This window comes from Aegilops tauschii, chromosome 1 (assembly GCF_002575655.3).
Source record: "Aegilops tauschii subsp. strangulata cultivar AL8/78 chromosome 1, Aet v6.0, whole genome shotgun sequence".
In the NCBI taxonomy this organism is placed as follows: domain Eukaryota; kingdom Viridiplantae; phylum Streptophyta; class Magnoliopsida; order Poales; family Poaceae; genus Aegilops; species Aegilops tauschii.
In genome coordinates, this window is record NC_053035.3 from 474,369,588 (window position 1) to 474,441,676 (window position 72,089).

Genomic DNA, 72,089 nt, shown 5'->3' on the forward strand with positions numbered 1-72,089 from the left:
GCCCCCCCCCCCCGGCGGAGCTCCGGAAAAGGCCCCAAGATGGGATCTCATGGGTACAGAAGGTTGCGGCGGTGGAATTAGGTTTTGGCTCCGTATCTGGTAGTTTGGGGGTACGTAGGTATATATAGGAGGAAGAAGTACATCGGTGGAGCAACGCGGGCCCCACGAGGGTGGAGGGCGTGCCTGGGGGGGGTAGGCGCGCCCGCTACCTCGTGCCTTCCTGGTTGATGTCTTGACGTAGGGTCCATGTCCTCTGGATCACGTTCGTTCCGAAAATCACGTTCCCGAAGGTTTCATTCCGTTTGGACTCCGTTTGATATTCTTTTTCTGCGAAACTCTAAAATAGGCAAAAAAAACAGCAATTCTGGGCTGGGCCTCCGTTTAATAGGTTAGTCCCAAAAATAATATAAAAGTGTATAATAAAGCCCATTAATGTCCAAAACAGAATATAATATAGCATGGAACAATCAAAAATTATAGATACGTTGGAGACGTATCAGTACACATCAATGTCGTTGCCGGGTTGCTTAGGGCCTTGGATGAGAACTGGCATCATAATGAACTTCCGCTTCATGCACATCCAAGGAGGAAGGTTATACATACATAGAGTCACGGGCCAGGTGCTGTGATTGCTGATCTGCTCCCCGAAAGGATTAATGCCATCCGCGCTTAAACCAAACCATACGCTCCTTGGGTCACCTGCAAACTCAGCCCGGTACTTTCTCCCGATTTTTCTCCACTACGACCCGTCAGCGGGTGCTCTCAACTTCTCGTCTTTCTTACGGTCCTCACTGTGCCATCGATCAACTTGGCATGCTCTTTGTTTCTAAACAGTCATTTCAACCGTGGTATTATAGGAGCATACCACATCACCTTTGCAGGAACCTTCTTCCTGGGGGTCATCTCGTCTGATCTTATACCGCATACCGGGCATGCGTTCAAATCCTCGTACGGACCGCAGTAGAGGATGCTGTCATTAGGGCATGCATGTATCTTCTGCACCTCCAATCCTAGAGGGCATACGACCTTCTTTGCTGCGTACGTACTGTCGGGCAATTCGTTATCCTTTGGAAGCTTCTTCTTCAATATTCTCAGTAGCTTCTCAAATCCTTTGTCAGGCACAGCATTCTCTGCCTTCCACTTCGCAATTCCAGTACGGTACCGAGCTTTGTGTTTCCATCTTCGCAATTGGGGTACAACCCTTTTTTGTGATCATCTAACATGCGAGCGAACTTCAGCTTCTCCTTTTCACTTTCGCACGGTGTCCTTGCATTAACAATGACCCGGCGGAGATCATCATCGGGCACAATATCGTCTGGTTCCTCTTGATCTTCAGCAGCTTCCCCCATTGCAGCATCACCATATTCCGGGGGCACATAGTTCTCATCGTCCTCTTCTTCTTCACTGTCTTCCATCATAACCCCTATTTCTCCGTGCCTGGTCCAAACATTATAGTGTGGCATGAAACCCTTATAAAGCAGGTGGGTGTGAAGGATTTTCCGGTCAGAGTAAGACTTCGTATTCCCACATATAGGGCATGGACAGCACATAAAACCATTCTGCTTGTTTGCCTCAGCCACTTCGAGAAAATTATGCACGCCATTAACGTACTCGGAGGTGTGTCTGTCACCGTACATCCATTGTCGGTTCATCTGCGTGCATTACATATAATTATGTGTGTCAAAAACCATTACAGATTCACATGGATAGATAAGTGACCAAATTAATAGAAATTCATCATCACATTAAAACCAATGTACATACATAGTTCTCATTGAACAACATATAGCTCTCCAGAGCATCTAATTAAACCATACATTGAAACTATGTAAAACCTTTCAATGCAACAACAAATGCGATCATAATCACAACCAAGGTAATAATTGATGCAATGGCATAATGATACCAAGCCTCGGTATGAATGGCATATTTTCTAATCTTCAACCGCATTGCGTCCATCTTGATGTTGTGATCATCGACGACATCCGCAACATGCAACTCCAATATCATCTTCTCCTCCTCAATTTTTTTTCCTTCAAATAATTGTTTTCTTCTTCAACTAAATTTAACCTCTCGACAATAGGGTCGGTTGGAATTTCCGGTTGAACTACCTCCTAGATAAATAAAATCTATGTCAACTTGATGGGCATAATTGTCATAAACACTAAATGAACCTAATAGTTATAAAAGATAATATATACCACATCCGAATCATAGACAGGATAAGGGCCTACGGAAGCGGGTACCAAAACCATCGCACTATATAATAACAAGCAATAATAAAAGTAGGAAAATTAGACAAGTATCTATTTAAAGTAAGATTTTTTTTCTTTCAGAAGAAGATAAGAACAAGAGGCTCACCACGGTGGTGCCGGCGACGAGATCGGCACGGGCGATCGACGGCGGTGAAGAAGGGGACGGGACGTGACTGACCGCTAAACCTAGACAAATCTCGGGGAAAATGGAGCTTGGAGGTCGAGCTTCGAGAGGAGAAAGCTTAACTAGTGTGGCTCGGGCATTTCATCGAACACCTCATGTGCATAGGAGGTGAGCTAGAGCACCACAAAGCTCTCCCCTCGCCGGCCAGAAAAAATAGGGCACTGTGGAGTGCTCTGCTCGTGGGCGAGGGGTATATATAGGCAACTCATTGGTCCCGGTTTGTGGCAGGAACTGGGACTAAAGGCCCCCTTCCGTCCCGGTTCTAGGCACGAACCGGGACCAGTGGCTGTGGGCCAGGAGCGAGGTCCATTGGTCCCGGTTCATGCCTAGAACAGGGACAAATGGGTCCACACGAACCGGGACAAATGCCTCCCGAGGCCCGGCCGGCCCCGTGGGCGCACAAACCGGGACGTATGCCCCCATGGGTCCCGGTTCGTGACAGAACCGGGACTAATGGGCTGGCCAGGCCCCAACCAAAGCCCTGTTTTCTACTAGTGGAAGAGACTCGTTGTCCTTATGGTGTATAAGATGGATGGTGCGGATATGGTCATTACTGTAGTTCGTCGATTGCTAATTTGTTTGCTTTGATATTTTTCCCCGCTTATGCATAGTTTTTGTCCTATATGACTTTGCTATATGCTGACGGGATTTTATGTGTTGGTGTTGGCTATGTGCATCTTAGTTATGCAGAGGCCGGGTGTCTATTCATTGTGTTTGTATCCGCTTGATGCTTCACTATGATTCAATAAAATTCACCCTTTGTCGAAAAACTACTTTTCTTTCATTTAGCTTACAGGTTTCATGTTAAACATCGACCGGATGTCCGGAACCATTCAATAGAAATTACAACATGATAATCAGTTTGCATACTCAGGAATTGGAAGATTGATTACAAATTTTGAATGCTAGATAGTGAACAAAAAAAAGGTAAGTTGCAGTTTTGGACAACAAAGAGAGGAAGATTCTTCAGAAAGTGGATTTAGCTAGCCAACAACGACGTAGATTAGTGGTTGGCAATCGCTTACGCAGCCTGAAATGAATTTAAGATAAGAAATATTAGTCATGGACTGGTTATTAACCAAAGCAACACTTAAAAAACCACAATAGTGTGCATGGATCATGATGGTTACTGGTGAACGTGTGCGGGACTTCATATTACATAACCGTCTCAACTTTGCACATCAATCGTTCAAAAGAAATAGAACAAAATTAATTACATTGACTAGGATAAAGTGAATTCACAACTTCCACAGCTTAAATAAACTATACTAACCGAGGGTCGTGCAGTGCTTAGTCCGACAACATTGGTGGCGGGGGTCGGGAAGGGTCTGGAAGGTCAACCCAAGAAGAAGGAGGGGAAGAGACCGCCGAAGAGAGGCTCTGCTGCCGCCAAACCTACTAAAGCTTCTACCAGCCAGTTGGCTCCGTCGACCGATTTTGCGGACCATGTAATGGTCAAAGGTGCGGTGATGTTCCACATCGCGGGCGAGCGGATCCTATAGCCGAAACCGCTAGAGGGCATATCAGGGGATCTTAGGAAACTGCACGACCATGTGATGTCGAGAAAGAAAAGCTTTCTCGCCTCGAAGGCTCCAGGATACCCGTTTTACGCGTTTCATGTGCATGAGGCCAAGTGCTATGTCGACAGACTCCCCGCAGAGGTGTTCTTCCTCCGGTTTTGATTACATCTTTGAGATAGTTTCTCATGAGGCGGGTCGATTTTACGATCGTTCGTCTTTATTCTACATATGAACTTCGTCATCAGGAGAGAACAAATCTCGGTGGTGGATCCATACTTCATGCATGAGTCCTTCTTGAGTCTCGCCGACTTTGAACATCAAGCTGCTAGGGAGTACATCGAAAACTACATGATAATGAATAAGGACAAGGAAACGGTTTTCCTGCCTTATCATCCAATGTAAGACATTGCTGGACAGCTCTTTCGTACATTTCAATCATTCCTTCGCTCATATGGAGGATAATTTGAGGTGTATTTTTTTCTGCAGCAACGGGCGCACCGTCCTTATCGTTCTTTTCCCGCGAGTCTCCCATGCCCTGTATTTCAACTCATGCAGAAACTTCTAGAAGAAGGACTATAGCCACATAATGAATATTGTGGATGCTGCTCTCCATGGCTTCAGTATGAAGGGTGGCCACATCGAGGTCAGGAAACAAAGGAAGGGTGCACCGGATTTTTTTTTGCATAAAAGTACCTTCTGCTGCGTCCATCAACCGACAACAAGCAAGAACGATGGATTCTACGTCCTCCATCTCACGATGGATTTCAGAAGGGATCGGCAACAGCTTCGCATGACAACCAGAAACAATGACCATATCCACAAATGGGCAGAATCCTTAGGAGCCGAACCGGATTATAAACTCAGAGATGCCTTTTTCCGCATCCAGAAGGACATTGCAATGATCATCATGAAAGAAGTCGTCGAAGAGAACGGGATGTTCCACCACAGCCCTATATCGCGAGATGACCTCCGAACTCGCATAGGCCTACAACGTTTGGACCTGACGCCGTTCACGAAGCTAGGGTGCATCCTCCCGGATATGGATGGATGGAACTTCCAGTGATTGACGATGTCGATGATGATGTGTTGGTTGAATATGTACTTTCTGTAGCGATGAAACTTTGTGATGTAAAAGGTCCTGATGAAATTGCGTAACGCTAGTTAGTTAGTTTGCGTATGATGAACCTGCGTAGATCTAGTAAATTAGTTTGGGTACAATGAACCTGCGTAGATTATATTTACTATATGTTGCATCTATTAGCTAAATCTTTCTCTTCGTGTTGCTCAAGTATATTATGTTGCAAATTATTGTTGAATTCGCTTGATGAATATGCATCTCTAACAGGTACATAGGTCCTTGATGGCGAAGAAGTGAGATGTCGTGTACATAGGGAGGGTTCCGGAAGTGTACGACGAGTAGTCACAGTGCCAGGCCCAAGTGTCAGGGTTCTCGGGCGGCAGCCAGAAAGGGTTCAATAGTAGACATTTAGCGGAAGCTAGTTACTTCAGGTTCACGCTAGCGCGAGAGAGGAATCAGAACCGGCGCCTTATGTATTACATAATTCCATTCTTGCTCATAGTGATAGCTCTTCTCTTCTATATCATTGTTTAGATAGATGACGATGTAGTTGCATGTATTCGAGACATGTCATAACTTGTATCGCTATTTTGAGATGATGACGAGAGACATCATTTCTGTTGCAATGATTATGATATGACATGTTTTGATGAGACTATTTGTATGTGTATGATATGATTAGATTTGTATGTATATGATATGATGAGATTACTGTGTGTATGATTCGAGGGAAACTATTCTATAAAATGAAGGAAATATGCCCTAGAGGCAATAATAAAGTTGTTATTTATATTTCCTTATATGATGATAAATGTTTATTATTCATGCTAGAATTGTATTAACCGGAAACTTAGTACATGTGTGAATACATAGACAAACAGAGTGTCATTAGTATGCCTCTACTTGACTAGCTCGTTGATCAAAGATGGTTAAGTTTCCTAGCCATGGACAAAGAGTTGTCATTTGATAAACGGGATCACATCATTAGAGAATGATGTGATTGACTTGACCCATTCGTTAGCTTAGCACTTTGATCGTTTAGTTTATTGCTATTGCTTTCTCCATAACTTATACATGTTCCTATGACTATGAGATTATGCAACTCCCGAATACCGGAGGAACACTTAGTGTGCTATCAAACGTCACAACGTAACTGGGTGACTATAAAGATGCTCTACAAGTGTCTCCGATGGTGTTTGTTGAGTTGGCATAGATCGAGATTAGGATTTGTCACTCCGATTGTTGGAGAGGTATCTCTGGGCCCTCTCGGTAATGCACATCACTATAAGCCTTGCAAGCAATGTGACTAATGAGTTAGTTACGAGATGATGCATTAGGGAACGAGTAAAGAGACTTGCCGGTAACAAGATTGAACTAGGTATTGAGATACCGACGATCGAATCTCGGGCAAGTAACATACCGATGACAAAGGGAACAACGTATGTTGTTATGCGGTTTGACCGAAAAAGATCTTCGTAGAATATGTAGGAACCAATATGAGCATCCAGGTTCCGCTATTGGTTATTGACCGGAGATGAGTCTCGGTCATGTCTACATAGTTCTCGAACCCGTAGGGTCCGCACGCTTAACGTTCGGTGACGATCGATATTATGAGTTTATGTGTTTTGATGTACCGAAGGTAGTTCGGAGTCCCGGATATGATCACGGACATGACGAGGAGTCTCGAAATGGTCGAGACATAAAGATCGATATATTGGATGACTATGTTTGGACAACAGAATAGTTCCGGGTGAGTTCAGGCATTTACCGGAGTACCGGGGGGTTACCGAAACCCCCCGGGGAGTGTATGGGCCTTAGTGGGAGAGAGGAGGAGGCGGCCAGGTGGAGGGCACGCCCCCCCCCAAGCCCAATCCGAATTGGGTGGGCCCCCCTTTCCTTCTCCCTCTCTCCTCCTTCCTTCCTCTCCTACTCCAACTAGGGAAGGGGGGAATCCTGCTCCCGGTGGGAGTACGACTCCCCCCCCCCCCAGGACGTGGCATAGAGAGGGCCGGCCCTCCCCTCCTCCACTCCTTTATATACGGGGGAGGGGGCACCCCATAGACACACAAGTTGATGGTTTAGCCGTGTGCGGTGCCCCCCTCCACCATATTCCACCTCGGCCATATCGTCGTAGTGCTTAGGCGAAGCCCTGCGTCGGTAACTTCATCATCACCGTCATCATGCCGTCGTGCTGATGAAACTCTCCCTCGACCTCAGCTGGATCAAGAGTTCGTGGGACGTCACCGAACTGAACGTGTGCACGTCGCGGAGGTGTCGTACCTTTGGTACTAGGATCGGTCGGATCATGAAGACGTACGACTACATCAATTGCGTTGTCATAACGCTTCAGCTTACGGTCTACGAGGGTACGTAGACAACACTCTCCCCTCTCGTTGCTATGCATCACCTAGATAGATATTGCGTGTGCGTAGGATTTTTTTTAAATTACTGCGTTCCCCAGCAGTGGCATCCGAGCCAGGTCTATGCGTAGAGGTTATATGCACGAGTAGAACACAAAGAGTTGTGGGCGATAATAGTCATACTGCTTACCAGCATGTCATACTTTCATTCGGCCGTATTGTTGGATGAAGCGGCTCAGACCGACATTACGCGTACGCTTACGCGAGACTGGTTCTACCGACGTGCTTCGCACACAGGTGGCTAGTGGGTGTCTGTTTCTCCAACTTTAGTTGAATCGAGTGTGGCTACGCCCGGTCCTTGTTGAAGGTTAAAACAACACACTTGACAAAAATCGTTGTGGTTTTTGATGCGTAGGTAAGAACGGTTCTTGCTAAGCCCGTAGCAGTCACGTAAAACTTGCAACAACAAAGTAGAGGACGTCCAACTTGTTTTTGCAGGGCATGTTGGGATGTGATATGGTCAAGACATGATGCTAAATTTTATTGTATGAGATGATCATGTTTTGTAACAGAGTTATCGACAACTGGCAGGAGCCATATGGTTGTCGCTTTATTGTATGCAATGCAATCGCCCTGTAATTGTTTTTACTTTATCACTAAGGGGTAGCGATAGTCGTAGAAGCAATAGTTGGCGAGACGACAACGATGCTACGATGGAGATCAAGGTGTCGCGCCGGTGACGATGGTGATCATGACGGTGCTTTGGAGATGGAGATCAAAGGCACAAGATGATGATGGCCATATCATATCACTTATATTGATTGCATGTGATGTTTATCTTTTATGCATCTTATTTTGCTTAGTTCGGCAGTAGCATTATAAGATGATCTGTCACTAAATTTCAAGGTATAAGTGTTCTCCCTGAGTATGCACCGTTGCTACAGTTCGTCGTGCCGAGACACCACGTGATGATCGGGTGTGATAAGCTCTACGTTCACATACAACAGGTGCAATCCAGTTTTGCACATGCAGAATACTCGGGTTAAACTTGACGAGCCTAGCATATGCAGATATGGCCTCGGAACACTGAGACCGAAAGGTCGAGCGTGAATCATATAGTAGATATGATCAACATAGTGATGTTCACCATTGAAAACTACTCCATCTCACGTGATGATCGGACATGGTTTAGTTGATATGGATCACGTGGTCACTTAGACGATTAGAGGGATGTCTATCTAAGTGGGAGTTCTTAAATAATATGATTAATTGAACTTTAATTTATCATGAACTTAGTACCTGGTAGTATTTTGCATGTCTATGTTGTTGTAGATAAATGGCCCGTGCTGTTGTTCCGTTGAATTTTAATGCGTTCCTAGAGAAAGCTAAGTTGAAAGATGATGGTAGCAATTACACGGACTGGGTCCGTAACTTGAGGATTATCCTCATTGCTGCACAGAAGAATTACGTCCTGGAAGCACCGCTAGGTGACAAACCCGCAGCAGGAACAACGCCAGATGTTATGAACGTCTGGCAGAGCAAATCTGATGACTACTCGATAGTTCAGTGTCCCATGCTTTACGGCTTAGAACTGATACTTCAACGACGTTTTGAACGTCATGGAGCATATGAGATGTTCCAGGAGTTGAAGTTAATATTTCAAGAAAATGACCGGATTGAGAGATATGAAGTCTCCAATAAGTTCCACAGTTGCAAGATGGAGGAGAATAGTTCTGTCAGTGAACATATACTCAGAATGTCTGGGTACCACAACCACTTGACTCAACTGGGAGTTAATCTTCCTGATGACAGTGTCATTGACAGAGTTCTTCAATCACTGCCACCAAGCTAAAAGAGCTTCGTGATGAACTACAATATGCAAGGGATGGATAAGACGATTCCTGAGATCTTCGCAATGCTAAAGGCTGCGGAGGTAGAAATCAAGAAGGAGCATCAAGTGTTGATTATCAACAAGACCACCAGTTTCAAGAAAAAGGGTAAAGGGAAGAAGGGGGGCTTCAAGAAGAACAGCAAGAAGGGGGGCTTCAAGAAGAACAGCAAGCAAGTTGCTGCTCAAGTGAAGAAGCCCAAGTCTGGACCTAAGCCTGAGACTAAGTGCTTCTACTGCAAAGGGACTGGTCACTGGAAGCGGAACTGCCCCAAGTATTTGATAGAGAAGAAGGATGGCAAAGTGAAAGGTATATTTGATATACATGTCATTGATGTGTACCTTACTAATGCTCGCAGTAGCGCCTGGGTATTTGATACTGGTTCCGTTGCTAATATTTGCAACTCGAAACAGGGGCTACGGATTAAGCGAAGATTGGCTAAGGACGAGGTGACGATGCGCGTGGGAAATGGTTCCAAAGTCGATGTGATCGTCGTCGGCACGCACTACAGGAATCAGCTATTTTGCCGTCTTCCATGGCGGACGGCAAAGGCATGAACGGCGGACGGCAAAGGCCTTTGCCGTCAGCCGCGGACGGCAAAAGGCTCCGGCAAAGTAGGCTACGGTAAACAGCTACTTTTCCGTCTGCTTCCTGGCGGCTGACGGCAAAGGCTCTTTCCGTCTGCCGCGGACGGCAAAGAGGGTGGACGGCAATAATTGTGCTCTCAGTCCGTTAAGTGGCTAACGGCAGGCCTTTGCCGTCCGCCACAGACGGCAAACTTTCTAGTGCCTTTGCCGTCTGCCAGCGGACGGCAAAGTTTCTACTGTCTTTGCCGTCTGCCGTATGATGTCATCTACACGTCACTACATGGTAGGCCTTTGCCGTCCACCGCTGACGGCAAACTCTTTGCCGTCTGCCACTGTAGGCAAACTGACCAAATGGGTCAGCTCCCAGGAAGCACAGCTGGATGCCACGTGTCCTCTTTGCCGTCCGCGGCAGACGGCAAAGAGCCTACATATTGGGTCTTTTTTCTGTTTTTTATTAAATCCAACAATTTTCACAGAAAATATATATGACATATATAGATATATTTCACAAGGCAATTACAGAGCAAACATATAAGATATCCAACATGCATAGTTCCATCATACATAGTTCCATCACATAACTTCATCACATAGTTCCATCATACATAGCAAGTTCAACATAGAGGCATCCAACCATATATATTACAATAGTTTCATCCAACGATACATGCATAGTTCAACGATACAAAAGAAACATAGAAAGGGATAAGGAGCACTCCATCTATGCAAGCTTTCGTCAAGTGAATGAAATCTGCAAAATGAAAAATAAGTAAGTTAGAAATAGGTGACTAGAATAAGAAGACTAGAACAAGAAGAGTAGAACAAGAAGAAGACTAGAACAGAACAGTAGAACAAGAAGACTAGAACAAGAAGAGTATGTCATTTATGAGCTAACTTACGTGAAATGGATCATATATGAGCTAACTAAGTTGAAATGGGTCGTTTATGAGCTAGCTAAGGTGAAATGGATCATTTATGAGCTAACTTAGTTGAAATGGGTCGTTTATGAGCTAACTAAGGTCAAATGGATCGTTTTTGAGGTAACTAAGGTGAAATGGATCATTTTTTAGCTAACTTAGTTGAAATGGATCGTTTTTGAGCTAACTTAGGTGAAATGGATCATTTATGAGCTAATTTAGTTGAAATGGATCTTTTTGAGCTAACGTAGGTGAAATGGATCATTTAAGAGCTAATTTAGGTGAAATGGGTCGTTTTTTTAGCTAACTTGATGAAATGGATCGTTTATGAGCTAAATTAGTTGAAATGGATCGTTTATGAGATAACCTAGGTAAGATGGGTCATTTTGGAGTTAACCTAGTTGAAATGGGTCATTTTAAAGCTAACGTAGGTAAAATGGATCATTTAGGAGCTAATCTAGGTAAAATGGGTCATTTTTTAGCTAACTTGGATGAACTGGATCATTTATAAGCTAACCTAGGTAAAATGGGTCATTTTAGAGCTAACTTAAGTAAAATGGATCGTCTATGAGCTAACTAAGCTAATTATGCAATTTTTGACATAAGTAAGCTAAGTACATATCGTTTTAGAGCTAACTTAGGTAAAATGGATGGTTTTGGAGGTCAGTAAGCTTATTAAGTCATTTTCGAGGAGAAGAAGCTAAGTCTAGGTCATTATGGTAAGCATTGGAGGAAATAAAGCTAAGTCTAGGTCTTTATGCATGTGTTAAGCAAAACACTAGATAAACTTACCAAGATCCAGGAGGTGTAGGAGCGGGGTGGCTCGTGTCGGTAGCTGGAGAAGGATCGTGCGATGCTTGTCTGGAGTTACGCTGCACCAAAGATCATTTCCAATGTCTTGTTAGCATGATGACAATCAAATGTTAAGACTAGCAAGTAATGTCCATTCAAATAAAACTCACCGTGGTCCCAGGAGCAATCACTGGCATCGGCGGAGCGGTCTGACCTGTCTTCTCGCACACAGACTGCACATTTGGTTTTGACGACTCAGTCATACTAGTTAGTAATGAGACAAACACTACATGAATGTTTTGGCTAATCTGCAGAAGAAACTTACCACAAGGAGCTCGTACATGGCCCTTGCCTGCATGTCATTCCGTGCCCTCTCCTCCTCCATCATCTTTGTCGTCCTCTCCTCCAACTCCCGCTGCCTCTCCGCCGCCTCCACCAGAAGTTTCTCCGTTCTATCTCTCTCACTCTGTATAGCAGCCTGCAACACCACTCACATGACCATTTGTAATCATTGATGGAAGCGCACACAATGTAATGGAGAAAGATAACTGAGTACGTATCACTAACCTTGATGGCGAGTTGCACTGGCCGTTCACGAGGCCTTATCTCAGGAGCGGAGCTCGACTGGCGCGCCTTGATCTCCGGGAGAGTGCTAGGACAACGGATAAGTCCATCTCCAATGGCTATGGAGCCATGGGACCTCCCGCCACCAGATATCATCACCAGCTCTGGATCAATGGGACCCTGGCTCGGGTTAAAGTCCTCCCCTTTCCTCGCCTTCCCCTCATCTCTATATCTCACGAGCTTGTTGTGGGAGGAGATGTTGGTGAAGTTGTTTGCATCATCAAGGTCAGACTGAGAGAAAGCCTTGACTTTCTTGAAAGATGCAGTGTGGGCCATGGCATACAGGTCGTACACCTCTGGCACCTTATCCGCCTTATTGTAGCGTGCCTGAAAGAGAGAAACAATGAAAATTAGTAATTAAAGGGCTCAAGCTAGCATGATGAATGAATTGCATGAATCATGAAGCAAACCACATACCCAGTTGCGCCCGAACTGATATAAGTTTGAGCTGCCTTGATGGTGTGGCACACCTTCCATTTGGGCACGTTTGTCCTTGGCCTCGTTGTGGAGGGCTAGCCATTCTTTTGAGCACCACTCATCGACCAACACCTCCCAACAATCCATCCGATCCGCACACCATCTCGGAGGCGCCTAAGTTAGCAAATAGAAACTTGAGCGCTACGGCTAAGAATTACTAAATGAAGGAACTTAAGTAGAAGGCCTTAAGAATTACCTTCATGTACTGCTCCTTACTCAGGAATTTATCGCGGCACGCCGGCTTGGTCTTCTTGATACCACGCAAGGCGTAGTAGTCTCGAACAGCCTGCACCCGAGCCTCGTGTCGTAAGTTCTGGAGTAGGCGCTTGCAGACGTTCTCGATAACATGTGCCGCGTCCTCCTCATATCCCTCCTCACACCTGTAGAATGTCTGCAATCAAATGAGACAATATTGATTAGTACAATTAATAACTAGCTAGTTGAAGATTTTTAAATGTGTAAAGGAGAAATTACCCAGAACTTTCTGATCACCATGTCTGCCCTCGTGTCGCACACGACACCGTCGATAATCTCATCTGGCGGGGCCGGGGCAGCCACGTAGTGCTCCCAGCTCAATCCAAGCTCTGGAAGCCGACCCTCACCAGGCAACATGACAAACCCCGGGAAGTTTTGCCAGCAAAGAACTCCAAGGACGGAGTTGGACCGGCGGACACTATGATGGTGGTCCCAACCCCTGCAGCATGACAAGGCCAACGCATTAGTTATTTGAAGAAACGTGAATGCACAAGGTACAAAAATATTAAATGCACTTACGTACCTCTCCCCATCAGGGAAAATCAACCACCTCTGCTCGCGGGTCGCCAGCACGGACGGGAGTCGTGTAGCACCATGCTGGTAGACGGTGCCCCCCTCCTCCTCAAGATCAGTCGGCTCCCCGCCATCATCAGCATGGCCACTCGGCTCCTCGGGCTGATCCGGCCAGGTACCCCATCCGGACGTGTGCTCCTCCGGGGTCTCGTGGGCCGAACTCTCGTGGGCCGAAGGCCAGTCGACCCGAGGCTCGTGGGCCCAAGACCCGTGGACCGGAGGCTCGTGGACCGGAGTCCGTGTAGCCTCCTCCTTGGACGAGTCCACCCTAGCAGTCACGTGCTCGGGTGAAACAGCTGGGGGTGGCGGCGAGGAAGGCGCCCTAGCAGTCACCCTACCTCCTCTCCCACGACCACGTGCCCCACCTCCTCTCTTCCTACCTCGTCCCCTGCTGGGCACCGCGGTCGACGAAGAAGGGCCCGGCGGTGTGGCCATACTGTCTAGCAACGCTCGGCGGAGAGGTGCGGCTGGAATGGAAGACCTCAGACCACGCGCCGACGAAGAAGGGGCCTTGGCGCGCTCCCGGGTCGGGGTCGGGGTGTCGGGGTCGGGGTCTAGGGGTCGGGGTGTCGTGTCGGGGTGCCGGGTCGGGGTCAGGGTGCCGTGTCGGGTTGGGGTTTTTTCCTCTTTTTCCATTTCTTCTTCTTCCTATTCTTCCTTTTCTTCCTTTTTTTCCTTCTTCTTCTTCTTCTTCTTCTTCCTCCTTTCCTTTTTCCTCTTCTTCTTCTCCTCCTCTCCTCTTTTTTCTTCTTCTTCTTCCTCTTCTTCTTTTTTCTTCTCCTCCTCCTCTTCTTCTTCTTCCTTTCCTTTTTCCTCCTCTTCTTCTCCTCCTCTCCTCTTTTTCTCTTCTTCTTCTTCTTTCCTCAAACTAAACTAAACCTAAAACTAAACCTAAAACTAAACCTAAATCTAAAACAAAAACTAAAACTAAAACTAAATCTAAACTAAACATAAACCTAAAACTAATAAAACAGAAAAAAAGGAAAAAACTAAATCTAAACCTAAAACTAAACTAAAACTAAACCTAAAACTAAATCTAAACTAAAACTAAAAAGGAAAAAAACAAAAAAAATAGAAAAAAAGGAGGGGGGCTCACCTGGGGCAGGGCCGGTGGAGGCCGTCGCTGGTGGAGGAGGGGGGCGGGGCGGTGGAGGAGGTGGCCGGTGGAGGAGGTGGCCGGGGCGCGGGGGCGGCCTGGGGCGGCGGGGGGCCGGGCCCGGGGCGGTGGGCGCGGGGCGGCGGGGGGCCGGGGCGGGGGGGCGACGGGGCCCCGGGGCGGCGGGGGGCCGGGGCGGTGGGGCGACGGGGCGGCGGGGGCGACGGGTGGTGGGGCGACGGCGCCGGGCGGCAGTGGCGACGGGGCGGGGGGCCGGTGGGGCGACCGGGCGGCGGCGAGTGGTGGGGGCGGCGGCGCGCGGCGGGCGGCGGCGGCGGCGGTGGGGTGGGAAGTGGTGGCGGGGCGCGTCGGCGAGGAGAGAACAGAGTAACGGGCGGGGGGTACGGGCCGTTAGGTAGTGTCTTCTTTGCCGTCCGCCTCTCTTTGCCGTCCGCCCTTTTGCCTCTTTGCCGTCTGCTGGCAGACGGCAAAGAGTAGATTCTTTGTCGTCTGCTGGCAGACGGCAAAGAGCTCGCGGACGACAAAGAGCTTCTTTGCCGTCTGCCATTTCTTTGCCGTCCGCTTTTGGGTAGCTGATGGCAAAGAGCTTCTTTGCCGTCAGCTAGCAGACGACAAAGAGCTGGCAGATGGCAAATTAGCTGATTCAAGTAGTGACGCTACCTCTACATCTACCTTCGGGATTAGTTTTAGACCTGAATAATTCTTATTTGGTGCCAGCGTTAAGCATGAACATTATATCTGGATCTTGTTTGATGCGAGACGGTTATTCATTTAAATCAAAGAATAATGGTTGTTCTATTTATATGAATAATATCTTTTACGGTCATGCACCCTTGATGAGTGGTCTATTTTTACTAAGTCTTGATAGTAGTGATACACATGTTCATAGTATTCAAGCCAAAAGATATAAGTTTAATAATGATAGTGCAACTTATTTGTGGCACTGCCGTTTAGGTCATATTGGTGTAAAGCGCATGAAAAAACTCCATGCTGATGGGCTTTTGGAACCACTTGATTATCAATCACTTGATGCTTGCGAACCATGCCTCATGGGCAAGATGACTAAGACTCCGTTCTCCGGAACAATGGAGCGAGCAACAGACTTGTTGGAAATAATACATACTGATGTATGCGGTCCAATGAGTGTTGATGCTCGCAGCAGGTATCGTTATTTCCTTACCTTCACACATGATTTGAGCAGATATGGGAATATCTACTTAATGGAACATAAGTCTGAAACATTTGAAAAGTTCAAAGAATTTCAGAGTGAAGTGGAAAATCATCCTAACAAGAAAATAAAGTTTCTGCGATCTGATCATGGAGGAGAATATTTGAGTTACGAGTTTGGTATTCATTTGAAACAATGTGGAATAGTTTCGCAACTCACGCCACCCGGAACACCACATCGTAATGGTGTGTCCGAACGTCATAATCGTACTTTACTTGATATGGTGTGATCTATGATGTCTCTCACTGATTTACCGCTATCGTTTTGGGGTTATGCTTAGAGACGGCTTCATTCACGTTAAATAGGGCACCATCTAAATCCGTTAAGACAACACCTTATGAACTATGGTTTGGCAAGAAACCCAAGTTGTCGTTTCTTAAAGTTTGGGGCTGCGATGCTTATGTGAAAAAGCTTCAACCTGATAAGCTCGAACCCAAATCGGAGAAATGTGTCTTCATAGGATACCCAAAGGAGACTGTTGGGAACACCTTCTATCACAGATCCGAAGGCAAGATATTCGTTGCTAAGAATGGATCCTTTCTAGAGAAGGAGTTTTCTCTCGAAAGAAGTGAGTGGGAGGAAAATAAAACTTGATGAGGTAATTGTACATGCTCCCTTATTGGAAAGTAGTTCATCATAGAAATCAGTTCCTGTGATTCCTACACCAATTAGTGAGGAAGCTAGTGATGATGATCATGAAACTTCAGATCAAGTTACTACTGAACCTCGTAGGTCAACCAAAGTAAGATCCGCACCAGAGTGGTACGGTAATCCTGTTCTGGAAGTCATGTTACTTGACCATGACGAACCTACGAACTATGAGGAAGCGATGATGAGCCCAGATTCCGCAAAATGGCTTGAGGCCATGAAATCTGAGATGGGATCCATGTATGAGAACAAAGTGTGGACTTTAGTTGACTTGCCCGATGATCGGCAAGCCATAGAAAATAAATGGATCTTCAAGAAGAAGACTGACGCTGACGGTAATGTTACTGTCTACAAAGCTCGACTTGTTGCAAAAGGTTTTCGACAAGTTCAAGGAGTTGACTACGATGAGACCTTCTCACCTGTAGCGATGCTTAAGTCCGTCTGAATCATGTTAGCAATTGCCGCATTTTATGATTATGAAATTTGGCAAATGGATGTCAAAACTGCATTCCTTAATGGATATCTTAAAGAAGAGTTGTATATGATGCAACCAGAAGGTTTTGTCGATCCAAAAGGTGCTAACAAGGTGTGCAAGCTCCAGCGATCCATTTATGGACTGGTGCAAGCCTCTCGGAGATGGAATATGCACTTTGATAGTGTGATCAAAGCATATAGTTTTATACATACTTCTGGAGAAGCCTGTATTTACAAGAAAGTGGGTGGGAGCTCTGTAGCATTTCTGATATTATATGTGGATGACATATTGTTGATCGGAAATGATACTGAATTTCTGAATAGCATAAAAGGATACATGAATAAGAATTTTTCAATGAAAGACCTCGGAGAAGCTGCTTATATACTGGGCATCAAGATCTATAGAAAAGGACTAAGGACATCGGTCACCATAAGCCTTGATATTAGTTTAGCAGGGAGGTACCAAAGTAATCTAGGAGTGGATCACTGGACAACAGTCAAGAACATCCTGAAATACTTGAAAAGGACTAAGGATATGTTTCTCATTTATGGAGGTGACAAAGAGCTCGTCGTAAACGGTTACGTCGATGCAAGCTTCGACACTGATCCGGATGACTCTAAGTCACAAACCGGATACGTATTTTTTATTAAATGGTGGAGCTGTCAGTTGGTGTAGTTCCAAGCAGAGCGACGTGGCGGGATATACATGTGAAGCGGAGTACATAGCTGCTTCGGAAGCAGCAAATGAAGGAGTCTGGATGAAGGAGTTCATATCCGATCTAGGTGTCATACCTAGTGCATCGGGTCCTATGAAAATCTTTTGTGACAATACTGGTGCAATTGCCTTGGCAAAGGAATCCAGATTTCACAAAAGAACCAAGCACATCAAGAGACGCTTCAATTCCATCCGCGACCAAGTCAATGAGGGAGACATAGAGATTTGCAAGATACATACGGATCTGAATGTTGCAGACCCATTGACTAAGCCTCTCTCACGAGCAAAACATGATCAGCACCAAGACTCCATGGTGTTAGAATCGTTACAATGTAATCTAGATTATTGACTCTAGCGCAAGTGGGAGACTGAAGGAAATATGCCCTAGAGGCAATAATAAAGTTGTTATTTACATTTCCTTATATCATGATAAATGTTTATTATTCATGCTAGAAATCTATTAACCGGAAACTTAGTACATGTGTGAATACATAGACAAACAGAGTATCACTAGTATGCCTCTACTTGACTAGCTCGTTGATCAAAGATGGTTAAGTTTCCTAGCCATGGACAAAGAGTTGTTATTTGATAAACGGGATCACATCATTAGAGAATGGTGTGATTGACTTGACCCATTCGTTAGCTTAGCACTTTGATCGTTTAGTTTATTGCCATTGCTTTCTCCATAACTTATACATGTTCCTATGACTATGAGATTATGCAACTCCCGAATACTGGAGGAACACTTAGTGTGCTATCAAACGTCACAACGTAACTGGGTGATATAAAGATGCTCTACAGGTGTCTCCGATGGTGTTTGTTGGGTTGGCATAGATCGATATTAGGATTTGTCACTCCAATTGTCGGAGAGGTATCTCTGGGCCCTCTCGGTAATGCACATCACTATAAGCCTTGCAAGCAATGTGACTAATGAGTTAGTTACGAGATGATGCATTACAGAACGAGTAAAGAGACTTGCCGGTAACGAGATTGAACTAGGTATTGAGATACCGACGATCGAATCTCGGGCAAGTAACATACCGATGACAAAGGGAACAACGTATGTTGTTATGCGGTTTGACCAAAAAAGATCTTCATAGAATATGTAGGAACCAATATGAGCATCCAGGTTTTGCTATTGGTTATTGACCGGAGATGAGTCTCGGTCATGTCTACATAGTTCTCAAACCCGTAGGGTCCGCACGCTTAACGTTATTCGGTGACGATCGGTATTATGAGTTTATGTGTTTTGATGTACTGAAGGTAGTTCGGAGTCCCGGATATGATCACGGACATGACGAGGAGTCTCGAAATGGTCGAGACATAAAGATCGATATATTGTATGACTATGTTTGGACATCGTAATAGTTCCGGGTGAGTTTGGGCATTTACCGGAGTACCGGGGGGTTACCGAAACCCCCCGGGGAGTGTATGGGCCTTAGTGGGAGAGAGGAGGAGGCCGCCAGGTGGAGGGCGCGCCCCCCAAGCCCAATCCGAATTGGGTGGGAGGCTGATACGTCTCCATCATATCTATAACTTTTGATTGTTCCATGCCAATATTCTACAACTTTTACATACTTTTGGCAACTTTTTATACTATATTTGGGACTAACATATTTATCCAGTGCCTAGTGCCAGTTCCTGTTTGTTGCATGTTTTTTGTTTCGCAGAAAATCCATATCAAACGGAGTCCAAACGGGATAAAAACTGACGGAGCTTTTTTTTGGAATATTTATGATTTTTGGGAAGAAGAATCAACGCGAGACGATGCCCGAGGGGGCCACGAGGCAGGGGGGCGCGCCCCAGGGGGTCAGGCGCGCCCTGGGCCCTCGTGGCCACCCCGTAAGGCGGTTGGTGCCCTTCTTTCTCCGCAGCAAAGCTAATTTTCGGATAGAGATCGTGTCCAAAATTCAGCCCAATCGGAGTTACGGATCTCCGGGAATTTAAGAAACGGTGAAAAGGCAGAGGGAACACAGAAACAGAGAGACAAAGAGACAGATCCAATCTCGGAGGGGCTCTCGCCCCTCCCACGCCATGGAGACCAAGGACTAGAGGGAGAACCCTTCTCCCACCTAGGGAGAAGGCCAAGGAAGAAGGAGAAGGAGGGGGGCTCTCTCCCCCTCGCTTCTGGTGGCGCCGGAACACCGTCGGGGCCATCATCGTCACCGCAATCTTCACCAACACCGCCGTCATCTTCACCAACATCTTCATCACCTTCCCCCATCTATCTACAGCGGTCCACTCTCCCGCAACCCATTGTACCCTCTACTTGAACATGGTTCTTTATGCTTCATATTATTATCCAATGATGTGTTGCCATCCTATGCTGTCTGAGTAGATTTTCGTTGTCCTATCGGTAATTGGTGAATTGCTATGATTGGTTTAATTTGCTTGTGGTTATGTTGTTGTCCTTTGGTGCCCATCATATGAGCGCGCGCGTGGATCACACCATAGGCTTAGTTGTATGTTGATAGGACTATGTATTGGAGGGCAAGAGTGACAGAAGCTTGAACCTAGCATAGAAATTGATGCATACGGGATTGAAGGGGGACCAATATATCTTAATGCTATGGTTGGGTTCTACCTTAATGAACGTTAGTAGTTGCGGATGCTTGCTAATAGTTATAATCATAAGTGCATAGAATTCCAAGTCAGGGATGACATGCTAGCAGTGGCCTCTCCCACATAAAACTTGCTATCGGTCTAGTAACGTAGTCAATTGCTTAGGGACAATTTCACAACTCCTACCACCACTTTTCCACACTCGCGATACTAACATTATTGCTTCTTTACCTAAACAGCCCCTAGTTTTATTTACGTGCTTTTTATATTCTTGCAAACCTATCCAACAACACCTTGTTCTAGGTAAAGCGAACGTTAAGCGTGCGTAGAGTTGTATCGGTGGTCGATAGAACTTGAGGGAATATTTGTTCTACCTTTAGCTCCTCGTTGGGTTCGACATTCTTAGTTATCGAAAGAGGCTACAATTGATCCCCTATACTTGTGGGTTATCAGAGGCCGGCCCCCCCTTTCCTTCTCCCTCTCTCCTCCTTCCTTCCTCTCCTATTCCAACTAGGGAAGGGGGGAATCCTACTCCCGGTGGGAGTAGGACTCCCCCCAGGGCGCGCCATAGAGAGGGCCGGCCCTCCCCTCCTCCACTCCTTTATATACGAGGGAGAGGGGAACCCCATAGACACAAAAGTTGATTGTTTAGCCGTGTGCGGTGCCCCCCTCCATCATATTCCACCTCGGTCATATCGTCGTAGTGCTTAGGCGAAGCCATGCGCCGGTAACTTCATCATCACCATCATCACGCCGTCGTGCTGACGAAACTCTCCCTCGACCTCAGCTGGATCAAGAGTTCGTGGGACGTCACCGAACTGAACATGTGCAGATCACGGAGGTGCCGTACCTTCGGTACTAGGATCGGTCGGATCATGAAGACGTACGACTACATCAACCGCGTTGTCATAACGCTTCCGCTTATGGTCTACGAGGGTACGTAGACAACACTCTCCCCTCTCGTTGCTATGCATCACCTAGATAGATCTTGCGTGTGCGTAGAAATTGTTTTGAAATTACTGCGTTCCCCAACATAAAACCTGTACAAATACAGAGTAAATACGCTACAGAAAAAATCTGAAAATAATAATAATAATGCAAGGTATGTCTGTAGCAGCAGCGCGGCCTTCCCAGTAGCGCGTTATAAATAGCGGTGTTGTAGCTTTTAGCAGAAGCACAGTATTCTAAAACACGCTACTTCTACATATGGATAGCAGTAGCGACGAGGCACCCGTGCTACTGCTAAAAGTTAGTTGTAGCTCTATACCAGTAGTGTGAGTTCCCGCGCTACTGCTAGGCGTTTAACCAGCGCTACTGCTAGAGTTTTCCCTAGTAGTGTTCTCATAAACATTTTGTATGTTCTAGAATATTATATTGGCATGCATAATCATAAAGTAGAAACCACCATGAGGATATTTCTCAGACCATAAACTTCAGATATCGCATATATACACACCGTTACAAATCATCCACCGAAGCTTATGATTTTTGTTTTCTTATTTCCCACATTTAAAAATATTGGTTCTAAATATATATGTTTAGGGTCCAATGTATACAAATATGGTCCAAATTACCACATTGCATGCACATTTCTCGACAATAGACATTACAATTGTAGCACAAAGAACTATATTATTAGTTTAAAAAATATATTATTATCTACTTAAATTAATGAAAAGTAACTTATAAGAAATTACAATCTAGGATTCTGATATGTATATGCGTTATAAATAAGTATATAAGTTTAGTATAAATATTTGGACCATATTTGTTATCCAATAAATAATTAGTACCTAACGGTGATTTATCCGTGCATACCTTGCCGACGAAGGCGAATGAGCCGCCGAGCTTGGAGACGGCGCATGCGACGTTAGCGGGCGTCTTCACGAAGCCTCCGGACTCGGCGAGCGAGACGCCGTCCACGTCTAGCACGATGTCAATCAGAATCTCACCGAAGTAAACGATGAGGTCGGGCGCCACAGCACCGGCCACGGGAGCAATAGCATCCCCGAGAGACGCCATTAGAACTTAGCTAAAGAAACGAGAATGAGAGCGCTACTGAAGAAATCAATCAGCTCGAGAGGAAAGGTGTTGTTGGGTGGGTTGGCGAGTCGAAAGGGGGCGGGCTTATAAAGGGTTGCGGGCGGGTTAGCTTGGCCAAAGGTTCCAATTATCTTCTTGTTAATTGTTACTCCGGTTAATATCAATCTTATTCTACAACAATTACTGTCAAAAAAAAGTTCGGGTTGGCATAATCTTTATTTGTAAATAATGGTTTGGATAATCATGAGAAATTTTTCAATGCATGAATGATTTACCTTGCGAATAATTTTTTTAATTTTTTTTCATAAAGCGGTGCTTTTATGAACTCACAATATAGTATCAAGCGGATACAAAACATGATGCTCATGGATTAACTCCAAAAGGATAAAAACCGACATATCAGGGGCCGGATGAGGATCAATTAGTAAGAGAGATTATTTACGGAGAATCAATTAGAGGTAGAGAAGTGCCCAACCGCCAACCTGTCTCAACGGCATCTCCATGAGGCACGCGGGGCAGCTCTTGAGTGGTGGCCGGCAGCATGCTGAAGTGGCAGTTAGGCAGCGCCAGAACAAAGGCACAACAAAACACACAGACCAACACACATCTAAGCCCGTGCGCCGTCGCGCGGAAGGTACTGAACCTCCATCTTTTTGGCCGATCTCGCATTGCCTGGAGACTCCATGGCCCCCCGCTGGGCGTAGGCCATGGCACCTGTGCCGACGCGTCCACGGTGACACCCGGCGTGCACCTCAGATAGGGGCGTCCACGGCGTGGCACGGGCACGAGCGCTGGAGTTTGAGTGTGGCCGTTGCGCGTTCAAGCTTGAGCGGCACAAGAAAGTTAGGGCAACGATCCTCGGGAGAAGAAAGGTGCGGCCAGCAGAGAGGGGGAGGTGAGGCTAGGCGCGGGTAGGGATAGGCCCCGTTGCCGGTCGGAAGGGAATAAGGGCGGCCGGGGCGCCGCTGAGTGGAGGAGAGCTCGAGAATAGGAACCTTCTAGGGAGGTTGCTGGACGCGAAAAGATCGAGAGGTCTCACCGACAATGGCGGCCCACACGGCAACCAATTCGCCCAGCCCTCCATATAGTAGCAATCTCAGTCAAAATTGTTGACCAAAATCAAAATTGGACATCTCAATTGATTCTCAGCTCTTCAACCCCTAGGGAGTTTAGTGATATAGGATATTACTGCAGCGGACAACAAATGGGAGAGCGATTCATCCAGTTTTTCAAATACATAGGAATATGGTTAAGGAGAACATGCAGATCATTACAGGAAATAAATAGAAAGAAAAAATGAAAATCCAGAGTATCGCAAGCGTAGGTAACTTATTATAAAAATTCAAGGATTTGCCACTACAGGAGTGCCTCACAAGTGACCAAAGCAAATGAATTGAAGTGAAGTGACTACTGACTAAATAGCAACCCTTTTTAACTAACATTGAACAAAGCCACAATGTCATGGACCAGAACATCAAAATACAGAAGAAAACCAAGCTGCGTAGAAGATCTGACCCATATTTAACAGCTCACTTATATGAAGGTATTGGTGGCATGCAAACTCGGTAGGCAATCATGGTGCTGCTTTTAGCAAACCATCTGACAACCATTCCGTGTAACTGGGGATATAAGGTTCACATCGGAGATTGAAATCCCTCTCAAAACTGAAGATAACACGACATCTCTGGTTTTCCATATGGTATGACACAAGCTTTTCATTCCACCCATTGGTTTGGAAAAAGATCGATTTGCGTTCCATATTGACTGCGACAAATGTGCACACCTCATCGTGGCCTATCATTCCCGACATGTCAGCTGTATGCTTCAAAGTCCACTGCCCACTAGCATAATCTTCAAGAACCCAAACTGAGAGCTGGCACTTACCATTGCAGTAATCCATATGCATTGCATACATGCGTCCCTGAGACTGCACGATATAACCGTAATCCGAGGTGTCCTCTACGCTGAGCGGCATTCGGATTTTCCGTCAAGTATTCCCCTTCGTGTCCACCGTGATCACGGAAGAATCGTGGGTACTCAGATGCAGCGCCCCACCGAAGAAGACAGAGGCTGAACAATTGTGATCGTCCACGCTTGTGCCGTCGCCCCACTCGCTCTCCTTAGAAATCCACCTCCCGGTTTCCGATGAGAAGATCTCCACTCTGGTGACCCCGTGGCCACGCACGAGGACGAACACGGCGAAGCGGGAGGGGACGAGTGGGTCAAAACCCAAGCGGACAATGTTCTTCTTGTTCGGGTGCAGCTGCTTGGTAGCAGGCACGACGGTCCACTCCTTGGTGGCCGGATTGCACACGACGTACTCCATGCCGGCGGATCCGGCTCGAGAAGATCTCTTCCAGCATTGGCAAAGGAGGAGGCCGCCGCAGCAGTCCACGGTCTGGACGCCCCCGTCCCACGCGCCGCGCAGGAAGGGGAGGCCGGGGTCGACAAGGGGCTGGGCTCGCCCCGACAGGTTGTGGAACCGGAGCTCGTGCTTCCGGTCGTCACGGGCGTAGCAGAAGAAGCCCGATAGGGCCTGCGGCGACCTCTTCCAGAGGCCGGGGTCGGAGCAGAGGGCGAGCCATTGTTTGGACACGCACTTGAAGCGGCAGAGCGATCTGTAGGGCACCCGCGCAAGGACCTCCAGCAGGAGGTCGTCGGGAAGGCTCTCCGCCGGCTGCTCCTTCTTCTTCCTGGACCTCTTTGCCATCGTCTCGTAACGATGGAGATCCAGCCGGATGACGGCGGCGGCGAACGTATCTGAAAGGTTATGCGGAATTTGGGGGTTTATATATTGCGCTCCACCTCCTTGGGCCTGGCCTCCTTTTCTATATAAAAATACAAATGCCTTGGGCCTGGCCTAATAACTAGAGCGCATTTTGACCCCTCAAGAAAAAAAGAACTTGGTGGACCTGGCTGTTCATCTGCTAGGGTTTTCTCGTGCTGCGGTCATCATCGCCATCTAAGAAATTTAGGTCCCCTTGCCTCCGGCTGCCATCTTGCCGCTGAGGGGGGCGGGGAGGGGGGGCTCGGGTCTTGAAGATCTCTATGTTCTTTGTTAATGTCTAGTGGTTATCATAGTTTTGCTAGAGTAAATTTTCACTCGTCCTTTTGGCGGTGCCATGAAATTAGAGAGTTTTCTGTCCTCGAAGATCCGATTATTCGAATATGATAAGTTTATATTGCTGTGTTAATTTTTTTGTTGTTGGTCTGATTCTTTATGAAGATGAAATCTTGCATCGACACCATGGTGAAGATATAGTGATTCAACGGCCTGCACTTCTAGGGGATCATCCCGGGCCCAAGTACGTTCTTTCTGGATGGGAAAGAGTGATAACATCGTTGCTCCAGTCCAATTGCAGCTTCTTTACCGAAGTCTTTGGAGTATTTCTTCGAGTAAAGATTGATACCGCGAAGAAGATGTTTTTAAGAGATTTCATTGTAATTCTTAGTCATAGGAGTTACTTTGTATTTTCTTGGATCTTAGGTCCAAATCAGTCTACCTATAATTGTAGTTACATGTGTTTCTAAAAAAAAGAACTTGGCCGGAACCTGTGAATAAATTGTACTAAAAAACCCGTCACAAAACGGTGATCATTGATCATTCACTTCAAAAAAAAAATTACTTCTCATGATTAAGTTTGTATTTCGATGAACATTTTCTTTGATCAGGAAAGCTTAGGAAGTTCCTAAAAAAAGTTACAGTTTTGCAGGCTGAGAACAAATTCCATGTTTTTCTTCATTAGGGAACAATTTATAACAAAAAATATCTAACAAGAAAACCAAAATAAGGCGAGCGATTGCCTTGCTAGCTTCGCTACAGTAGAAGGTAGAACTATTACTTGGATTGCCTCGGGTCCCCCGAAAGTCCGGAAAAAATTGTTTTTTGATTTGATACATTGTGATCCTTAACGTTGATGAAGTAAGAAAAACGGAAAGAGAGGGATTCGAACCCTCGGTAAACAAAAGTCTACATAGCAGTTCCAATGCTACGCCTTGAACCGCTCGGCCATCTCTCCTACATAACTTATTATGGAAAATAAACTAAGTGAGTAGCGAGTTTTCTTATTCCTGCAGTACAGGTACAACCACAACCACTCGGGGGTTCCATAGTTCTATTGGAAAAATTCCTTTTGATCTAAGTGGAAGGATACAAGATTTTTTACTAGAAATTGCGCTCACTATAAAATAAAAGTTTTAATTTGGGTTTTCCCGCAACTAAAGAAAAAATGGAAGAATTCTTCTTATAAGTGGTGCTTGATGATTGTAAGAACTTTGTGATTGAGTAATACCAGCTTTAATCCCGCAATAAAAACAAGAAAATCAATCTACATCCCCCGCAAAAAAAGAAATCAATGTGCATCAGTCGACGGGTCAAAAAAATCGATAACAATTTACAATTTTCACCCTTCTCTTCTTAGCTGCGTGAAAAACACATCAAAAGATGGTGTGAATACATGTGTGATACAAGCTTCTAAAGCTAGGCCGATACTACTCATACATCGGCCAATATATTAGTTTAAGGGGTCTAGTGATATAGATATAACATATCATTTTGCAAATATAATTTTCACACATATCATTCGATAAAGAACGAAGTATTGACCAATGTGGTCAATATGTGACCCAATATGTCCATAGATGTAGACTGATACGTATATGGCAACATTTCTTTCTCATAAAAAATGGTGAAAATAATATTATGCATTTACAACTTCATCTTATTATCAAAGTCATGTATAATGTTTTTGTACAAACATATGATTATGATAATATTTGAAATCTTAGATTGAGGATTTTGTGAATCTTTCATAATAGTTTCTTAATTAACAAGTTTATAAAGAAGGAATCTAAATTTGTTATGCAGAAACATTAATGATATATTTTTAAACTGAAAGGTATCTTTTGAACAAGAATCATGAAACATAAATTAGATATGTTTTTCTCCTGTATAACTACATATCGGCTGATATATCACCCGATATGTGGCATTTGATATGCCGAAGCCAAACCAATATGGAGCTGATATCTGGTATTTCACCCTTGGTGATACATTAGTCAAAGGGCGTGTTTCCCTTTTTCGATAGAAAGAAATGTAATTCTACTCTCCGTAAAAACATGATATATGGCGTTAAAGGAGTGATGAGCCAGCTTCAATGAGCTCAACGGTTTAAACTTGGAAGATGGGGTGGGGGAGGAGGGGGGAGGGGAACAATTGCACCACTCGAGAGACAAACAAGTGTAGGCTATTAGGCTGCAATGTTGCTGAATGCAAGGGATTAATCAGGATTAAGTTGTTACTAGATAACCATGTGTTCTGACTTCTTAGAACCAAATTATATGCAGAACTGCTTACGGCAACTTACGAACATGGACATGTGTGCATAGATATGAATAAAGTTTGTGATAAAAGATCATACATGGCTGCAAATCACCATCAAGTCTGGGATCAAAGAACTTGACTTGTCAATGCCTTTACGCATGAAGGAAGTATAAATCTTCCCATGTGTCGTCTTATCTGATGAGACAACTGCAAGGTCAATCTAGTCACCCCATCTCTCTCGCTACGCTTTTCACCCCAAGTCATCACTTGGCCTCTTCAGAAGATTGACATGTTCACATTTGTGTCTTGTCCATGTTATAGAGGAAGGATTATTGATCTTGCTCTCAAATTCTTCTATCCTTGAGAAGTTGGACATCTCCTTTTGTAAGGGGTAACTTACTTGTGAATAGCTCCACATTGCAGCAACTCAAATACCTTAGATTGATAAGTTGCTTAGGGCTGCATTCAGTAGAGATCAATGGCTCAAATCTCTGCACCCTTTACTCTGATGACGGGATCCTAACGGAAACCTCCGTGAGAAATTCTTACCAACTTAATAATGTAGATATCTTAGGCATTATACTCTTTAATGGTCGCACGAGGCTTCCATCCATCATACGAAATGTTGAGAGCCTTACCTTGCACTCATGTTGTTTAGAGGTATATATATTGATTTTAACATCTTCAGAATGTCAATGTTCCAATTCTAATGTTGTCCTCCATGTCCCCTCACCTTAAGAACTTGGAGATCCTCCGCACCTTCACAGCCCAAAGGCCATCAGAGGCGAGGAGGACCGGTGGCGGGGTGGAGCAGCGACGGCTCCGGCAGGAGGAGGAAGAGGACATATATTGAGGAGGAAAGACCCTCTCGCTTCTTCTTTCTTCATCATTCAGAGAGATATAATGAGAGATGGAAGCAAGTCGCCCTCCCTTTTTCCGTATCAACGGTAGTGATGTGCACACGTCGTCCGCCACTTCCGTTCGGGAGCCATGACTGAGCCATCCCCTTAGTCCCAACCTCCTCTAGCCGCCTCTGCGTCCCGATCGGATCTCCTCCATCAGCCACACCTGGTCTAGTTGTGCCCCATCCTGTTATCCTCCAGCTCCTCCGATGTGGCGGGCTCCGCATCAGTACAGCCATTTCCTTCGTGTTTGATTTCGCAAATGGGTTTATTTCTTGGCTCATTGTGAAGATTTGTACGAATTAATTAAGTGTAAAGTTCATTTATGTACCATCTTAAAACAAGATTGTAGCACTAAGAGATAGAATAATGACCAGAAAATATGATGTTATTTATGATGTATAGTTGTTACATTTAAAATTGAAGAGGGCATGCATACCTTTGGATGTAATTGTAATCACTTTACGTATTGTAGATAGAGTGACTATTGATGTATAAATGTATTGTCTAGCTCTTCTATAAGATCGATCTTTTGGTTGCATTGGCTAGAGCATGCACTTCTAACATGGTATCAACCTAGCCGGTCAAAACAATTCCACAAATTCCCTCTCTATTCCCTTCTACATGGTATCAGAGCCAAGATGTCTTGAGTTCAAGACCCGACTGTCGTAATTAAATTGTAGCCCACTTTCGGTCCACGTTTAGGTCCGAGGGAGCCACACGTGAGGGGAGTGTTAACGTATAAATGTATTGCCTAGTCTCTTTCATAAGATCGGTATTTTGGTTACATTGGCTAGAGCATGCACTTCTAACATGGTCTCAGCCTAATTGATCAAAACAATTCCACGAATTCCCTGTCTATTCCCTTCTACAGTGACACCAAAATAATTTCATTACCTTTAGGTGCAACTTCTCATCACCCTGAAAACAATGAAAAGATGATAAGTGAGTTCGATTTTTTTAAGTGCCCTCAAATAAAGAAGCATGCAAAATCACTCACTTTCAGAGTGTTCTATTTTAATTTATCATCTTTTAAGGAATTGAAACACATCATACTTACTATTGGTAAGAAGTATATATTTCTCCACAAAGAAAATTAGTGAACCACTCATGAATTGATCGCCACTTTTATTACACGAAATTTATTCTTAACAACATTCTTAGCTGAAAAAAATCTCTCCAGATGAAAAACAACTCTCCATTAATGTTGTTGCAACCGTCCATAGTAGTTTTTGAAGTTAATAAACCAAAGGAAAGTAATATGGTTAATTGTCTGCACCATTAATTGAGCAGGATTAGCAATCCTATCCAAATTTGCACCTTTCATCTAGAGGCACATTATCAGTTTAAGATCATTCATTTTTTGTTTGAATCAAAATCGTCTAGATAAAACCTAGCTAGCTTCACTAAGTTCTCCAAGTTATAGCATCAAAGAAGTAATTTGGATTAAAAGAAGTCATGTGATAAGGCAATGCAAAATTTATCTCGTTTATGTCCACATGAATTGTATATATTTTTTGCCATGCCTTCTGCAACTATGTCCATAGATGAATGAATGTTTGTATTATTTTCCATCCCAACAATCCATTTTTGTTGATTGTTCTTCCCGGCTGTTGTTAAATTGCACTATCTGATTTTGTACATCGAACAATGAAACATAGATGATTATTGTACATCGAGGGCTTGAGTTCCATAATTTATTTTTTCATGCACAACATCAAAACTAGAGAAGTGATTACATTAAATTGTCGAGCAATCACCGAGCACTACAAATTGTTCCCTCGCTATAAGTTATATTGTACATAGTTTATGTTTACAATTTTCCTTTGAGTTGTCCAAGTAAATGTTATCTCACCATCATCCCTCACTTTATCAGGAGATCTTGCAGCTTATGCCCATAGTCAATCTTAATGGTGTGGTTATGAACCAAAATATTCAGAGTAAATTTGAAGAATCTATTCTCCAACTGTTTCCAGTTATTTTTCCTAAATTTAATTTAATTTCCATTTCAATTTCTATCAAGAATCAAGAATGGCAAGGACAACCCAACTTATATTTATTATTTTGATAGTAATGGAAAATATAGAGGCCTCTGAGTAGGAAATTCTCTAGACAAGGTACGCCATACAAGCCTTACAGAAATAGTTATCATGCCATGATAAATATTTGACCTCTTTTAGTTCTGTTTGTGTTCATTATATCTTCCTTACCAATGTTAAGAGCTATATGGATGTATGTTATTCATGATGCCTTTGGATGTTTGAACATATATCTCAGCTGGCTGCACATGGTCTCACTTGATGACACAACGCCTTTGGATGCTTTACCATCACGATCTTATGGTCATAGTTAATTCTTATGTCCATATTTTGTTTCCAGTGGTTAATACTTTCCACCAGAAATTTGAACATTCGTGTGCAGGTGAACATATGCCTCACTTGAAGTCACTATAGGCCAGCCAAAGTGAACTAGAATCAATTTAATATTGTTAGAGGCAAACCAAATTACCGAGGAGAGGAATCTGCACGTAGATATATATATATATATATATAATTTGTGCAGTTTCGACATTAATGTAAATATCAATATTCTATTGGTTCCCCAACATCAAATTTTGAATATGAATGTATTTGCTCAACATTTTAAGCCATATTTCCTGTTCATTCATCCGGCATATGCGTTTCATCCGATTTGCTCATGAAAGGCAGGAAATCCCACATCAATGCGCGGGGTATAATCTAGTTTTTAAAAAGTGTTAGTATATTTAAAAAGAATGCTCATGCATCTTGAACGTGTTTACCAATGTAATTTGAAAACGTGTTCACATGTTTTAGAAAACGTTCATATAAATTTTAAAGAAAGAAATATTTCAAGACAATGTTCTTGTGTTTTAAAAATTATGTAATTTAAAAAATCATACTTTTTAAAATGTTTCACACTTCTTAAAAAAATGTATTTTTCTGAAAAGTCTTCATGCCTTTGAGAAAAGGTTCACTCATTATTTTAAAATGTCCACACTTTTTGGAAAACACATCTAAAAAAGTGTTCATGTATTCAAAAAATGTTCACACGTTAGAATATTTTTATGGACTTTTAAAAATTGTTCGTTACTTTTATAAAATGTTCGTATTTTTAAATTATTTAATTTCTAACAAGGGAAAAGAAAGGGAAAATGAATAAGTAGATGAAAAATAAAGGACGCCGATATCCACCACACGTGTGGTATATTCGACATGCGCCCACACACGGTGTGTGGTGTGAGCAGGAGGCAGCCCACACGGGCTGTGTGTGGACGGATATTAGAATTGCCCACACGTGTAGGCGCGGCTACTTCGTGCTACACGCCCAACAAGTACTCATCTCCACCCCGCGCGTGTGGCACGAAGCAAAAATGCCCGCACGTCCTGGCGCAGCTACGTTAGGTACCCCGCGAGATGACGATTTAGTTGCCATCCTGGTTGGCAGATGTAGTTATCCGAGATGGCAAGTGTAGTTGTAAAAGCATGACAACTCTATCTGTTTTGGTTAATTATAGTTGTCATGTCTAATTTATGGTAGTTGCCGCGTGTAATCAAACTGTAGTTGCCGTGTGTGATTAACTACTTGCCACATATGGTCAAACAGTAGTTGCCATGTGTGTTTACCTAGTTGCCACGTGTGGTCCAACCATAGTTGCCATGTATTGTTAATCACAGTTGCCATGTGTGTTTATCTGGTTGCCACGTACGCGCAACTGCAGTTGCCGTCTAGCAAAGAATCACAGTTACCATGTGTGTGTGCCGAGTTGTCACGTTCGCGTAACTGCAGTTGCCATCCACAACGTAGGAGTGTCGTGTGGGGCGAAAAGCAGTTCGCCCACACGCGCATGATCTATGTGGTGGCTGTGTGGGCAGAAATTAGTTCGCCCACAGAGCGCAGCTGGCAAACAGCGTGGTGCGGGCGTGTGGGCAAACTCTCCAACACCCACACACCAAATCCACCTTTTCGTGTCAAGATTCGTGCAAAAGACAGTGAACGACGATCCAGGCGTGTGGGTGAGTTGGGGAACGCCCACATGTATGGGCGTTAGTGTTTCCGAAAATAAAAGGAGAACAAGAAAGAGTAAAAAAAGATAAACAGAAGGAAAAAACACAAGGAACACAAAAAATGTGCAACGACATACACATATTACCCCAAAGAAAACCAAACTATCCATGAAGAATCATGTAAAATCGTACGCATCATCAGTACTTAGGCCACGATGTATGCCTCGAACGACTTGGACGCTCTCGTGATATTTGCACTGTAAGCAACAAATAATATTTGCTCCCATACCACATCACCGCCACAAACCGATATGCATCTGAAAAAATGGAGCTCATGTTGACGGTCCCTCAAAAAAACAAAAGAAAAAAATAGGAGAGATAGATACACAAGCCTTAACCTACGTCGATCCGACCACCCCACAAAAAAACTACGTCTAACCAATCAACCTAAAATCACCTTACGGAGTAGGTAACAAATAGCCAGGCGTGGCGGAGCACGCCATCTCCTCTAGTCCCATTGAACGCTGGCCCAAGTCCTTATAACATCAATGCCATTGCTGCTTTTAGTTTTTATGCCATTGTCTAAATAACAGAGCCATGTTGGGGAAGCAACCCGTCATTGAGCTCAGGAAGAAACCAAGTTCTGAATAAGTTAGCATGCCTTTCTCCAATCTCTCGCCGTTTCACCATCACATAGAAAGAGCAACATGACAATTGTGACATCATTATAAGCACCTTCAAATGTAGTGCAAGAGTGAATCCATCAAAAAAGATGTACAGGTGTGAAGAGTATGTGACTGCAGATGTACGAGTGGGGACGAATGTGAGCCGTTGCATAAAGATCTGACGGTACTTAAAAAACTGACACCGAAGTGGAAAATAGTCAACCGATAATAAGTACACGCTCCCAAGGCCGAAGCAGCCACCGAACGGCCAAACCCCAGATCGCATCGCAGTCCAGCAATGGCAGCCGCCGACGCCGCCGCCGACGCCGCGAAGCTCTCCGTCTCCTTTCAGGCGTTCGCGGCGCTCCTCGACTGCTGTGCGGCCGCCGGCGGGGACTGCGACGGGATTCTCTTCGGCCGTGCCGCCCTCCCCCCTTCCTTCCCCGACGACGATCCCGCCCCAACCCTACCCATCTACGTCACCGGCCACTCCTCGCTCGCCCGACGCTCCGTCCTCTCCAACGCACTCGACTGCTTCAAGCCCTACTCCCCCGCCCGCCCGGGCACGGCCACCGTCGGCTTCTTCTCCTCCCGCCGCAGCGCGTGGGCGACGCGCCGCCCCTCCATGCGCGAGGCCGCCGTCGCCCGCTCCCTATCCAAATCCCTGGCCCTCACCCACCCCGTCGTGTTTCTCCTCTTAGCCCCCTCTGTCGCCTCCGACCTCTCCATCCACTCGTTCGACCACCGCGCCTTCCTCCTCGTTGATTCCCGCCTCGTCCCCACCTCCCTCACGATCGTCAACGTGGGTCCTCGTTACCGGGGTCAGTACCAGTGCCACACCTTCGCCCCGGAGTCACCAATGCCGTGGCTGCCGCCTCCGCCGGCAAACATCGGAGAGCAATCAACCGAGGAGGAGGAGATGTATTCCGGGATGCTAAGGAGGTTGGAGAGGCTTGCTCAGGAGGCGGAGGAGGGCAATAAGCGTCTGCTCCGTCAGGTCCTAGTTCACTCAATGCTTTGCTTGATGTGTTTCTGTAAAATTCATTTGTTTGGGTCCGTGGAAATATGCATCGCTTTGGTTGTGCATCGGTTATTAGACTCACATGAAACAACATTTTGCATGGCAAGCAATATTGTGCACATATTTGAGTCAGAATCCAAGGAATTTTCGCATTTTAGTTGGCAAACTGGATATAACTTAGGTTTGATTGTCAAGACTTGACTCCCCTTCAAATGCTAAGGTAGAGTTGTCATATGAAATAGTTATTACCAGATAAAAAGGTTAAACCGGTCTCTGTTGGACGTGCTGATTCGAACAGCAGGGCCAACTTCTAATACCAACTTCTTTTTGCGTGATCTGTTTTTGCCTGTTTAAATCAGATCTTGTGCATTAGAGAAACCCCTTGCTTTTCTTATTAAGCTAAGTGCTCATAAATTGTGTGAACAATGTAGCATATGTTTGTTCAAAAGAGATGGATATGTAATATATGCTTGCAGTGCATATCCATGGCCCGTGTGTGTAATTGTGCATGTACAGGACATATAGTGTGAGTTCATCTTATTGCAGCATTTATAGATTTTGCTACGTTTTCTTTAATCTGCACATGACATATCTCTTCAACAAAATTGGCATTCTTGGGCTGAGCTGCAAAATGTGAAAGTTAGATTGGGACCTCATAAGTGAGTTGGATAAGTAGCTAATATGTCATTCTACATACGTCCTTTTGGAAAGCTCATTTCAAGGTCATTTTGATGTCTTGTGTCAATTTGAGCTATCAAAAGTCAAAACAAAGTGGTAGTTTCCTTTTTTCCTGGATGATTAGATGGTAACACTTTGAGTTGTTACATGTACAAGCTATGCTATTTTGTGAGTTTAAGTGTTGACCTATAGCTATAGGAAGTATTGTGCAATGTACAGTTGCAACTAAATTACTGAAGTGTGCATTAATCTTGTATTTCCTCCATCCCGGTTTATTAGGCCTCCTCTTATTTTGGCTCAAAATTTGACCATAGATTTGACTAATAATATGTAAACTATATTTCATAAAAAAATATATACCGTGGAAAACCTCTTTCGAATACATATCCAAGAGTACACTTTTTGTAGGGTATACTTCATATTTGTTAGTCAGTTGACCCAAAATATGGGGGGGGGGGGGGGGGGGGGCAATAAAACCGGACGGAAGGAGTGCTTGAACTAATTGCCATTTTTTATTGCTTTATATTGCGTGCATAAGCTATATGAGGTTGGACCATTGATGCTGTTGATCTTTGCTAGTGTATAGATTAATTGGTTCACCTGTCTTGAACTTCAGTTTGTTTGAATGTCGTATCAAAAACCATTATCCATGTAGTTTTGCACGAAAGGGAGCAACATGAACTAGAATGAGACATTTATGCTGAATACTTCAATATTGTTTACAGATTCAGGTTTTAACAGGTCTTCAGATTTAACAGGATGCATTTTTTGTATGCTATTCTTATCATTTTGCTGTTGCTGAGATCAGCACCAACTTTTTTGTTTACCATGTCTGTGCTGATGTTGTTTTGTAGGAAAATAAGAACTTATTGGGAAGGAGAAAATTTGCTTGGTTGAAGTAAGGGCAGAGATCTTGTTCTCAGTAAGGTAAACCTGACTTACCTATTACTTTGTTTCATACGTGTAACTAAATTCTATCATGAATCGTTCTGGTATTTGGCTACTCATTTCTTTTGCACCCTCACTTGGCACCTCCCTTTTCCTTCACTATTGGTTGGTTGAACTTGAATGATTCTACAGCATCACCTGATCAATTCTTATCTTCTGTTTGTATCCTATTTGTTTGCTTGCATGTGTGTGTTGGGCTAACACACTGGAGTAATGATTTTTTTTTCATGTACTCTCAGTATTCTTGTTCTTAGGGAGTAGTATTCGATTATAAAAATGGTGTCTTGACTGTCCACTTATTTTTTGCTGTGTGGTGGTATAACCATATAATGCATATTATCTGTGATCCTCAATGAGACGGCCCTGAACCTGAATGTTAAGGTCTTTTTTTAACACAGTAGAGACTCAGACGCACATACATGCGCACATACACTCATCTCACGAATTTTTAAGAATATTAAGGTCTTCACATTCACTCCCCAACACATTGCAGATTGTAAGGCTTGATTTGAATATTAGTGGTGACCCGTGATTGGGACTAGCGGTCTGATGGTATGTTTCCATTTCTTAAAGCTGGTTATGACTTCCTTTTCATCTTGTTTTGCAGGGTGTAGAGGCTCTGTAAGAAGGTCACAAAATTTGAAGCCGGGACCCTTGAACTATATCTTGAGTTGAAGTGCCTGCCTATTTCTTCTTCTTTTTGGCTGGATGCTTTCTGGACTTTCAGTATCGCATGTCTGTTCTTTTGAACAGAAGATTCAGATTTCTTATATTTTGAGACGGAGTTAGTAGTAATTATGAAACCAGTTTTTTATTCCTTACATGCAAAATGTGAGACGTGGCATCATTTCGCCACTGCACCTTGGATAGCTGAATGCAGTAGTGTTCCATGTTATGCAGATTCAAGTCCAGTTTGGATTTACCATTCTAGTATGCTTTTTTTATATGCAGTGGAGCTGTGACTTTTTTTATAGCATGATGCTCCTCTTTAATATCACAAGATAAAATATTCTGCTTGAGTCGCCTGCGCTCCGCCTACTGGATTGCAATCCCGCATCCCCCTGCCACAGCCCCATGGCGCGGCGATCCGCCCCGCTCCTCTGCCGCCTCCCCTCCTGGGCCACGGCGGCGGCACGCGCCGCACGGTGACCTACATGCCCTGGCCGACGACACCCCGCGCCCCGTCACACTGGCGCCATGCAGCAGGTCATGGAGATGATGCACGCACCCGTCTACTTAGACCTAGAACGTCCACGACGACATGCCCGCCGTGCCGCCCACCGTCATCAACTCCATCTGCCGCAACAACGTCTACCTCAAGGGGGGCCTTGCCACCCCCGTCGGCAGGGGCGTCTCTGCCCTCAACATGCAGCTCCGCAAGGAGCTCGCCCTCTTCGCCTCCCTCGTACAGTGATAAAATCAGAATCTTATTCTCAGTAGGACAGATCAGTCCAAAATTTGACTTCATAGGTCTTCCTTTTTTCAGTTAATTCCAATTTGGACAACCACGAGTTGACAATTTACATAATTCCGATTTGCACCGTGCTTCATTTTTAGGATCTGCTCATGTGCACCTCCAGTCTGAATCAAAAGGTTGGAAAGAACTATAGTCGGTGTGTAAAACCCTGGTCCCGCTCTCTACCTATATAGAGCTATTGTAAGAGAGGGCATGCAAGCAACTGAACCAATGACCTCTAGGTCCAGCAGCCAACTCGGGCCGCCTGCCTGGCTGCTAACTTGCTCGGAAACTATGCAAGGAAACTGTGCCTAGTTGCCACACAATTGCACCACATCCGCGACCAAAAAAAAAAACAGAAAATAAAGGAAGTGGTGCAAACTAGAATTGTAGACCAGAAATGTAGTGTAAAGTGGTCCGTCTCTAAAATATGTGCAAGTGTGTCAATTTGTGATGAAAGGGTCTCCCACCGGCGCCGGCGCCGGTCCATCCCGTCTCCGATGGCCCTATGGCCATGGAGGCAGATTGGATCTCGGTCCTTGCCGGTAGGAGGGCTCCGTTTTTAGATCTTTTTTCGATCTTTGTTAGGGTTTGTATCCTGCTCAGGAAGGCGAGACGGTGGCGGCTCCCTGAAGATGGAATAAAGGTCTCCCCGCCTAGCCCCCGTTCCGGTGATGCGTCTTGTATCGTCGGTGGGCGTGTGGAGTTGTGTCTCCGGCGGATCTGTCTTTGGTGGATTTGCTCGGATCTGTTCGTCGTTCGTCTTCGTTCGTGTGTTTTCAGGTTGGATCCTTTTGATCTACACTCTTCATCCGCGGCGGTTGCTGTTCTGGTGCGTTGGTTCTACGGGGCCTTAGCACGACGACTTCCTGACTGTCTACTACAACAAGGTTTGCCCGGCTCCGGCGAGGGAGGGGCGATGACAGCGGCGCGCCTTCGGCTCGCTTCAGTGCTTGTAGTCGTCGCTAGGTGGTCTACGGATCTGGATGTAATTTTTATTATTTTTAGTGTTCGTTGTACTAGCATGATTGAAGATGAATAGATTGAAAAAATTTCCCGCAAAAAAACTGGAATTAACTCCTTTTTTTATTTACCTTTACAGGTTTCATGTCAAAAAATCGACTAGAAGTCCAGAACCATTGAATAGACATTACAATATATGAAAATAAAAGAACTAGAAGATTGATTACAAAATTTGAATGCTACATAGTGGACAAAAAAACCCTGCAAGTTGCAATTCTAGACAACAAATGAAGGAAGATTCTTCAGAACTGGATTTAGTTGGACAGGAACAACATAGATTAGTGGTTGGGATTTGGGAATCACATGAATAGGCTAATCAGGAACTTAAGATGGAAAAATATTTGTCATGGACTGGTTATTATTAACAAAAACAAAAATAAGATAACACAATAGTGTTCATGGATCAGGATGGTTACTGGTGAACTTTAGTCTTAACTGTGCACATGAATATATCAAAAGAAATAAAAGGAAATGAATTTGTTGACCAGGACAAAGTTACTTCACAACTTGCATTGCTGCAGCGAACAACAAACGGGAGAGCGATTCATCCAGTTTCCAAATACATGCGAATGTGGTTGAGGTGAACATGCAGATCATTACAGGAAATAAATAGAAAGAAATGTGAAAATGCAGGTAATCCCAAGCATAGATAACTTATTCTTAAATCCACGGATTTGCCACCACAGGAGTGACTCACAAGTGACCACGATCCACAACTAGTACATGAAAGCAAACAAATTGAAGTTACTACGGACTAAGTATAATCACAATAGCAGACCCTTTTTAAATAACATTGTTCAAAGCGCCACAAAGGCATGGACTAGAACATCAAACTTTCAGAAGAAAACCAAGCTGCGTACGTAGAAACTCTGAACCATATTCAACACCTGACTCATATGAAGGTACCAACCAGTGGCGTGCAAACTCGGTAGGCAATCACGGTGCTGCTTTTAGCAAACCATCTGACAACTATTCCGTGTAACTGGGGATATAAGGATCGCATCGGAGATTAAAATCCCTCTCAAAACTGAAGATGACACAAGGTCTCTGGTTTTCCATATCGTATGACACAAGTTTTTCATTCCACGCAAAGACATGGAAAAAGATCGATTTGCATTCCATATCGACTGCGACAAATGTACAAATCTCATTGTGGCCTATCGTCTTTGAATGGGTGAGATGTGTTGAATCTCCACAACTTGCTCTTCTTATATTGGTATAAATGAATTAACTTTGGCGAGTAACTAGATTTGCAAGATCAAATAGAAGGGGAAAATGGTTCGATTTTATTAGTTGCTTCGGAAAAAATAGAACACACTATGCAGATGTCATGAAAAATATTGTATCATAATATTTCTTTTTCTATTTGTCCATCGACCAGATCGGCCTTGCACGGAGCGCCCAACTCAAAAGTGAACAATGTAACCTGCAAATGATATTAAAAATCTCTTAATTAACTAATTTCCATACATGGAGATAGTAAGTAAGCAAAGATATGTGACAATATAAATATTTTTTCTCGAACAAAACACATATAAAGTTATAAACACATCAAGTATACGTTAATATCAACAGCAAAACAAACCTGCACAGTTGTCTCCTTCATGCAAGGCGTTGCCGCACGAACGAGTGACGGCAGCCCACCTCTGTAGATTGATCTGAGCCAAATCTGCGGCGGTAAACGCATTGCAAATTGCCAGGAGGTTCACTGAACGCGTCACTACTTGGCAGCATGCGTGGCTTGGTTCGAATGGCCAGTGCGCACCTTTCCTAATATTGAACTTACAGTGTTCCATCACCTCATCTTTTTCGATGGCAGCTCGAGACTTACTTGCACATGTATGGTTTGTTAAAAAAGAGACCGTCACAAAAACTACGAGGTAGAACATGGCAACCGCTCTAGCACTAGCCATATCAATCAACTTTGAAAGATGCGGACCAATACTTATGCAGGCAGGTGACTAGGTATATGTATGTTTTTGATCGATGTGTGATTGTGCGTCACATAGACTCTCTATATATAGGCAGTGTGCTATGGAAAACGTTCACTTATCTTCATGCTTAAATTATGCATGGGTGACATCTTGCTGGAAAATTTATTTGTTGCATTTGATTCATTTAGTAGGTTCTAATTATAAACTAGGATATGTACTATCTCGATGTGTTGTCATTAATTTACACGCAGCTAACGCAAGTACATATTAAATGCTGGGAGGGTAGGTCCCACCTATTAATAGATTTCCTAATTAGCCAATTTTATAATCTAGGCAGATTTTTACCGAAAACAAACTAAGTGCATTTTTTTAGAAATCTCACACACTTTATTGATGGGTAATAATGTTCATAGGTATATAGTTCATGTTGTGAGGATTGCCTAACCACATGCCTAAGTTACAAGCAAATTTAGTGAGATTGTGAGCCCCGAAATTAAAGTTCCTATGCTCATGAATAAAAGAGCAAGCATTGTAAAAGGATCTATGATCTACTATTTCTTAGATGATAGTTTTTTTTTCTTGGATGATAGCTGCCTTGGGGCCTCCCGTCCCCTCATTGATGTCATTAACCACTCCTCGACTAGTTTGCTAAAGCCAAAAGCCTAAAAGCCTAGAGGCCCAAACTGGATGGAGCAAGAGGTGCTCCACCCGAAAACATATTGTGGAGCATAGGCTCATAAGCGAGTTGCCGTGGGAAGCCCGCTACAAACCACCCTGTTGTATCCGCCGCCACCGTCGTCCGGTACCGGAAAGATGTCCAGGAAGAAGAAGGAGTAGCCGCCGCCGGTTGCGAGCCTCCACGAAGACCTCCTCGTCGAGGTCCTGGCGCGGGTACCCTACAGATCGCTCTGCCGCTTCAAGTGCGTGTGGCGATGGTGGCTCGCCCTCTGCTCTAACCCCGGCCTCCGCAAGAGTCGCTGTTAAACACCTCCTTGCGCTACAAGTATAGGAAGTTAGAGATAGAGATAGAATTGGTTGTTTAAGTTTATTTCCTTCTATCTCTTCTTCTGTATCCCGCTTGTATCTCTCACGGTTGTCAACAACCAAATATCTGTAAAGCTACCGAGACTTCTCTCGTGATGATCAATATATATACTGCGGGCTCTCCGTGTATGGAGGGTTGAGACGCTTCCCATAACTTTCTACAGTCGCCTCAGGTCCTGTCTTGCTTCTTCTGCTACGCCCGCGCTGCGACGACGAGAACCACGAGCTCGACTTCCTCAACATTTCAGGGATAGGCCAGCCCCTCTTCGACCCGGACCTCCATTTCCTGCACCACGTATCGGATGGAGAAGTCCGAGTCGTCAACTGCTGCGGCGGCCTTCTCCTCTGAAAGTGCTGGAAGAAATCATGTACGCCTTCCGTTCGAAAATACTTGTTCAAGAAATGAATGTATCTAGATATATTTTAGTTATAGATACATTCATTTTTATGACAAGTAAATCCGAACGGAGGGAGTACAGTCGATGCCGGCTCCGATTATGACTCCGACGCCGACGTGGCCTCCGACTCCGACGCTGATGGAGAGTACGCAGTGTGCAATCCAGCTAACCAAGGAGTGGACTGGTTTGCCTACTAACGAGGAGCTTTAGCTGCCGAGCAACATCATCCGTCCGGGTTTCGACCCGGCCGCTCCCTCCTTCGCAGGGTTCATGCTCGTGCGGGATTGCAATATTATCAGGATGGGGATCTTCTCGTCAGAGACCGGAAAGGTGGACTTCTTAGCAGATCGAGTGGGGCGACAACACTATTCTGCATGATTACAATAGTTCGGTCTCCATCTCTGACTACCAGCGATTCTTCCGTGATCATAGTGGGTACGAAGGGGAATACTTGGTGGAAAATATGAGTGCCAACTCAGCGTGAAAGACATGTCGGATTACGGTTTTATCTTGCAGTCTCAGGGATCCCTGTATGCAATGCATATGGATTAGCGTAGTGGTGATTGCCAGCTCTCGTGTGGGCGGTGGAACCTGAAGCATACAACTAACATTTTCCAAGTGTTAGGCCATGACGAGGTGTGTACATTTTTTGCAGTCGATGAGGAATGCAAATTGTTTTTTTTTTTTTTCAAATCAAAGGATGGGATGAAAAGCTTGTCTCATACGATAGGGAAAACCAAAATTTTCATGTTATCTTCAGTTTCGAGAGATGCTTTAATCTCCGGTGCCAACCTTATATTCCCAGCTACACGGAATGGTTGTCAGATGGTTTGCTAAAACCAGCACCATGAATTCATGATTGCCTACGAATTTGCAATGCCACTGGTACCTTCATATAAATTACTGTAGTTGTTAAATATGGGTCAGATCTTCTAAGCTGCTTGGTTTTCTTTTATCCATGCCTTCGTGCAACAACAACGAGATCATATCACGATGAGGAGAGCCTGTGTGTGGCTGTGCCACTACCTTGTCAGGTTATATGTCAATGACGGAACCGATTCCTCGTTGGCGTCGACCACATCTGCTCGATGACCACTGTCTCCGGAGCCGGTGAAGGCCGCTGGCATGGCATGAGAGGATCAGAGGAGCATGCGCCTGCAGGTCTGCCACAAGGCGTTGGAGCAAGAGCCGGAGGTGGGGTCCATGTGGCCTCCGGCCAAGATGCCGGTGACGACAGGGACGAGCGCAGCCACCGGAACGAGCGCTACCCCGCAAAAAAAAAAAGGGACGAGCGCAGCCACCGGAACGCAGAGGTTTGTTTTTTGAGATAAACCGGAACGCAGAGGTCGACTGACCAGAACGGGAGTGGTACATATGGATCGGCGGGCCACAGCGGCAAGGTCCGGCAGAGGAGGTGGAGCGACGGCGCTAAGAGCAACTGTGGCAGACCCGTATAATAGCGACCTGTATAAGGCGTTTACGGTTCGACGAAGAACTATTTTGCGGGTCGAAATCGTGCGCAGTAGAGTAGACCCCATATATAAAACTGTATAATTTGAAAAAAAAACTTTCACGGGAGAAATTACAACAACACTAGTTCATCACATACTACATGATCATATACTAGTTCATCACATATTACAAGATCATACATACTACATTCTTCTACTAGTACTAGAGGGGGGTGGGGGATCTCGCGGCGGCGAGGCCGAGGTCAATGTACCAAAATGGACGAGCTCGCGACGACGCGGTGGAGGAGCTCAGTCCTCCTAGTCGGAGCTGACGAGATCGATGAACTTCTGCCTCTGCTCCTCGCAGATGCGCCGCCACTCGTCGTCCTTGTCCTTCGCGGCAAGGTTCGCCGCGACCGCCTGCTTGAGCATGAGGTCTTCGAGCTCCCCATCGTGGCGCCGGCGCTCCGTCTCCTCGCGCAAGCTCCGTTCGGCAATGGCGGCCGCGACCGCATCGACATCGGCCACGAAATCTTCGAGCCCGACGACCCCTCGGCGCTCGATCTCCTCCAGCTCCTGCTTGACAGCAACGAGGTCGCGGTTCTCCGGCTCCTCCGTCCACTCCCTCTTCACGGGGAGAAGCACCGCGTCGGAAGAGAAAGTGCTCGCAGCGTGGGAAGAGCCCGCGGCCGAGGAGGGCGTACGCCCGTGCCGGCGGTCGTACTCCTCCGTCTCGCGACGAAGGAGCCTCGGCGGCGGCTCGAGGCCCTTGTTTGTCCACTTCCTCGCCGCGCGCTTCCTCGCGCCGTCCGAGCGGACACGCCACTCGCGCTCGGGGTCGCCGCCCCCGCCGGAGCTGCCACCGGAGCTGCGGCCGGAGCTCCACATGGCGGCTGGAGGCGGAAGGGGGCTCACCGGCGGCACGAAATGTGAGGGGGGAGTGGGGAATTGCGGCGAAATGCCGTGGTGGGGGGATAGGGTTTCGACCCGTATTTGGCCCGCAAACCCATAGATATACTGCTTCAGGTGGGCGGTTTACGGGTCGTGCTAAAAAAATTACGGTCCGGGCGAGTATACGTGCTCTGTTCTGGCCAGAAAATTGGGCCGAGCCCGTATACTCGCCGGAATTATGCGGGTTCGCGAGATATACCGAGTCTGCTAGAGTTGCTCTAAGTACGTGTAAGTTGTGAGAGATGTGGGCTGGCAGCATTTCGCTGAGCCTTGGTCCATGGGCTTGGCGAAGCGTGTGGGAACACTTAGGACGAAGCCGAGCGAACCAACATGTGGTTGGATGATTAGAGAGACAGTGGTATCCCAGCCCACCAGGGTTCAAGTCCTAGTGCTCGTACTATTCCTGAATTTATTTCAGGACTTCCCGCGATGCGCTTTCAGTGGGAGGAGGATGCTCCCGTCACGACGAGGCGCCTACGGTGATTTCGTAAATCTTAAGATGATATGCCGGTTCAATCTCTCGATGGTGCTCGGTAGGGTGTGCGTGTGTGCATTCATAGGGGTGGGTGTATGCGTGTATGTATGAGCGCTTGCGTCTGTACTGTGTTCAAAAAAATTTAGGATGAATCCGATGGTGGAACGTGGTCCTGCGACAGGAAAAGGAACGTTGCATATGTTTTAAGAACCCCTAAAAATGTATTTTTAAGTTAGAAAAATAAAGTTGAGATAAGTAATAAAGATTAGAGATTTTCTGTGCATGTTCACCTCAACCATAATATCGGGAGGCTGGCTGGCTTCGTGAGAGCAACTAGTTAACGAGCGCTCTTTCGGGAGCCTTGTGACGATCAGCGCCACTTCGCGCGCTCTCAGCCGTCCCCCACGTGTCGTGCTCTGGGCGCTCCCTCCGGATTTTATTTTACTTTTATTTTTCTGCACGCATTTTCGGCTTTTTAAACGGGTTTTTGGGTTTTTCGACGTTTCGGTTTTCCAATTGTCTTCCTTAGCTTTTGGATCCAAAATAATTTTTTTGCGTCAAAAAACGAGTTTTCTTTTTTTCCCCTTTCACGAGAGCCACAGTTTTGCTTTCGCGAGAGGCACGGTTTGGCTTTTGCCAGAGTCACGGCCGTGCCTCTCAGAAATGAAAAAAAACACGCTTTCTGTTTTTTTCCCACGAGAGGCACGATCGTGCTTTCGCGGGAGTCACGGCCGTGCCTCTCGGAAAGGAAAAAAACGCATTTTTTATTTCTTTTCCGCGGGAGGCACGGTTTTGTTTCCGCGAGAGGCACGTTGTGCTTTCGCGAGAGTTGTCGGAAACGGGGAAAAATGCGTTTTCTGTTTTTTTTCCTTCCGCGAGAGTCACGGCCGTGCCTCTCGAAAATGGGAAAAAACGCGTTTTTTATTTTTCTTTCATTTTGTGAGAGGCACGGTTTTGCTTCCGCGAGAGGCATGGTTGTGATTTCTGAGAGGCATGGGCATGCCTCTTTCAGAAAGGGAAAAACCCGTGCTCCCGGTTCGGTTTTTTCGTCCGTTTTTTTCATGAAAAATAGTTCGTGAAAACCTATTAACACCGGATCTAGTTTTGAAGATCTCGACGCGAGGAATCCAACGATGAAAACGGTTCGAGATTTGGACTCACGGTTTAAGAGATAAAACATTTTAAATAAACATATCTAAGAAAAAAAAGAAAACTATCATATTGCGACAAGTGGCGCGCATGCAGAGAAATAAAGATTGCATATTTAAGACGAATGTGGCGTGGCCGCGTGGGTGATGAAGAGGTGGTCCTGGCGTGCGGCGAGTAGTGGGCCGCGACCATTGTTGAATGCGACGTGGGATGGCATAGTGACGCATGTCCCGTGCCCGCCCTCGAGATCTCCTAGATGGCCTACCTCTCCGCCTCCACGCCCTTGCGCTGCACCTGGGCGCACCCGGTCGAGCACCGAGAGCAGCCCGCTCCGCGCGCCCCCGCTGGGCCCGAAGACGGTGGAGGCGGTCGCCTTCTTCGAGGCGAGCGCCTGGAAGCGGGAGGCCGTGCCGGGGATGTGGAGAGGAGGCAGCGGCGGGTGAGGCGGAGTGGGGCGAGGGAGAGGAGGGAGGTGATGGTCGGGTGGGGGCGGCGGAGAACCGATCGGCAGCGGGGAGGGTGTTCGTGGGTGATGTGAGGGAGGTAGCAGTCCTCCTTTTCAGTTTTTCTCCAGAGAAAGAGTTGGAGAGAAACAAAGAAATATTTGATTGTTTTTCCATAATTAAGCAGATCGTCGGGAGGGAGATCCGCAAACCGTGGGGAAGGAGACTGCAGGCCGCACACGTCTGCGGCAAAACATTGATCGTGTGCCGTTCGATCCAAAGGCAGACCATCAAATTAACATCGACTCTTATATCTCATTACATGGATCCGATTGGATGATTCAGGTTATCCCGTGTACACTTTATGGGTATGGCTTTATGGGAATTTATGTTTGCTCCTTTTATAGTATAGAAACGGCAAGGAAACTTGTGACTAGTTGCCACACCATCGCACCACATCCACGGCAAAAAACAAAACAGAAAATAAAGCAAGTGGTGCAAACCGGAATTGTAGACAGTGTAAAGTGGTCGATTTCTAAAATATGTGCAAATGTGTCAATTTGTGACGAACGGGTGCTCTAAACTGGAATTAACTCCTTTTTTCATTTGGTTTTACAGGTTTCATGTCAAAAAATCTACCGGAAGTCCATAACCATTGAATAGACATTACAATATATGAAAATAAAAGAACTAGAAGATTGATTACAATATTTTAATGCTAGATGGTGGACAAAAAAAATCTGCAAGTTGCAATTATGGACAACAAATAAAGGAAGATTCTTCAGAACTGGATTTAGTTGGACAAGAACAACATAAAAATTAGTGGTGCCAAGTTATGAAGGTACCAACCAGTGGCGTGCAAACACAGTAGGCAATCACGGTGCTGCTTTTAGCAAACCATCTGACAACCATTCCGTGTAACTGGGAATATAAGGATCGCATCGGAGATTAAAATCCCTCTCAGAACTGAAGATGGCACAAGATCTCTGGTTTTCCATATCGTATGATACAAGCTTTTCATTCCATGCAAAGACATGAAAAAAGATCTATTTGCATTCCATATCGACTGCCACAAACCTCATTGTGGCCTGTAGTCTTTGAATGGGTGAGATGTGTTGAATCTCCGCAACTTGCTCTTTTTATATTAGTATATATGAATTAACTTTGGCGAGTAACTAGATTTGCAAGATCAAATAGAAGGGGAAAATGGTTCGATTTTATTAGTTGCATCGGACAAATAGAACACACTATGCGGATGCCATGAAAAACTTTTATTCTATTTGTCCATCGACCAGACTGGCCTTGCACGGAGTGCCCAACTCAAAAGTGAACAATGTAACCTGCAAATGAAATTAAAAATCTCTTAATTAACTAATTTCCATACATGGAGATAGTAAGTAAGCAAAGATATGTGACAATATAAACAGTTTTTCTTAAACAAAACACACATAAACACATCAATTAATATCAACAACAAAACAAACCTGCACAGTTGTCTCCTTCATGCAACGCGTTGCCGCACCAACGAGTGATGGCAGCCCACCTTTGTAGACTGATCTGAGCCAAATCTGCAGCGGTAAACGCATTGCAAATTGCCAGGAGGTTCACTGAACGCGTCACTACTTGGCAGCATGCCTGGCTTGGTTCGAATGGCCAGTGCACACCTTTTCTAATATTGAACTTACAGTATTCCATCACCTCATCTTTTTCAATGGCAGCTTGAGACTTACTTGCCCATGTATGGTTTGGGAAAAAAGAGACCGTCACAAAAACTACGAGGTAGAACATGGCAACCGCTCTAGCACTAGTCATATCAATCAACTTTGAAAGATGCGGACCAATACTTACGCAGGCAGGTGAATAGGTATATGTATGTTCTTGATCGATGTGTGATTGTGTATCACCTAGGCTCTCTATTTATATAAGCATTGTGCTATGGGAAATGCTCAGTTATCTTCATGCTTAAGTCATGCATGGGTGATATCTTTTTTTGGTTGCATTTGATTCATTTAGTACTCCCTCCGTCTGCGTTTACTGGGCCCGAGAGCCAAAACACGGAGACCAAGTCATACACTCTTCTAAGCACAATTAACAGCATGCGCAGTAATTTAAGTGACTACCCCAGTTGTTCACTGTGTTGGTTGCAATGAAACGCATGCAACCACTTAAATGGCTGCACTTAATTAGGCCCGGCGAGTATGCAGCCAATTACATGCAAGCGCACGCATGCATCCACTTAAATCACTAGCAACCAATGCCTCTAAATTACTGCGCATGCTGTTAATTGTGCCTAGAAGAGTGTATGACTTGGTCTCCGTGTTTTGGCTCTCGGGCGCAATAAATTCGGACGGAGGGAGTAAATGAGTAGGAACGGTCACATGCATTTGTTGGTTTCTTTTCATCCTTGCATGCATCAATTTAATGTACTTTGGAATGTGAACATGTGGTGAAAAGAAGTGAAAATAACACCGTTCGAGAATTCATCTGATTAATCAGTTAACAGGCTAGTTAATTGCTACTCATAGCATGACCGAACCGAATAACACATATTCGTCGCGTTAACATGTCAAGCCCATTAATTGACCAGTTAGACCGATTAATCAGTTGTCATACCGATTAATCCTTGCTGGCCCATTAACGAGTGGGAAAACAAAGCCCAAATTTTTGGCTCGTGACCCCTTCTAGCCCCATGCCGCTCCTTAATATCTAGGATTAATAGTTTTATCGCCTCTATATGCTTTTCATATGTGTATGAAAGCATGTTTTGGTATACAACATAGCTAGGAGCATGAGAGTATGGTATAATACATAAAGAAATCTAGATATATGTTGGTAAGTTCCTATTTAATCTACCGATTAATGGTCAACCAATTAGTCCAGTTAATAGGCCGATTCATCGATTAATCTCTACTCCTAGACCGACCGAGCAGCTACCAGTTAACGATTTCTTGAACATTAGAAAATAAGACTTATAATACTGATAAACCAAGAAAATGATATGAGCCCCATAAACCGAAAAGAAGGGAGTTCATATTAAATGTTGGGAGGGTAGTCCCCACCTATTAGTAATAGATTTCCAAATTAGCCGATTTAATAATCTAGGCAGATTTTTACCGAAAACAAAATAAGTGCATTTTATTGCTTGCAATCCTCCTGCATGGGCTGCAAGCACTTAGAAAAAGGGCCTTTAGTCCCAGTTCATAAGGGCCTTTAGTCCCGGTTCGGGTCGTTACTAAAGCCTCCCCTTTAATCCCTGCAACCTAGTAAAACTTTAAAACCACGGAAAAAGTTGAACATAGGAGTCCCACAATACAGAGCCGAAGCGAAAAGCACGCATTGTTCATTACAATAGTTCGGTCTCTGTCTTCATCAGTTGCGAGTTGCATCTGACTACCAGCTATTCTTCGATGATCATAATGGATACGGAGGGGAATACTTTGGGGAAAATCTGAGTGCCACTCAGCGTGAAAGACACGTCGGATTATGGTTTTATCATGCGGTCTCAGGGATCCATGTATGCAATGCATATGGATTACATAGTGATGATTGCCAGCTCTCAGTGTACCCCGGCCTCTGCATCTAGACGATACATGCAACCATATTATTAATTATTCACAAAGACCATACAAGGTGATACATCAATAAGCCTGAAGCCATCAGCTTGGCAACACTGTTGCTACTCCTATCCCCTTGATGAAGGTGTGCCGAATGTTCTTCGTTTTTAGATGTTGCTTTGAGATTTGTTATGGTTTGTGTCCTGCTCAGGAAGGCGAGACGGCGGCAGCTCCCTGAAGATGGAGTAAAGTTCTCCCCGCCTAGCCCCCGTTCCGGTGATGCGTCTAGCATCATCGGTAGGCGGGTGGATGTGTGTATCCGGCGGATCTGTCCTTAGTGGATTTGCTCGGATCTGTTAATCGTTCATCTACCCTCTTGTGTTTTCAGGTTGGATTTTTCCGATCTACGCTACTCTCCATCGGCGGCGGTTGCTGTTCTAGCGCGCTGGTCCATGGGCCCTTAGCACGACGACTTCCCGATTGTCTACTACAACAAGTTTTGCCCGGCTTCGGTGAGGGAGGGGTGATGACGGCAGCGCGCGTTCGGCTCGCTTGAGTGCTTGTAGTCATCGCTAGGTGAGCTACGGATTTGGATGTATTTTTTATTTCTGATATTCATTATACTGTCATGATTGAAGATGAATAGATCGGATGTTTTCCCGTCAGGCGACCAGCCGGATTTCAACGGCGGCCACCATGGCCGCATCCTAGCTCGCATCCATCATCTCCTTCCCCCGGACAGGTCTCCAACTCCCCATCTCCATCTCCCTTGCCTTTTTCTCACCATCCTCCCTACTTTCTTCTCTCTTTTCTCCTTTTTCAGTTTCTCTCATGATTTTCTCCGTGAAGTTGCGGCCTCTTCTGCAGGTGACTCATCCCCTACAAGGACACCGTTCCTGACACCCGAGCCTACGTGGTCTGCGAGGCAGCTTGCTGGGGCGACGTATTGGCCATGCCCTAAGGGCATCTCCAAAACAGACATGTAAAACTCTTGTAAACGTCCGGACCACGTGGTCCGAACACTTTGTACCATCCAATGCAGTTTCCTAAACGTCCGTGGACCACTCTACATGTCCATTTTAACGAAACTGAAACGAAACTTGGGGGGCTTTGCAGGAGTCCGGACAGCATATGAAGATCCGCTTGGCCCACTATCAGTTGGACCACATGTCCTCACAACACATGTGCTTTGTTCTCTAGGTCCGCCTGGCCCACCTCTGTCGTCCTAATTTGATGACTATTTAAGGGACAAGGTTGGTTGACCAGCTCCCGCACCATGTCTGTGGACGCGTTCGGATAAGGTCCGCGGATGGATAGTGTGTTCGTTTTAGGGGATAGCATTGAAGATGCCCTAACTAGATCATCGACATCATCTAGTGGACAGAGAGTGTTGTTGCCAGTGTGAAGTGAAGAAGAAGATAAAAACAGGCTTCCATGCATGTGGGGTCGAGTGTGTATGGGGGATTAAAAATGATGTAAAAATAATAATTCTAGAAGATACGACACCTAATTTGAAATTGAGATAAGGGGATATGCTAGAAATGCCCTGGCTAGGTACAAGGAACGGCTCTTGGCGGCTCTTTTCAAATGCTACCCCCCCCCCCCCCCGCCCGCGTCGTCCGCTCCTGGGCGACTCGGGGGCGAACCCCACCGTCGGCTCTAGGCCACCCCGCCTCGTTCCTCCTCCCTCCGCTGTCGCCAGCGGCCGCCGTGGGTCTCGCCCGTGCGGTGGTTGGCGACGGCGGGGCGTCCCTGCGTGCTCCCCTGACCGGACGCGCTCCCCCTCCATCCCATCCTCGCCGGCGAGCACTCCTCCCCGTCAACCCATCCCGGCGCGGCGCTCACCCCCGGATCTGGCTGCTGCGGCGCCGACCATGGAGGTCGTCGTCCTTGTCGTTCTTTGGGGGCAGCCTGGGACCCAGCCCCTGCCTGGCCGCCATGCTGGCCTCCCTCCCAGATATGTGCTGGTGGCGGCCGGTGGCCCTTGCCTTGGCCGGCGGGAGGCTGGCAAGGGGTTGTGGCCTCTCTGCTCGGCCTGGGTGTGCTGCCCCTGCTCTCGTGCTGCCGCGTCGATTGGGGATTTGGGGTTCACTCCCGGCTGGATCTGGATCTAGCGTGTTCGTCCGTTGCAGGACCCTTCCCTGGTGGTTGTCATGGTGGTGCTGGTCCGTCGTTCTAGGGTGGTGTAGGGGCTGTTCGCGGTGTTGGTGGAGATGCTCGTGGTGGGTGGATGCCGGGGCGGCGGCCTCGGGTGCGTGGGCGGTGCCGGCTCTGCGGCGAGCGGTGGCCGCGAGTACTGTACCGCAAATTTGGTCGTGCGGGCGACGAGGTTGTGGCACGTGTGCAGGCTCCGGTGAAGATCGAGGTCCTCTGCTCGTGGATGCACCCACCGGTCTGATCTGGCCATGGCAGCTTCGCCGCGATGGCTCGTGCTCTCGGGTCTGGGTGGTTGAGCGTGGAGTGTGGGACCGGGGGAAACCCTTGGCCTTTGGCGGCCACGGCGAGGCTGGCTCCAATTTTTGGAGTCGGTCCCCTTCTTGGAGGCCTCGTCAAGATCCCCTTCTGCCTCCTTCTTCCTCACTCCTGTGTGGGCAAAAGCCCTGGTTCCCCTTGTGGGCGGCGGCGGCATGTCGATGGCGTTACCTCCCTGGAAGCGCCGTCTGGGGTTCGCGGGGGTGTGGATGGTGCTTCTCTGATTGCTGAGGACCAGGTGGCGGCGATCTACTCATTGTTCTTCATCTTCTCCGCGCGGTCTTCGTCTTGTGCCGACATTCTTCAGCTTGCGTCTGGACGTGTGGTTATCATCAGGTGGTGGTGAGGTTGTGGCAACCCAGCGGAGGTGGTGCTCTGCTCCCTCATACCTGAGCTGCCAGCCGGCTGTGTCCATTAGGCTCTATGGCGAGCACTCTGCCTTCCGACGGTGCGGCGCCCTTCGAGCCAAGGCGAGAAGATAGTGGTCTTCTTCGGAGGTAGAAGCATTTGGCTTGTCGATCTTGGCATGTTCTGCGGGAGAAGGCGAGGTGATGTTGGTTGTCGATGCTGGTTCGTGCTATCCCTCACCCTGCTGTTGGTGTGGCTGCTACTCTTGGCGTGTGACATTGGTGATCCTGGCTAGGCTACTTTTACTATCTTGTGTTTGCAATACTTGGTTGTAAGCTGTTACAGCTCTCTGTATCTTTGCCGTTTCCTGTTTCTTTACTTTGTAACTATTTCGTGTAATTCTGGCCGGTTGATGACTTTGTTAATTTAAAGCCGGGTTAGGTTTGAGTCTTTTTTCGGGCTCGGCCGACACCTTTTCTCTAAAAAGGAACGGCTCTTGGCCGTACAAGTTCACGCAGAGTACTGCTGCATGTTCTACGTGTGAACTGATGAACACGATGTTAAAACAAAAAAAAGAACTGATGAACACGCTAGGTAGCCAGTTTCCTGCGGCGGCAATACGAGTCCGTATTCGTGTCCTTGACCGTATTCGTGCAGAATACTAGCTTACTCGTGTTAGCAATAATAGTATATATAGCCACGTGATGTATCCATAGCGTGGGAAGAGAAAACAAAAGCACAGCTCGACGATTTGGACGCGCACGTGATCCTCAATATATCGATCGATGGCGAGAGGTCGTCGACGCTCCAGGCACCGTCGCGGCGTCAGTAGCAATCAAACCATCGAGTCCTCGTCGTCTACTTGCGCCTCTCTTGATGCGTGCGTCTGCCGTGGCCAAAATCATCAGTCTCCAGTGCACACAACGGCGCCGGCACGGTGGCCTGACCTGCCGGCAGACCTGCTCCGCGACATCTCCGGCCGCCTGCGCGACGTCGCCGACTACGTCCGCTTCCACGCCGTCTGCAAGGCATGGCGCGACACAGCGCCCAACGCGACCCCGACGAAGCAGCCCTCCTTTCTGCCATGGCTCCTCGCGCCCAACATCAAGGACCTCAAGTTCAGATGCGTTTTCTCCAGGAAAACCTACCGCGCCGCCAGCCTGCCGTTGCTCCAAACCAGGTATACACAATCATATGTGCATGTGGCTCTTCCCCCAGCCTGCCGTTGCTCCAAACCAGGTATACACAATCATATTTACACCTCTTTCTTTCTTTTTCGGTGAAATGCAACTATATTTAGACCTAATAACTCCACGAAAGTTATATCTCATACCGAACACGACTATTTCACATTCAACTTAGATATTGTTATTTCTCTGATGACATTCACAGCTATGCGGTCAAATCTTCTCGTCCGTTTGTGATTCGACCAACAACCTTAGATCTTGGCATCAACTTAGAAGTGAGGAAGAGTTATTTTCTTGGAAATAGACAAACCCTTTTTTGCTAGTTCAGTGACTAGCGCTATACTACTTGTAAAAACCACATTTATACTACTGACAACACGCGTGCATCATGAGCATTATTCATTCAATATAGCGGTTAGTAGTGCTATATTTTATTTGTTTTAATTTAACAAATGTCATAGGATAAGCTGATGATTAAACTGTGTATTAGTACATCATTATAATATTGGTTAGATAATGTACTAACCCTCTGTTCTGCTATAAATTCGATTTTGCTGGATCAGGAAATCAGTGAAAGGTGTGATAGTTCAATATGGTGGAAGAGGAAAAACCAACAGAGGAAAACAACTCCAAAAAGCACTATTCACATGGAGAGACCTTGGCAACAACATTACAAGTCTTATTTCACGGTGATCGTAAACAACCTGCCTCGCAGGGTGAATAACTTTCAGCTGCGTCGGTTCTTCAACCAGCACGGTAAGGTGTCCCAAGCTAAGGTGAGATGTAAGAAGAAGACCAATATCTCAAAGGGATTCGGGCATGTGACCATGGAGATGGTCGAGGAACATGGTAATGCTCTTGCTACACTTGACGGACCGGTAAGTGCATACATCTTATGGCATAACTAGATGATACCCCACGTATTGCTGTGGGACTCAGTTGCAGTATACTTTCATGATATTTTATTATTTTGAATATGAATATTTGTAAGAATAATATGAGAACTAGAACTAAAAACATATATGATTTACTGTATTTAATTATTGATGAGGTGGGCCTTTTCCCATGCATGTTTGCATGACCATGTGGGTCTTTTGCCTGCATTGTAACTTGATGAGGTGATGGGCCTTTTCCCATGCATGTTTGCATGTGAGGGTAGGTCTTGTGCATGCTTGTTTACATGATGAGGTGGCATGTGTGTATGTTCAAAGAAATATGTTAGTGGGCTAGCTATTTAGATATAGAAGATTAGGGGTTTTTTCAATTATCAAATTATGCATGATCATCTTTGGTTGGTTTGTAGATGTGTAACAATCAATGGATGTCTTCTTCTCTTGTTTCAGGTTTTGGGCGGGTGCATCCTTGAAGTGAGCATCGTGAAGGTGATGCGGAAGCCAGAACAACATGTGAATTTTGTCGGATCGGGAGAGTATAGTATTGACCATTATATATATATTGGTTTGGGGCTATTACTTTTTGCTTTTGTAATGTTGTGGAAGATTATTTAATTACGTGAATTGTACTCCTGGAACAGTATCACAGATGAATCGGTCAAAACATGAGCCGCATTTTATGCCTTCATCTAAGATATTCCATATCCCCCACCCCATCTTGTCGTCCAGAATTGTGATGCCTTTCCTTAGATCTTTAGGAAGTTGTAAGAGTTATATCCAAAGACTCTGCTTTGTAGATGAAAGGAAACATTTTCCACTGCTTTTTGAGCCATCTACGATGACTGTTTATGTATTATTAGCGAAGAATATGTAATAAGTTTTTCGGTAGGTGGTTGAATTGAAGCAATTTTAAAAATTTGTCCAGTCTTTTACTACAAGATAATATATGGAAATTCTTACAACACTAGGTGGATGAATTGCACTACTTGGTTTTGGTTTGGCTCAACTTTTACTTTGTGTTCAGGAACATCCTTTGTGTATTTGTAAAAGGTAATTCCTGATTTTTTTTTACATTTGGCAGTGTATTGCAAAGTTTGAATACTAGCTTAAATTAAATTATGCTTATTTATATTACAATACTGGCTTAGTTTTGAATTGTGTGCAATCTTTTGGTGCAAAATGAAAACATTGATGCATATTCTTCCCTCTTCTCAAGATACTTCGTCCATGACCTCTCTCTCACTCTCTCTGCACAAACACTCTCAAGCTCCTTGTGTTGGGAAATGTTGCATGGAAAACAAAAAAAATTCTACGCAGACGCAAGGTCTATGCATGGCGATGCATAACAACGAGAGGGAGAGTGTGTCAACGCACCCTAGTAGACCGTAAGCGGAAGCGTTTAGTAACACGGTTGATGTAGTCAAACTTCTTCGCGATCCAACTGATTCAGTACCGAACGTACGGCACCTCCGCGTTCAGCACATGTTCAGCTCGGTGACGTCCTCGCCTTCTTGATCCAGCAAGACGACGAAGTAGTGGATGAGTTCCGGCAGCATGATGGCGTGATGACAGTGATGGTGAAGCTATCTCCACAGGGAAGCACAACGAAAATATGACCGAGGGACGAAACTGTGGAGAGGTGCGCCGCACACGGCTAAGAGATTGTCGTGGTTATGTGTGGCGCCATATATATATATATATATATATATATATATATATATATATATATATATATATATATATATATATATATATAAACACTATTCTGATCACGGGATCAGAATAATATTCTGATCACAACCTGAACTGCCTGAGTAACGCGCCTGAACTTCCCTCTGTACGAACCCGACCTTCGGGCTATCTTCGCAACCGTGGCTTCCCCCATGAAATATTCTGGTTAGTCGTGTTCTATATGATGTCAGTGTAATCTAGAAATGTTTTTTAGCAACTAAATACCGATTTTAAATCGGAATCTCGCTCGTTGGCGGATTTTGCTCTCGGGTCGCGATGAAATTGTGTTTTTTGCAATTTTACTGCCTGAATTGTTCGACCTGAACTTCTCCCAGTGCTAGGTTGAACTTCCGCCAACATTGCCCAAATGGGGCGTGTGATATACCGTTGGAAAGCTATGGACACCATTATCACGACCCAAGTTAAATTTTTGGCAAAATGTAAGCGGTTTAAGAGCAGTTTTGAAAATCGTTTTTTCTTCATGTAAAAAACGTGAATCGTATTTTCGATCGCATTTTAAAACCGTTTATCGGAATGAGGCAAATAATATGGCGTTGGAAAGTTGCTGCAAAACCGCTCCTTCCACATGTTGAAAGTTTTCTCTAATTCCCTACGGTTAAAGAGTAATTTGGAAAATCGTAAAATTTCGCAAACCGAACTGCCAAGTTCCTATTTTCGATGTCATTTCTAAACGGGTAATCCAATTGAGGCAAATGATATGGCGTTGGAAAGCTTATGCAAATGCGCTACTTTTTTCATGTTGAATGTTTTTTCTAATTTTGAACGGTTCAAAAGTGATTTATCAAACGGTCCAAGTTGCACCGAATTCGTATTTTCAAGCTAATTTTTTAACCATACGTCCGAATGTAGCAAATGATATGGCGTTGGAAAGCTTGAAAAATGCGAAACTTTTTGGTATATATTGTTTCTCCCAATTCCTTACTGTTTTAAGTCAATTTTGGAAATGGATAAAAACGTATTTTCGTCGTAATTTCTACAAACTTTATCGGAATGGGGCAAATAATATACCATTGAAAAGCTAAGGAAAATGCGAAACTTTTTCATGTTGATGTTTTTTTTTTCTGATTCCTAGCCGTTTTCAAGTAATTTCAAAAATGGCGAGATCATTCGTTCTACCTTTATCGCGAAACAGATTCTTCGAAAATGCATCGCGTCAAGAACATGAATTTCTCGGCATGTCTACTTGAACTTCACTCTGTTTTTCACGTGCTTTTTTTGCCTGTAGCTCTCCATCCACTCACCGGAACACTCACCGGAATTGTGCAAGTAATATACCGGTGGAAAGCTGATGTAAACACGCAACTTTCCCGCGTTGATCGTTTTTTCGTACTCGCGACTGTTTTAAAAGTTTTTCATCTCAAATTCATTCACTATAGTAGTCGAACTTCCTGCTGTTTTCACCTTGAACTTCTGTGACGTATTTTTGTTTGTAATTTTCTCATCCATTTCGTCAGTGTTACACAAATGATATTCTTTTTGTACAAACCTCTCTCACAATATTTTCTTTAACTTTCTCCGACCTAGGACTTGAACTTACACAAATGATCTTCCTTTCGTTTTGAAGTAAATTAGAGAAATGACGAGATCATGATTTCTGCCTTCATTGTAAATGGAGACGCACTGCGTGAAGTAGTTGAACTTCTCGGGCATGTCTGTTTGAACCTCACTCTGTTTTTGACGTGCTGTTTTTTGCACTGCGTGAAGTAGTTGAACTTGTAGGGCATGTCTGTTTGAACTTCGCTCTGTTTCACTTTATTGTTTTTTTTCTTATATGAAATACACACTATGTAGTACGTGAACTTATGGTTATTATCAGTTTGAACTTCTCTCTGGTTTGAGAGAATTATTTTAAAACACAAAAAACAACATATTTTTTTATGTATTTTGGACATCTAAATACACGGCGAACCTTTCTCACAAGAATTTCTTGAACTTTTCCTCGCAGAGCACTTGAACTTCTAGCAACCATTATTTTCGTTTATGAGTTGTTTTTAAAAGTGAAAAAATGGCGTTGTGTTTTTTATTTTTTGAACAGGTGAATCCTAGGTTTTAATAAACTCTGAACTTCTCTGTTATTTCAATATGAACTTCACCTTTTTATATTTTGAGTAAAGAATTTTATTCGATTTTTATACGGAAAAATCGAACATGGAAATACAAGGTGAACCTCTCTCGCAAGAATTTTTGAACTTCTCCGGACAAAGCACTTGAACTTCTTTCAACAAACCTTTTATGCTTTTATTTTTCTATACTTTTATTTCTCACCTGAAATGCATTTCTTGCAGTACCTGAACTTCTCATTGTTTTCACTATGAACTTCTGTCACATTTTTGTGTATACGTTGAATTACACGCAATTGAAGGGCGGTTAAAACTTCAATTATTTATAAATCTGAAAGTTGGAGTTTTGTTAGAAACATCGAACTTCTTCATATTTCAAATTGAACTTATTAGTTTTATTGTTTAGTAACCTGAAAAACCTGACTTTTCAAATAAATATCAAACTGCTCGGTTACGTGAAAATATCCGAGTTTTTTTATAGACATTGAACCGCTCTACCTTTTTTTATTTGAACTTCATTGTGTATTTTTAGAAATGTTAAAATTGGAGATTTTTTAGAAACATCGAACTTCTTCGTTGTTTGAAATTGAACTTATTGGTTTTATTTTATTAAACTTTTTTGGGGTTCACCAGTTAATCTTACTCAAAAAATATTATGTTGTTTTATTCTCCGAACTTACTAGGTTTCATTCGGCGAACCTTTTTGGTTTTTTGTGTCGTGATACTTTTCTTCCTTTTGTTCTCGTCGTGAACGTTTTCCTTTTTGAAAGATGTACTTCTCGCGTGAATTTTACTTGTTTTTCTGATAAAAATGTTATGTTTTATTTGTGTTACCATTTTTTTCTCCATCAGAATTCTGGAGGCTTTCATATGTGAATTACTTGGGCATTTTTATTAGAAAAAACATAGGTTTTTAGCTCCTTAAAAACCTGTTTTCCAAACTATGGCACGCGATGAACTAGAACCTGTTTTCTACGCGATATATATAGGTGAGGGGAGGGGCAGCCAGGAGTCGCCCCAAGTAGGCCGAATCCTACTTGGGGTCTTCCCCAAGACGCGCCCCCTTCCTTGAGTGCGGGAGGAAGGCAGGGGAGGTGGTGCCCCCCTTTCCTTTCTCTCATGAGGAGGGAAAGGCAGGAGGGGTCACCCCTCCCCTTTCCTTCCCCTAGGGCCGGCCGGCCAGGGAGAGGGGTGCGCCAGCCCCCTTGTGGGCTGGTGTGTCTGTCCCCTTGGCCCATTAGGCACCGTTGCGGCGTCAGTGGAAATCAAACCATTGAGTCCTCGTCGTCTACTTGCGCCTTTCTTGATGTGTGCGTCTGCCGTGGCCAAAACCATCAGTCTCCATTGCACTCGCCGGCACCCTGGCTTGACCTGCCGGTAGACCAGCTCCGCGACATCTCCGGCCGCCTACGCGACGTCGCCCACTACGTCCGCTTCCACGCCATCTGCATGGCATGGCGCGACACAGCGCCCGACGCGACCCTGACGAAGCAGCCCTCCTTTCTGCCATGGCTCCTCGCGCCCAACATCAAGGACCTCAAGTTCAGATGCGTTTTCTCCAGGAGAACCTACCGCGCCGGGCCACCATCCAGCCAACAGGACTTGGTGGCTAGCGTCACCGGCGCCGTCGTGTGGTATCTGGTCGACGATGGCCCGTGCCCTACTCTCCATGACATCCTCACCGGAGCCGTCATCAAACATCTCCCCCCGTTCCCCAAAGAAATCAAAAATTGCATCACCAAGGGGACTACCAGTAATTATACACTTGGGCATGGCCTCCACAGCATCGTCTACGGTGGCGGCACTACACTTCTGTATGGCCTGTACGACACCGACCCGGAGGACGACTTTATTGCCAACTTCTGGGCAGCCCTCCTGCATCCCGGAGAAGCCACGTGGACAGTCGTCGAGCGGACGCTTGAATGCCAGGACCTTACCAACTTCTACATCACGTATAACCGTGGAAGGATATTGGTCACCGCCAGGCCTAACCTGTGGCACGCCGCGACACCCGATGATGATTCACTAGTAGAAAAAGGGTCAAATGTTCAGCTCATTAGTCCAGGTTTGTATTTGAGTCGGCACTAATGTGACCATTAGTGCCGGTTCCAACGGCTAGGCGGGCCGCTCTCATTAGTACCGGTCCGTGCCGAACCTTTAGCACCGGTTCGTGCCACGAACCGGTACTAAAGAGAGTGGTGGCACGTTGTTGTCAGTCTGGGGCCCCTCCACCACCTTTAGTACCGGTTGGTGGCACGAACCGGTACTAATGGTCGTCCTATATAAACCCTTCGTCCACCCGCGAGAGAGCTCGCTCTGTTTTCCCCCTTTCCCCTCTCCTCTCTGTTCTTCCCCTCTATACCTCGAGCTCATCACACATTTTGCCCAAAATTTGTCATGATTTGAAGGCCCCCATCCATTCAAGTGATCACAAAGGTAAGCAACTCTGTCCTTTCTTCTTTTATTGCTAGATTAGCTCTTGCAAAATTTGTGGGTTTTAGTAATTTGGGAGGAATTATATGTGGTAGTTTATTTGATTTATATGCAATTTGAGCTCAAAATAACTCTTAGTTTGCATATGTAGGCGTGGTTTACTTAGTGCCTTCCCGTCTCCGTCCTAACCACCGTCGATCGTCCGCACCGTCCTGTCGCCGGCACCACCTTGTGGGGTGAGCCTCTTGTTTCTTATCTTTTTTATATATAAAAATCATGTTTGTGTGATTTAGATATATAGTTACTTGTATAATTATCTTACCCGTACGTTGTTTGTTATTCATAGTGCCATGGTTTTGATATCTGTCCCCGTCGGCCCTCGTCCGGGTTATGATTCGGATGTGGTATATTTTCTTTTATAACTATTTGTTGCATTTCGTGTTTATGAAAAATTATGCCCATCAAGTTGACATATATATTTTTATCTAGGAGGTATGTGAACCGGAAATTCCAACCGACCCTATTGTCGAGAGGTTAAATTTAGTTGAAAGAGAAAACGAGTATTTGAAAGAAAAATTGAAAAGAGTTGAGGGGGAGAAGATGGAATTGGAGTTGCATGTTGCCGATGTCGTCGACAATCACAAGATCAAGATGGAGAAAATGCGCTTGAAGATTAGAAAGATTAGAAAATATGCCATCGATAGTGAGGCTTGGTATCATTATGTTGTTGGATCAATTGTTACCTTAGTTGCGATCTTGATCGCATTTGTTGTTGCATTTAAATGCTTTAGCTAGATAGTTATTTGTATGTTTGTTTTATGAGAATAAGTGTTGTATGAACTTTATGTATGGACTTGTATTAATTTGGTCTTTTCGGTGCTGTGTAATGAAGATGAGTCGGCAATGGATGTACGATGACCGATGCTCTCCCCATTTCGTTGATGGCGTGCATACTTTTCTGCTTGCGACTAACACTACAGGAAACAGCTATTTTGCCGTCTGCCACGGCGGACGGCAAAGGCTCGAATGGCGGACGGCAAAGGCCTTTGCCGTCAGCCGCGGACGGCAAAAGGCTCCGGCAAAGTAAGCTACGGTAAACAGCTGCTTTGCCGTCCGCTTCCTGGCGGTGGACGGCAAAGGCTCTTTGCCGTCTGCCGCGGACGGCAAAGAGAGTGGACGGCAATAATTGCGCTGTCAGTCCGTTAAGTGGCTAACGGCAGGCCTTTGCCGTCCGCCGCTGACGGCAGAATTTATGTGGTCTTTGCCGTCCGCCGTATGATGTCATCTACACGTCACTAGATGGCAGGTTCTTTGCCGTCTGCCGCTGATGGCAAAGTGCAGGTTCTTTGCCGTCTGCCACTGATGGCAAAGTCTTTGCCGTCTGCCACTGTAGGCAAACTGACCAAATGGGTCAGCTCCCAGGAAGCACAGTTGGCTGCCACGTGGCTTCTTTGCCGTCCGCGGCAGACGGCAAAGAGCCCGTTGCCGTCGGTGGCAGACGGCAAAGAGCCTGCATATTGGCTCTTTTTCTGTTTTTTATTAAATCCAACAATTTTCATCACAAATATATATGACATATATAGATATATTTCACAGCAAACATATAAGATATATATGATATATATGACAACAATTTTCACAGCAAAGTGCAAACATATAAGATATCCATCCAACATGCAGAGTTCCATCATACATAGTTCCATCACATATGTTCCATCCAACTAGCAAGTTCCATCATACATAGCATAGTTCATCCAACTACCAAGATACATGCATAGTTCAACGATACAAAAGAAACAGAGAAAGGGATAAGGAGCACTCCATCCATGCAAGCTTTCATCAAGTGAATGAAATCTGCAAAATGAAAAATAAGAAAGTTAGAAATAGGTGACTAGAACAATAAGAAGACTAGAACAAGAAGAGTATGTCATTTATGGGCTAACTTACGTGAAATGGATCATATATGAGCTAACTAAGTTGAAATGGGTCGTTTATGCGCTAACTAAGGTCAAATGGATCGTTTTTGAGGTAACTAAGGTGAAATGGATCGTTTTTAGCTCACTTAGGTCAAATGGATCATTTATGAGCTAACTTAGTTGAAATGGATCGTTTTTTAGCTAACTTTGTTGAAATGGATCATTTTTGAGCTAATTTAGTTGAAATGGAACTTTTTGAGCTAACTTTGTTGAAATGGATCATTTATGAGCTAATTTAGTTGAAATGGATCTTTTTGAGCTAACTTAGGTGAAATGGATCATTTAAGAGCTAATTTAGGTGAAATGGATCGTTTTTTAGCTCACTTAGGTCAAATGGATCATTTATGAGCTAAATTAGTTGAAATGGATCGTTTATGAGATAACCTAGATAAGATGGGTCATTTTGGAGTTAACCTAGGTGAAATGGGCCATTTTAAAGCTAACGTAGGTAAAATGGATCATTTAGGAGCTAATCTAGGTAAAATGGGTCATTTTTGAGCTAACTTGGATGAACTGCATCATTTATAAGCTAACCTAGGTAAAATGGGTCATTTTGGAGGAAAAGAAGCTAACTCTAGGTCATTATGGTAAGCATATTGGAGGAAATAAAGCTAAGTCTAGGTCTTTATGCATTTGTTAAGCAAAACACTAGAGAAACTTACCGTGATCAGGGAGGTGTAGGAGCGGGGTGGCTAGTGCCGCTACCTGGAGAAGGATCGTGCGATGCATTTCTGGAGTTAAGCTGCACCAAAGATAATTTCCAATGTCTCGTTAGCATTACGATACTCAAATGTTAAGACTAGCAAGTAATGTCCATTCAAATTAAACTCACCGTGCTCCCAGGAGCAATCACTGGCATCGGCGGAGCGGGCTGACCGGACTTCTCGCACACAGACTGCACATTTGGTTTTCAGAACAGAGTCATACTAGTTAGTAATGAGACTCAAATGTTAAGACTAGCAAGTAATCTGCAGAAGAAACTTACCACAAGGAGCTCGTACATGGCCCTTGCCTGCATGTCATTCCGTGCCCTCTCCTCCTCCATCATCTTTCTCGTCCTCTCCTCCATCTCCCGCTGCCTCTCCGCCGCCTCCGCCAGAAGTTTCTCCGTTCTATCTCTCTCAGTCTGTATAGCAGCCTGCAACACCACTCACATGACCATTTGTAATCATTGATGGAAGCGCACACAATGTAATGGAGAAAGATAACTGAGTACGTATCACTAATCTTGATGGTGAGTTGCACTGGCCGTTCACGAGGCCTTATCTCAGGAGCGGAGCTCGACTGGCGCGCCTTGATCTCCGGGAGAGTGCTAGGACAACGGATAAGTCCATCTCCAATGGCTATGGAGCCATGGGACCTCCCGCCACCAGATATCATCACCAGCTCTGGATCAATGGGACCCTGGCTCGGGTTAAAGTCCTCCCCTTTCCTCGCCTTCCCCTCATCTCTATATCTCACGAGCTTGTTGTGGGAGGAGATGTTGGTGAAGTTGTTTGCATCATCAAGGTCAGACTGAGAGAAAGCCTTGACTTTCTTGAAAGAGCCAGTGTGGGCCATGGCATACAGGTCGTACACCTCTGGCACCTTATCCGCCTTATTGTAGCGTGCCTGAAAGAGAGAAACAATGAAAATTAGTAATTAAAGGGCTCAAGCTAGCATGATGAATGAATTGCATGAATCATGAAGCAAACCACATACCCAGTTGCGCCCGAACTGATATAAGTTGGAGCTGCCTTGATGGTGTGGCACACCTTCCATTTGGGCACGTTTGTCCTTGGCCTGGTTGTGGAGGGCTAGCCATTCTTTTGAGCACCACTCATCGACCAACACCTCCCAACAATCCATCCGATCCGCACACCATCTCGGAGGCGCCTAAGTTAGCAAATAGAAACTTGAGCGCTACGGCTAAGAATTACTAAATGAAGGAACTTAAGTAGAAGGCCTTAAGAATTACCTTCATGTACTGCTCCTTACTCAGGAACTTATCGCGGCACGCCGGCTTGGTCTTCTTGATACCACGCAAGGCGTAGTAGTCTCGAACAGCCTGCACCCGAGCCTCATGCCGTAAGTTCTGGAGTAGGCGCTTGCAGACGTTCTGGATAACATTTGTCGCGTCCTCCTCGTGTCCCTCCTCACACCTGTAGAATGTCTGCAATCAAATGAGACAATATTGATTAGTACAATTAATAACTAGCTAGTTGAAGATTTTGAAATGTGTAAAGGAGAAATTACCCAGAACGTCCTGATCACCATGTCTGCCCTCGTGTCGCACACGACACCGTCGATAATGACATCCGGCGGGGCCGGGGCAGCCACGTAGTGCTCCCAGCTCAACCCAAGCTCTGGAAGCCGACCCTCACCAGGCAACGTGACAAACCCCGGGAAGTTTTGCCGGCAAAGAACTCCAAGGACGGAGTTGGGCCGGCGGACACTATGATGGTGGTCCCAACCCCTGCAGCATGACAAGGCCAACACATTAGTTATTTGAAGAAACGTGAATGCAAAAGGTACAAAAATATTAAATGCACTTACGTACCTCTCCCCATCAGGGAAGATCAACCACCTCTGCTCGCGGGTCGCCGGCACGGACGGGAGCCGTGTAGCAGCACGCTGGTAGACGGTGCCACCCTCCTCCTCAAGATCAGTCGGCTCCCCGCCATCATCAGCATGGCCACTCGGCTCCTCGGGCTGATCCGGCCAGGTACCCCATCCGGACGTGTGCTCCTCCGGGGTCTCGTGGGCCGAACTCTCGTGGGCCGAAGGCCAGTCGACCCGAGGCTCGTGGGCCCAAGACCCGTGGACCGGAGGCTCGTGGACCGGAGTCCGTGTAGCCTCCTCCTCGGACGAGTCCACCCTAGCAGTCACGTGCTCGGGTGAAACAGCTGGGGGTGGTCACCCTACCTCCTCTCCCGCGACCACGTGCCCCACCTCCTCTCTTCCTACCTCGTCCCCTGCTGGGCACCGCGGTCGACGAAGAAGGGCCCGGCGGTGTGGACATACTGTCCAGCAACGCTCGGCGGAGAGGTGCGTTTGGAATCGAAGACCTCAGACCACGCGCCGACGAAGAAGGGGCCTTGGCGCGCTCCCGACCAGCGCCCACCATCTTTCAACACCTGCCATGACAAACAGTAAACGAAATTAGTACAACATAAAAAAAAGACCGACATGAATAATAATATGTGTATCACTTAAGTGTATCATCATTAAGTACAACATTACAAAATTTAATACCTGACACTACTAATAATCTCGATCAGTATCATCAATAAATGCATAATCATCATCATCACTATAATCAATGACGGGCTCATTGGGTTCAGTGGCATCAACATGTGCAAGGCCACCTTAACGTAATCGGTCAAGCAATGACAGGTCATCCGCAGCAGTAACCTCTTCTTGTTCCGGCTCTTCTTGTTCCTCCTCTGGGGTGATGTCGGATTCACTGTCGCTGTCTACTTCAATGTTTTGGGGTGAAGTATAGCGGTTCTTGAAACGCTTTTTGGAAATACGTGTCTCTTGGAAGAATTCTCCTTCATATGTGTCTGGGTTAATGTGAGGTTCATAATCCTCTTCCTTTGGGGGAGATAGTCTAGCACGTGGCGGCACTTCATAAACGACATCCCAACCTTTCAGATTTGGATTAGTTTGGCAGGCCCACGGTAGATAGAATACTTGGGTCGCCTGTTGAGCCGTAATATAGACATCAGGAACATCTAAATGGGTGATTTGGTTGATTTCAACTAGCCCTATATGTTTATGAGTCCTTCTAGTCTCCTTCGGCTGAAACCAATAACATTTGAAGACTACGACATTCGGTGGGTTTTCACCATAGAATAGAAGTTCATAAATTGCTTCAACTCTCCCATAATACTCGGTACCTCCTTCGCCGATAGCAGATACACAACAATTTGTAGACTTTCGGTCAGCCATAGATAGCTCTTTGCCATAAGTACGAAAGCGATACCCGTTGATGTCGTATTTGTCAAATGAACGGACCTTATAGTCAAAACCATTAGCGACTTGTCTCAATTCGGCGTCCATAGACTCTGAATTAGCCTACAAGTTTAATATGAAAGGATTGTTGCATTACGCACAAATTAGCGAATGAAACCGGGATAGCCGCCTACAAATTAGCCTACAAGTCTAATAGAAATTACCGTTTGTTTGAACCAAGAGATGAAACCGGGATAGCCGCCTCCTTGCTTTGCGAGAACCTCATACTCTTCGACAGAATCCTTTTGGATCACCGCTCCATACGAGAATAAGGCGACGTATCGACTGTATGAAATATCCAGGAATAAGAGCAGTTCAAAGGAAATAGAAGTTGCGAAACTATGTACCGAGAACTTACTCGATGTACGGCCGCACTTCTATCAGGTTGTTGAAGATATACAACGAAATGGTCCGCCATTGTTCGTTATCCGAAGATACTGGATTTGAAACACTGGCTGGTGCGAGATTCCCTTTGAATAGGCTGAGGTTGGATCCACCCTTTTTAGGGTCGTCAGCATTGTACCGAGGCTTCGGATTATGCAAATGACGATTTTTGGCTTCGTAGTGTGCTGTCACGAAGTTTGCCGCCTCCTCAGTGATGAATGCCTCAGCCATCGATGCTTCAATTCTACGTTTATTTTTACATTTTTGTCGAAGCGTCTTCTGCATCCTCTCAGTTGGGTAGCACCAACGATTTTGCACGGGCCCCCCCAATCTTGCCTCGGTCGGGAGATGCAAAATAAAATGTTGCATTGGATTAAAGAAGCCCGGTGGAAAGATCTTCTCTAACTTGCAGATCAACTCCGGCGCCAACTCTTCCATTTCTTCTAGCACGCCAGGCGATAGTTCTTTCGCACAAAGAACACGGAAGAAATAGCTGAGTTCTGCCAGTACTAGCCATTCATCCTCAGGGATGAAGCCACGCAACATCACCGGCATTACCCGCTCAATCCATATGTGCCAATCATGACTCTTGAGACCAAATATCTTCAATTTATCAAGACTGGCTCCCCTCTGTAGATTCGCTGCATACCCATCGGGGAACATCAACTGCATTTTCACCCACAAGATAATTTCCCTCATAGCTGGCCTTCCAAGATTGAACCATGCCTTTGGCTTCGTCCAGTTCTGCTTTCCTTTCGGTTCTTTCATGTTTTGTAACGGCCTATCACATAGCGCCTCCAGATCGACTCTAGCCTTAGTATTATCCTTTGACTTCTCATCTATGCCGAACAATGTACCAAAAAGTGCCTCGGCGATATTCTGCTCAGTGTGCATCACGTCGATGTTGTGTGGGCAAAGGAGGTCTTTGAAGTAAGGCAGATCCCATAAGCATGTTTTGTGAGTCCAGGCGTGCTTAGAATTATACCCCTTGAAGTACCCTGGACGCTCTGGATCTGGCTCGAGAGCGTTTAACTGACCCAGGGTCTGTTTGCCTGTCAATGCAGGTGGTGCAGAGTTTTTGACAACTCTACCTCTGATGAAGTTCTTCTTGTCTTTCCTGAACTTATGGCGAGGATTCAGGAACTGTCTATGCATGTCGAAGCAAGAAAACTTGCGACCGGCCTGAAGCCAACGAAACTCAAGAGCTCCCTTGCATGTGGGGCACGGGAACCTTCCATGCACACACCAACCAACGAATAGCGCATACGCCGGCAAGTCATGCGTCGAGTACATGTACCAGACATGCATTATGAAGTTCCGTTTGCTATAGGCATCGTATGTCTTGAACCCATTATCCCAGGCTTCTTGCAATTCGTCCTTAAGCGGTTGCATGTACACATTCATATTTTTCCCCGGATAGTTGGGCCCTGGAATTATCAACGTCAGGAAAATGTTCTTTCTTTGCATAATCTGTCTGGGGGGGAGATTGAGTGGAAAGACAAATACGGGCCAACAACTGTATTGGGCTGCCATCATACCAAACACACTGAACCCATCCGTGCTGATGCCGACTCGAGGATGCCTCGGATCTGCCGCTTTGTCACCATGTAATTCATCAAACTTTTTCCACGCAACACCATCTGATGTGTGTACAATCATCAGATTCCCATCTGCATCTAGTTCGGTTCTTTTGCCCGTTTTGTGCCATGTCATCTGTCTGGCCGTCTCTTCGACCATGAAAAGACGTTGAAGTCTTGGTATGATTGGCATATACCGAAGAACACTAACGGGGATTTTGGTCTGTGTCTTCTCACCCATACCGTTGTCTACCACAACATACCTGGAAGACTTGCAAATGGGACAATAGTTCAAGTCCGCATAGTCAAGCCTAAACAAGACACATCCTTTCTCACAGGCATGTATCTTATCATAGGGCATCTTCAGTGCACGGAGGATTTTGTCCGACTGGTACAGGTTTGCAGGCATTACATGGCCTTTGGGTAGAAAGCGTCCAAATACTGTCATCATTGCATCGTAGCATTCTCTGCCCAAGTTGAACTGAGCCTTCAGAGCCATTACTTGTGAGATGGCATCCAACTGACAAAGCTCAGTGTGCTCATGGAGCGAACGTTTTGAATACTCCAACATTTCATTGAAGGCCTTTGCAGATTCCTCCATCTCCTCGTCCGAATCCCGAGCATCATCAAAGTCTTGCACCATGTTTTCCATCCCGGTACCATGCTCGTCGGTGCGACGACGATCCACCTCAGCTCAGTCACGTTGGGCAGACTCACCATGAAATGTCCACACCGTATAATCGGGCGTAAAACCACTGTTCTGCAGGTGTTTGCCCATTTCAGCCTCTGTCCTCTTTTCCCAATTGCCGCACCGTAAACAGGGGCACCAGGTTTTCCTCTGGCCATTTGCAAATGCGGCTCGCACAAACCCCTTGGTTTTTGTGAACCATTCAGTGCTCCATTTGTTCTGACCAGTGTGACCGGTGTACATCCACGCACGATCACTCATCTTGACTTTTAGAGCTACTAGACACACAACAAATATATATATATATAATTCACCATGTATATATTCATCAGTTGATCTACTTTGTTAATTTTATTACGTCCATGCAACCTACACTCTAATAGGTAATGATAGGTCCTAATCCCACCCGAGTATGTTTAGATTGGGTTCATTTTCCCATGCTATGCTCCGGATCCTACGCAAAATTTCGGCAGCACCTCCCCGCTGTTCTCGTGATACACGTCTCTGCAATAAACAGAGAGGATGTGTACCCGGAGAACAACAGGGGAGGCACTGACGAAATTTATGCGTCGGATCCGGAGCAAAGCATATGGGAAAACGAACCCAATCTAAACATACTCGGGCTGTCCACGGATAGCGTTGGACAATTCGAAAGAATCAGGGTTATAAATATGCAATGCATATTTATAACTATGACGCTTTCGAACGGGAGACACATATTGGTTATGCATACTGATGATTCAAGACACATATGTAGCTAGCTATCAAGTTTCATCGGAATAGATCAAATAATTAATGGGGGAGGAGGACATGTCATTTGTGCTCACCCAAGAACGAAGGGGCAGAGCTCGTCAAACGCACGGCGAGGTCGTCGAACACCAAACCTCGCAGCGATGAAACAACTGCACATTTAAAACTACCCGATCAACACAATTATATATGATGTTTTTCATAACAAAATCGAAAGATATATGACCTAACTAATAATTCACAAATATATGACCCCGTCGGCTTCTGGAAGGCCAAAGAACACCTTTTCGGGAGGTGTCGGGGGTCGGGGTGTCGTGTCGGTCTCGGGGTGCCGTGTCGGGGTCGGGGTCTCGGGGTCGGGGTCGGGGTGCCGTGTCGGTGTCGGGGTCGGGGTGTCGGGTCAGGCTCGGGGTCGGGGTGTCGGCGTCGGGGTCGGTGTCGGGGTCGGGGTCTCGGGGTCGGGGTGCCGGGTCGGGGTCGGGGTGCCATGTCGGTGTCGGGGTCGGGGTGTCGGGTCAGGCTCGGGGTCGGGGTCTCGGGGTCGGGGTGTCGGGTCGGGGTGCCGGGTCGGGGTCGGGGTGCCGTGTCGGTGTCGGGGTCGGGGTGTCGGGTCAGGCTCGGGGTCGGGGTCTCGGGGTCGGGGTGTCGGGTCGGGGTGCCGAGTCGGGGTGTCGGGTCGGGGTGCCGTCTCGGGGTCGGGTGTCGGGTCGGGGTGCCCGGTCGGGGTCGGGGTGTCGGGGTCGGGGTTGGGGTCGGGGTGTCGGGGTCGGGGTCGGGGTGTCGTGTCGGGGTGCCGGGTCGAGGTCGGGGTGCCGTGTCGGGTCGGGGTTTTTTCCTCTTTTTTCTTTTTCTTCTTCTTCCTATTCTTCCTTTTCTTCCTCTTCTTCTTTTTTCTTCTCCTCCTCCTCTTCTTCTTCTTCCTTTCCTTTTTCCTCTTCTTCTTCTCCTCCTCTCCTCTTTTTTCTTCTTCTTCTTCCTCTTCTTCTTTTTTCTTCTCCTCCTCCTCTTCTTCTTCTTCCTTTCCTTTTTCCTCTTCTTCTTCTCCTCCTCTCCTCTTTTTTCTTCTTCTTCTTCCTCTTCTTCTTTTTTCTTCTCCTCCTCCTCTTCTTCTTCTTCCTTTCCTTTTTCCTCTTCTTCTTCTCCTCCTCTCCTCTTTTTTCTTCTTCTTCTTCTTTCCTCAAACTAAACTAAACCTAAAACTAAACCTAAAACTAAACCTAAAACTACAACTAAAACTAAATCTAAACTAAAACTAAAACTAAAAAGGAAAAAAACAGAAAAAAAAAACAGAAAAAAGGGGGGCTCACCTGGGGGGTGGAGGAGGCCGGTGAAGGAGGGGGGCGGGGCGGTGGAGGAGGCGGCCTGGGGCGGCGGGGGGCTGGGCCCTGGCGGTGGGGCGCGGGGCGGCGGGGGGCCGGGGCTGGGGGGGCGACGGGGCGGTGGGGGCGACGGGGCCCCGGGGCTGCGGCGAGCCGGGGCGGCGGGGGGCCGGGCCCGGGCGGTGGGGCGCGGGGCGGCGGGGGCGACGGGGCGGCGGCGGCGGCGGGGTGGGAGGAGAGAAACGGCGAGGGAGAGACGAAGTGAGTAACGGGCGGGGGGTACGGGCCGTTAGGTAGTGAGCTCTTTGCCGTCCGCCCCTCTTTGCCGTCCGCTTTTTTGCCTCTTTGCCGTCCGTCTGCTAGCGGACGGCAAAGAGGTGGCTCGTTAAGTTTTTCCCAAACGGGCGGGGGGTGGGGGCCACCTCACTCTTTGCCGTCTGCTGGCAGACGGCAAAGAGTTGGCAGATGGCAAAGAGCTTCTTTGCCGTGTGCCCTTTCTTTGCCGTCTGCTTTTGG

The 72,089-nt window shown here is 45.7% G+C and overlaps 2 protein-coding genes, 2 long non-coding RNA genes and 1 other non-coding gene across 5 annotated transcripts; 1 reads left to right on the forward strand and 4 right to left on the reverse strand.

The window, feature by feature from the left end:
- Positions 1–23,712: 23,712 nt before the first annotated feature.
- Positions 23,713–25,008, reverse strand: LOC109752268 (F-box protein At5g07610-like). Its single transcript, XM_020311170.2, has 3 exons — positions 24,319–25,008; positions 24,082–24,225; positions 23,713–23,733 (listed from the first exon to the last, which is right to left on the reverse strand). Exons 1-3 carry the CDS (start codon positions 25,006–25,008, stop codon positions 23,713–23,715), a joined length of 855 nt encoding a protein of 284 aa, XP_020166759.2.
- A 1,222-nt stretch (positions 25,009–26,230) lies between these two features.
- Positions 26,231–26,317, reverse strand: TRNAS-GGA (transfer RNA serine (anticodon GGA)). The gene has a single exon. It is a non-coding gene; the product is annotated as a tRNA-Ser (tRNA).
- A 7,179-nt stretch (positions 26,318–33,496) lies between these two features.
- Positions 33,497–36,804, forward strand: LOC109752275 (uncharacterized). The gene is made up of 3 exons (XM_020311176.4): positions 33,497–34,210; positions 35,767–35,839; positions 36,468–36,804. Exons 1-2 carry the CDS (start codon positions 33,512–33,514, stop codon positions 35,812–35,814), a joined length of 747 nt encoding a protein of 248 aa, XP_020166765.1. The 5' UTR covers positions 33,497–33,511; the 3' UTR covers positions 35,815–35,839; positions 36,468–36,804.
- A 2,798-nt stretch (positions 36,805–39,602) lies between these two features.
- Positions 39,603–40,324, reverse strand: LOC120968706 (uncharacterized). The gene is made up of 2 exons (XR_005763138.3): positions 39,925–40,324; positions 39,603–39,765 (listed from the first exon to the last, which is right to left on the reverse strand). It is a non-coding gene; the product is annotated as an uncharacterized lncRNA (long non-coding RNA).
- Positions 40,325–47,378: 7,054 nt separating this feature from the next.
- Positions 47,379–48,140, reverse strand: LOC120968707 (uncharacterized). The gene is made up of 2 exons (XR_005763140.2): positions 47,669–48,140; positions 47,379–47,524 (listed from the first exon to the last, which is right to left on the reverse strand). It is a non-coding gene; the product is annotated as an uncharacterized lncRNA (long non-coding RNA).
- Positions 48,141–72,089: the final 23,949 nt, after the last annotated feature.

Coding starts and splice junctions, on each gene's coding strand:
- LOC109752268 (XM_020311170.2), bottom strand. CDS start 25,008: ATGGCAAAGAGGTCCAGGAAGAAGAAGGAGCAGCCGGCGGAGAGCCTT. Junction 24,226..24,318: donor TGAGTACCCACGATTCTTCC/GTGATCACGGTG, acceptor TATATCGTGCAG/TCTCAGGGACGCATGTATGC. Junction 23,734..24,081: donor GAATGATAGGCCACGATGAG/GTGTGCACATTT, acceptor GTTCAATGTTAG/TTAAAAAGGGTTGCTATTTA.
- LOC109752275 (XM_020311176.4), top strand. CDS start 33,512: ATGGCAGCCGCCGACGCCGCCGCCGACGCCGCGAAGCTCTCCGTCTCC. Junction 34,211..35,766: donor ATAAGCGTCTGCTCCGTCAG/GTCCTAGTTCAC, acceptor GTTGTTTTGTAG/GAAAATAAGAACTTATTGGG.